The sequence below is a fragment of the Pongo abelii genome, chromosome Y (assembly GCF_028885655.2).
Source record: "Pongo abelii isolate AG06213 chromosome Y, NHGRI_mPonAbe1-v2.0_pri, whole genome shotgun sequence".
In the NCBI taxonomy this organism is placed as follows: domain Eukaryota; kingdom Metazoa; phylum Chordata; class Mammalia; order Primates; family Hominidae; genus Pongo; species Pongo abelii.
The window spans coordinates 34,701,752-34,773,840 of NC_072009.2; positions in this window are offsets into that span (position 1 = coordinate 34,701,752).

The window sequence follows — 72,089 nt, forward strand, 5'->3', positions numbered from 1 at the left end:
CCATTCCAGAAAACTCCATTCCAATTCACTACATTCCATTCCAGAATACTTCATTCCACTCCACTCCATTCCATTCCGTTCCACTCCACTCCACTCCAATGCATTCTATTCCATTCCATTCCACTCCACTGCATTCCAATCCATTCCACTCCACTCCTTTCCACTCCACTGCATTCCATTCCAATACAGTCCACTCGATTCCAATCCATTCAATTCTCCTCAACTCCACTTAACTCCATCCATTCCACTCAATTCCATCCCACACCACTGGATTCCATTCTTTCCCATTCTAGTCCATTCCACACCATTCCATTCCTCAGCATTCCACTTAACACCATTCCATTCCACGCCACTCCACTCCATTGCTGTACACTCGATTCCATTCCACACCTTTCCATTCAAATACATTCGACTCCACACCATTCCATTCCACTCCATTCCATTCCATTCCCTTCCAATCCACTCCACTCCACTTCATTCCACTACAGACTGTTCCATTCCATGCCATTCCATAGCCCTCCACTCCACGCCCTCCATTCCATTACTTTCCATTCCACTCCATTTTACTCCATTCCGCTCCACTCCACTCCATTTCAAACCATTCCTTTCCATTCTACTCCATTTCACTCCACTCTACTCCACTCCACTCCATTCCAATCCACTCCACTCCATTCCATTCCATTCCATTCCATTCCATTCCATTCCACTCCATTCCATTACTTTCTTTTCCATTCCACTCCATTCCATTGCACTCCACTCCATTCCATTCCAATCCACTTCATTCCACTCCATTCCACCACATTCCACGACACTCCACTCCATTCCATTCCATTCAATTCCACTCTACTCTATTCCATTCCATTCCATTTCACTGCACTCCACTCCATTCCACTAAACTGCATTCCAGACCATTCCATTCCTGTCCAATGTGCTCCACTCCACTCCATTCCACTCCATTCAACGCCATACCATTCCATTCCACTGTATTCTTTCCATTACTTTCCCCTCCAATCCATTCCATTCCACTCCACTACAGCCAATTCCACTAAATTCCACCCCATAGCAGTCCACTCCATTCCGTTCCGTTCCATTCCACTCCATTGTATTCCTCCCCACTCCACCCCACTCCCCTCCATTCCAGTCCATTCCATTCCTCTCCATTCCACTGCACTCCATTCCATTAGTTTCCATTCCATTCCATTCCATTCCATTCCATTCCATTCCACTGAAATACATTCCATTCCAGTCTACTACACTCCACTACATTCCATTCCACACTTTTCCATTCCACTATATTCCTCTCTCTCTATGGTATTCCACTATACTCCATTGCATTCCATTCCTCTTCACTCAATTGCACTGAACTGCATTCCATTCCATAACACTACATTCGAATCCACTCCCCTCAACTCCACTTCAATCATTCCATTCCTTTCCTTTCGAATCCATTCCACTCCACTCCACTATGTTCCATTGCATTCTTTTCCATTAAACTCCTTTCCATTCCATCCCAATCCATTTCAATACACTCCACTTGACTCCACTCAATTCTATTCCATTCCATTCAATTCCACTCCACTCCATTCCATTCCACTCCATTTCATTACATTCGATTCCATTCAACTGCATTCAACTCCACTCCACTCCATTCCACTCCACTCCATTACATTCCATTCCACTCCAATCTACTCCAATCCAATCCATTCCATTCCAACCCACTCTACTCCACGCCATTCCACTCCACTCCACTCAGCTCCACTTCACTCCACTCCAATCCACTACATTCCACTCCACTCCACTGCACACCATTACATTCCATTACACTGCACTCCACTTCATTGCATTCCAATCCTCTCCGCTCCACTCCATTCTACTCCAGTCGACTCTGCTTCACTTCATTGCACTGCACTCCACTCCTTTCCATTCCACTGTATATCACTTCTTTCCATTCCATTCCACTCCATTCCACTACTCTCCATTCCACTCCTTTCCATTCCACTGCACTCCACTCCACTCTATTCCATTCTATTCTCTTACACTCAACTCCTTTGCTTTCCACTCCACTCCACTGTACTCCACTCCATTCCATTCAATCCATTGCAGGCCATTACAGTACCCTACATTCCATTCCTTTCCATTCCACTGTATCCTGTATCCCATTCCATTCCATTCCACTCAATTCCAGTCCATTCCTTGCATTCCACTCCCCTCGACTCAATTCCACTCCATTTCCCTCCGTTCCATTCCATTCAATTCCACTGCATTCCACTTCAATCCATTCCATTCCTTTGCACTCCACTTCCCTCAATTACACACCACTCCATTAAAAACTGCTCCATTCCAATCCGTTCCAATCCGTTCAGCTCTAATCCATTCAACTCCATTCCATTGCGTACCACTTAATTCCAGAAATCTCTATTCTACTATACTTCATTCCATTCCATTCCACTCCACTAAACTCATTTCCATTCAATTGCATTCCACTCCATTCCAATCCATTCTAATCAACGCCACTCCACTCCATTCCATTCTATTCTTTTCCACTGCACTCTATTCCATTCCATTCCATTGCACTCCATTCTATTCCAATCCATTCCACTTAAGTCCATGCCGTTCCACTCAACTCCACTCCAATCCAATCCACTGCATTCCAGTCCACTCCGTTCCATTCCACTCTATTCCACTCCACTCCACTCCATCCCATTTCTCTTCACTTCATTCCATTCCAATCCTCTACACTCCTCTGCATTGCACTCCACTACATTCCATTCCATTCCATTCCATTTCCCTCCTTTCCACTCCATTCCATTCCATTCTATTCCATTCCAATCCACTCCATTGAATTCCTTTCCATACCTTACCAATCCACTCTACTCCAATCCATTCCATTCCACCCAACTCCATGGATTCCATTCCATTCCATTCCATTACACTGCATTATATTCCTTTCCATTCCACTCCATTCCATTCTACACCATTCCAATCCATTCCAGTACATTCCACTCCACTCCACTCCTCTCCATTCCACTCCATTCCACTTCAATCTAATCCTCTATTTTCCAAACCATTCTACTCCACTCCATTCCATTCCACTCCTTCCATTCAATTCTCTTCCTCTGCAATCCATTCAATTTTATTACACTCCATTCCATTACAGTCCACTGCATTCCGTTCCATCCCATTCCATTACTTTCCAATCCATTCCATTCCATGTTTTACCATTCCACTCCTTTCCTCTCTATTTCATTCCATTCCATCCCATTCCTCATTATATCACTCCACAGCACTCCAGTCCATTCCATTCCATTCCACTAAACTCCACTACATTTGACTCCATTCCTTTTCACTCCATTTCATTCCTCTCCACTCCACTGCAGTCCGTTTCACTCAATTCCACTCCATTCCTCTCCATTGCACTCCTATCCACTCCAGTCCCCTCCCCTCCATTTCATTCCACTCCATTCCATTCCACACCATTGTACTCCAATCCATTCCTTTCCATTCCATTGCACACCACTCCACTCCCCTCCATTCCACTCCATTACATCCCATTCCAATCCTCTCCGCTCCATTCCATTCCACTCCATTCCTCTCCAATCCTTCGACTCCTTTCCACTCCACTCCATAGCATTCCATTTCATTCCACTCTACTCCACTCTATTCTAATCCGCACCACTCCATTCCAATCCACTGTAATCTATTACACTCTTCTCCTTTATATTGCATTATACTCCATTTCTCTATTATCGACTCCACTCCTTTTGACCCTGCTCCATTCCATTCCATTCCGTTCCACTCCATTCCATTCAAGTCTATTCCATTCCACTTCACTCCAGTCCACTCTATTCCAGTCAATTCCACTACATTCCACTCTACTCAACTCCACTGCAATGCACTCCTTTACACTCCACTCAATTCCACTCCATTCCACTCCACTCCATTCCACTCCACTCCCCTCCATTCGACTCCACTCCACCCCATTCTGATCCTTTCCATTCCATTCCACTCCATTCCCCTCCATTCCACTTGACTCCTTTCCACTCCACTACATAGCATTCCATTTCATTCCATTCCACTCCAGTCCACTCTATTCCACTCCACACCACTCCATTCCAATCCACTGTACTCTATTTCACTCCTCTCCTTTATACAGCATTACACTCCGTTTCTCCCAAACCGACTCCATTCCTTTTGACTCCACTCCATTCCATTCCATTCCATTCCACTCCACTGCAGTCCACTCCATTCCAGTCCATTGAACTTCATTCCGCTCCACTGCACTCCACTCCATTACACCACATTACACTCCATTCAATTCCACTCCATTCCACTCCACTCCATTCCACTCCACTCCATTCCATTCCATTCCATTCCAATACATTCCATTCCACTCCATGCTACTCCAATATTCTCCACTTCACTCCATTCCACTCCACTCCATTCCACACCACTCCAATCCATTCCACTACATTCCTTTCAAATCCACTCGATTCCACTCCATTTCTCTACACTCCACGCTATTCTATTGCATTCCATTCCACTCCATTCCATTCCATTGCATTCCACTGCATTCCACTCCATTCTTCTCCACTCCACTCAAATCCCCTTCATTCTACTGCATCGCATTCCATTACATTCCACTCGGCTCCACTCTGTTCCACTCCACTCCATTCTGATCTAGTCTGTTCCATTCTATTATTTTCCATTCGACTCCACTGCACTCCTCTCCATTCCATTCCAATGCGTTCCACTCCACTCCACTCCATTCCATTCTACTGCATTCCAGACATTCCACTACACTCCATTTCATTCCATTCCATTCCATTCCATTCCAATGTATTCCGTTCCACTCCTCTCCACTCCACTCCATTCCACTGCATTCCCCTCCATTCCACTCCATTCCATTCCACTCCACTCCACTGCAATACATTCCACTACACTCCAATCCACTCCACTCCTTTCCACTCAACTTCCTTAAACTCTACTCCATTCCATTCCTTTCCATTCCACTATATTTCACTCCAATCCATTCCACTCCATTCCACTGCATTCCAATCCATTCCAGAAACCTGCAGTCCAATCTACTCCATCCCACTCCATTCCACTGCACTCAACTCCATTCCATTCCACTCCATTCCACTCCACTCCACTCCATTCCAATGCATTCCTCTGTAATCCATTCCATTCCAATCGACTCCATTCCAGTCCTTTCCATTCCATTCCAGTCCACTCCACTACATTCCCTTTCATTCCACTCCATTCTGTTGCTGTCTATTCCGTTCCATTCCATTCCACTTCATACAAATTCACACCACTCCATTCCATTCCATTCCATTCCATTCCACTAAACACCATTGCTTTTGATTCCATTCCAATATATTCCATTCCCGTCATTTCCATGCCATTTCACTCCATTCCATTCCACTCTACTCCATTTCACTCCACTCCACTCCACTCTGTTCCACTCTAATACAATCCATTCCACTCCTTTCCGTTCCACTCCATTCCACTCTAATCCCCACCATTCCATTCCATTCCAATCCACTCCACTCCATTCCACCACACTGCATTGCATTCCAATCCACTCCACTCCTCTCGCGTAGATTCCACTACATTCCACTTCTCTCCATTTTATTCCATTCCACTCCTTTGCTCTACAATCGACTCCATTCCATTCCACTCCACTCCATTCTATTCCAATCCACTCCACTCCATTCCATTCCTTTCCATGCCATTTCAATCCATTGCACCGCACTCCAACTCAATCCACTGCATTCCACTCCTTTCTGTTCCAACCCAATCCACTCCATTCCATTTAATTCCACTCCATTCCACTGCACAACATTCCATTCTTCTGTATTCCTTTCCATTGCATTGTATTCCAGTCAACTCCATTCCACTCCACTCCACTCCATTCCACTCGCCTCCACTCCCTTCCACTCCACTCCACTCCCTTCCATCCCACTCCATTCCATTCCATTCCATCCCTTTCCTTTCCATTCGTTCCATTCCACTCCGTTCCATTCCATTCCACTCAATTCCATTCCACTCCATTACAGTCTATTCTGCTCCATTGCACTCCACTCGACTCCACTCCATTCCACTCCATTCATCTCCATTCCATTCCACTACATTCCATTAGAGTCCACTCCTTTCTATTCCATTGAATTACACTCCATTCCACTGCATCCTATTCCATTCCTGTGCATTCCACTGCATCCCACTCCGTTCCACTCCAATCAATTTCAGTCCAAACCTCTAAAATCCATTGTATTCGATTCCATTCCATTCCGCTCCTTTCCATTCCATGTCAGTCCATTCGACTCTCTTCCACTCTACTCCACTCCATTCCACTCCATTCAACTCCATTCCACTCCTTTCCATCCCATTCCACTCCATTCCAGTTACCTCCAATCCTCTCTACCCCTTTACACTCCACACCATTCCATTCCATTCTATTCACTCCACTCCCATCCATTTCACTACACTCCACTCTATTCCAATCCACTGCACTCCATTCCATTCCATTTCATGCCATTCCATTCCACTCAATTCCACTCCATTCCACTCCACTCCAGTCAATTGCACTCCAATCCATTCCATCCCATTCTACTCAATTCCACTCCATTCCACTCCACTCCAATCCATTTCATGCCATTCCATTCCATTTTATTCCATTCCATGCCACTCCATTCCATCCCATTCCTCTGCATTCCACTCCACTCGACTCCATTCCACTCCAATTCCCTCCATTACACTCCATTCAATTCCACTGCATTCCACTTCAATCCATTCGATTCCTTTGCACTCCACTACACTCCCCTTCATTACACACCACTCCATTCCAAACTACTCCATTCCATTCCATTCCGCTCCACTCCATTCAACTCCATTCCACTGCATTCCACTAAATTCCAGAAATCTCTATTCCACTCCAGTCCATTCCATTCCTTTCCACTCCACACAACTCATTTGCATTCAACTCCATTCCACTCCATTCCATTCGAATCAATGCCACTCCACTCCATTCCATTCCATTCTTTTCTACTACTCCACTCCACTCCACTCCATTCCATTGCAATCTATGCCACTAGACTCCACTTAAGTCCATTCCACTCCAATCCAATCCATTCCTTTCCATTCCACTCCTTTCCATTCCACTCCGTTCCATTCCACTCCAATCCAATCCACACCTCTCCATTCCACTCCTTTCCATTCCACTCCGTTCCATTCCACTCCGTTCCCTTCCACTGTGTTCCACTCCACTCCACTCCATTCCATTTCACTCCACTCCATTCCATTCCAATCCTCTACACTCGTCTGCATTGCAGTCCACTACATTCAATTCCAATCCATTCCATTCCACTCCAATCTACTGCATTCCACTCCATTCCATTGCATTCCACTCCACTCCACTCCACTGCATTCCTTTCCGTATCTTACCAGTCCACTCTACTCCAGTACATTCCATTCCACCCAACTCCATGGATTCCATTCAATTCAATTCCATTCCATTCCATTACACTACATTACTTTCCTTTCCATTCCACTCCATTCCATTCTACTCCATTCCAGTCCATTCCGCTACATTCCATTCGACTCCACTCCTCTCCATTCCACTGCATTCCACTCCATTCCATTTCAATCCATTCCATTTCACTCCATTCCAATCCTCTCCATTCCATACCATTCCACTCCACTCCATTCCATTCCAGTCCATTCCATTCAATTCTCTTCCACTGCAATCCATTAAATTTTATTACACTCCATTCCATTACAATCCACTGCATTCCATTCCATCCCATTCCCTTACTTTCCAATTCATTCCATTCCATTTTTTAGCATTCCACTCTGTTCCACTCCATTTCATTCCATTCCATCCCATTCCTCTATAAATCCCTCCACAGTACTCCAATCCATTCCATTCCATTCCACTAAACTCCACTACGTTTGACTCCATTTCATTCCTCTCAACGCCATTACAGTCCGTTTCCATCAATTCCAATCCTATCCACTCCACTCCCCTCCATTTCATTCCACCCCATTCCAGTCCACACCATTGCACTCCAATACATTCCTTTCCATTCCATTCCACTCCACTCCACTCCCCTCCATTCCACTCCATTCCATCCCATTCCAATCCTCTCCGTTGCATTCCATTCCACTCCATTCCTCTCCAATCCATTCAACTCCTTTCCACTGCACTCCATAACCTTCCATTTCATTCCACTCCACTTCTCTCCACTCTACTCCAATCCACACCACTCCATTCCAATCCACTGTACTCTATTACACTCTTCTCCTTTATATTGCATTGTACTCCTTTTCTCTACAATCGACTTCACCCCTTTTAACTCTGCTCCATTCCGTTCCACTCCATTCCATTCAATTCCGTTCCATTCCACTTCACTGCAGTCCACTGTATTCCGGTCACTTCCACTACATTCCACTTTTCTCAACTCGACTGCATTGCAGTCCTTTACACTCCATTCAATTCCACTCCATTCCTCTACACTCCATTCCACTCCAGTGCCTTCCATTCCACTCCATTCCACCCCATTCCAATCCTCTGTATTCCATTCCATTCCACTCCATTCCCCTCCAATCTGCTTGACTCCTTTCCACTCCACTCCATAGCATTCCGTTTCATTCCACTCCACTCCACTCCACTCTATTCCACAACACACGACTCCGTTCCAATCCACTGTCCTCTATTCCACTCCTCTCCTTTATATAGCTTTACACTACGTTTCTATCCACCCGACTCCATTCCTTTCGACTCCACTCCATTCCATTCCATGCCATTCTATTCCACTCCACTGCAGTCCACTCCATTCCAGTCCATTCAGCTGCATTCCCCTCCACTGCACTCGACTCCATTACACCACATTACACTCCTTTCAATTCCACTCCATTCCACTTCACTCCATTCCACTCCACTCCACTCCATTCCATTCCATTCCATTACACTCCAATCCATTCCATTCCACTCCAATCTCCTCCACTCCCCCCCACTTCACTCCATTCCTCTCCACTCCATTCCACTCCACTCCAATCCATTCCATTACATTCCATTCGATTCCACCTCATTCCACTCCATTCCACTCCATTTCTCTACACTCCACCCCATTCTATTCCATTCCATTCCACTCCACTCCATTCCATTTCATTCCATTCCACTGTATTCCACTCCATTCTTCTCCACTCCACTTAATTCCCCTTCATTCAACTCCACTGCATTCCATTACATTCCACTCCACTCCACTCCGTTCCACTCCACACCAGTCCGATCCAGTCTGTTCCATTCCATTAAATGCCATTCGTCTCCACTGCACTCCACTCCATTCCATTCTAATGCGTTCCACTCCACTCCACTCCATTCCATTCCACTCCATTCCAGACATTCCACTACACTCCATTTCATTCCAATCCATTCCAATGTATTCCATTCCATTCCATACCATTCCACTTCATTCCACTCCATTTCAGTCCATTCCACTCAATTCCACTCCACTCCACTCCATTCTTCTGCATTCCCCTCCATTCCACTCCATTCCATTCCACTCCACTCTATTGAATTCCATTACACTCCACTCCACTCCACTCCATTCCACTCTACTCTATTACACTCTACTCCATTCCATTCCTTTCCATTCCACTATATTTCACACCAATCCATTCCACTCTACTCCACTACACTATACTCCATTCCATTCCTTTCCATTCCAGTATATTTCACTCCAATCCATTCCACTCCATTCCACTGCATTCCAATCCATTCCAGAAATCTGCAGTCCAATATACTCCATCCCATTCCATTCCACTGCACTCAACTCCGTTCCATTCCACTCCATTCCACTCCAATCCACTCCATTCCAGTGCATTCCTCTCTAATCCGTTCTACTCCAATTCACTCCATTCCAGTCCTTTCCATTCCGTTCCACTCCACTCCATTCCATTCCATTTCATTCCACTCCATTCCACTGCTATCTATTCCATTCCATTCCATTCCATTCCACTTCGTACATATTCACACCACTCCATTCCATTCCATTCCTTTCCATTCGACTAAACGCCATTGCTTTCGATTCCATTCCATTCTATTCTATTCCCGTCGTTTATATTCCATTCCACTCTGTTCCATTCCACTCCACTGCATTTCGCTCCACTCCACTCCACTCGGTCCACTCTATTCCAATCCATTCCACTCCATTCGATTCCACTCCATTCCACTCCAATCCCCACCATTCCAATCCACTCCAATCCACTCCACTCCATTCCACTCGATTGCATTGCATTCCATCCCACTCCACTCCACTCCCCTAGATACCACTCCATTCCACTCCTCTCCATTCCATTCCACTACAATCCATTCCACTCCATTCCACTCCACTCAACTCTATTGCAATCCACTCCAATCCATTCCATTCCATTCCTTTCCACACCACTCCAATCCATTCTACTGCACTCCACTGCATTCCACTCCATTCCATTCCACCCCAATCCACTCCATTCCATTTCTTTCCCCTCCATTCCACTCCACAACCTTCCATTCTTCTGCATTCCTTTCCATTCCATTCTATTCCATTCAACTCCATTCCACTCCACTCCACTCCATTCCACTCGACTCCACTCTCTTGCACTGCACTCCACTCCCTTCCACTCCACTCCACTCCATTCCATTTCATCCCATTCCTTTCCATTCGTTCCATTCGACTCCGTTCCATTCCATTCCGCTCGATTCCATTCCACACCATTACAGTCTATTCCGCTTCATTCCACTCCACTCGACTCTACTCCATTCCACTCCATTCCTCTCCATTCCATGCGAGTCCACTCCATTCTATTCCATTCATTTCCACTCCATTACACTGCATTTCATTCCATTACTTTCCATTCCACTCCATCCCACTCCATTCGACTCCAATCAAATTCAGTCCAATCCACTAAAATCCATTGTATTCGATTGCATTCCATTCCGCTCCTTTCCATTCCATGCCAGTCCATTCGACTCTCTTCCACTCCACTCCACTCCATTCCACTCCATTCAACCCCATTCCACTCCGCTCCATTCCATTCCAGTCCATTCCAGTTATCTCCAATCCTCTCTACCCGTTTACACTCCACACCATTCCATTCCACTCTATTCATTCCTCTCCCATCCATTTCACTACACTCCACTTAATTCCACTCCACTGAACTCCATTCCATTCCATTTCATGCCTTTCCATTCCATTTCATTCCACGCCATTCCACACCACTCCAGTCAGTTACACTCCAATCCATTCCACCCCATTCAACTCAATTCTGCTCCATTCCACTCCACTCCATTCCATTTCATGCCATTCCATTCCATTTCAATCCATTCCATGCCACTCCATTCCAGTCCATTCCTCTGCATTCCACTCCACTCGACTCCATTTCACTCCATTTCCCTCCGTTCCACTCCATTCAATTCCACAGCATTCCACTTCAATCCATTCCATTCCTTTGCACTCCACTCCACTCCCCTCCATTAGACACCACTCCATTCCAAACTACTGCCTTCCAATCCGCTCCAATCCGTTCCACTCCACTCCATTCAACTCCATTCTACTGCGTTCTACTAAATTCCAGAAATCTCCATTCCACTCTACTCCATTCCATTCCATTAGACTCCACTCAACTCATATCCATTCACCTCCATTCCACACCATTCCACTGCATTCTAATCAATGCCACTCCACTGCATTCCATTCCATTGTGTTCCACTACACTGTATTCCATTTCATTCCATTGCACTCCATTCCATTCCAATCCATTCCACTCCATTCCACTTAAGTCCATTCCATTCCACTCAACTCCACTCCAATCCAATCCACTCCTTTCCATTCCACTCCGTTGCATTCCACTATATTCCACTCCACTCCACTCCATTCCATTTCGCTCCACTCCATTCCATTCCAATCCTTTACACTCCTCTGCGTTGCACTCCACTACATTCCATTCCATTCCATTCCATTCCCCTCCATTCCACTCCATTCTATTCCATTCTACTCCATTCCACTCCACTCCACTGCATTCCTTTCCACGCCTTAACAGTCCACTCTAATCCAATCCATTCCATTGCACTCAACTCCATGGATTCCATTCCATTCCATTCCATTACACTGCATTACATTGCTTTCCATTCCTCTCCATTCCATTCTACTCCTTTGCAGTCCATTCCACTACATTCCACTCCACTCCACTCCTCTCAATTCCACTCCATTCCACTCCATTCCATTTCACTCCATTCCAATCCTCTCCATTCCATACCATTCCACTCCACTCCATTCCATTCCACTCCATTGCATTCAATTCTCTTCCTCTGCAATCCATTCAATTTTATTACTCTCCATTCCATTACAATCCAATGAATTCCGTCCCATCTCATTCCATTACTTTCCAAACCATTCCATTCCATTTTTAACCATTCCACTCTCTTCCTCTCCATTTCATTCCATTCCATCCCTTTCCTCTATATATCATTCCACAGTACTCCAATCCATTCCATTCCATTCCACTAAACTCCACTACATTTGACTCCATTTCATTACACTCCATTTCATTCCTCTCCACTCCATTGCAGTCCGTTTCACTCAATTCCACTCCACTCCCTTCCACTCCTATCCACTCCACTCCCCTCCATTTCATTCCACTCCATTCCACTGCACACCATTGCACTCCAGTCCATTCTTTTCCATTCCATTCCACTCCACTCCACTCCATTCCACTCCATTAAATGCAATTCCAATCCTCTCCGTTCCATTCCGTTCCACTAAATTCCTCTCCAATACACTCGACTCCTTTTCACTCCACTCCATAACCTTCCATTTCATTACATTCCACTTCTCTTCACTCTATTTCAATCCACACCACTCCATTCCAATCCACTGTACTCTATTACACTCTTCGTCTTTATATTGCATTATATTCCATTTCTCTACAGTCGACTCCACTCCCTTTGACTCTGCTCCATTCCATTCCATTCTGTTCCACTCCATTCCATTCAATTCCATTTCATTCAATTCCATTCCATTCCACTCCACTCCAGTCCACTCTATTCCAGTCAATTCCACTACATTCCACTTTACTTAACTCCACTGCATTGCACTCCTTTACACTCCATTCAATTCCACTCCATTCAGTTCCACTCCATTCTACTACACTCCCCTCCATTCCACTCCATTCCACCCCATTCCAATCCTCTCTATTCCATTCCATTCCACTCCATTCCCCTCCAATCCACTTGACTCCTTTCCACTCCACTGCATAGCATTCCCTTTCATTCCACTCTACTCCACTCTTTTCCACTCCACACCACTCCATTCCAATGCACTGTAATTTATTCCACTCCTCTCCTTTATATAGCATTACACTCCATTTCTCTCCAACCGACTCCATTCCTTTCGACTTCACTCCATTCCATTTCATTCCATTCCACTCCACTGCAGTCCACTCCATTCCAGTCAATTCAACTGCATTCCCCTTCACTGCACTCCACTCCATTACACCACATTACAATCCATTCCATTCCACTCCATTCCACTCCACGCCATTCCACTCCACTCCACTCCATTCCATTCCATTGCATTCCAATCCATTCCATTCCACTCCAATCTACTCCATTCCTCTCCATTTCACTCTATTGCACTCCATTCCGCTCCACTCCACTCCATTCCATTCCATTACATTCCATTCGAATCCACTCCAGTCCACTCCATCCCATTCCATTTCTCTACAATCCACCCCAATCTATTGCATTCCATTCCACTCCACTCCATTCCATTTCATTCCATTCCACTGCATTCCACTCCATTCTTCTCCACTCCACTCAATTCCCCTTCATTCTACTTCACTGCATTCCATTACATTCCACTCCACTCCACTCCGTTCCACTCCACACCAATCTGATCCAGTCTGTTCCATTCTATTAAATTCCATTCGACTCCACTGCATTCCACTCCATTCCATTCCAATGAGTTCCACTCCACTCCACTCCATTCCATTCCGCTGCATTCCAGACATTCCACTTAACTCCATTCCATTCCAATGTATTCCATTCCATTCCATACCATTCCACTTCATTCCACTCCATTTCAATCCATTCCACTCAATTCCACTCCTCTCCATTCCATTCCACTGCATTCCCCTCCATTCCACTCCATTCCATTCCACTCCACTCCACTCCACTCCATTCCACTCTACTCCATTCCACTCTATTCCATTCCATTCCTTTCTTTCCACTGTATTTCACTCCAATCCATTCCACTCCATTCCACTGCATTTCAATCCATTCCAGAAATCTGTAGTCCAATCCACTCCTTCCCATTCCATTCCACTGCACTCAACTCCATTCCATTCCACTCCATTCCACTCCATTCCAATGGATTCCTCTCTAATCCATTCCACTGCAGTCCACTCCATTCCAGTCCTTTCCATTCCGTTCCAGTCAACTCCATTCCATTCCATTTCATTCCACTCCATTCCACTGCTCTCTATTCCATTCCATTCCATTCCACTTCATACAAATTCACACCACTCCATTACATTCCATTCCATTCCACTTAATGGCATTGCTTTCGATGATATTCCATTCGATTCCATTCCCGTTGTTTCCATTCCATTCCATTCCGTTCCATTCCACTCCACTCCATTTCACTGCACTCCACTCCATTCTGTTCCACTGTAATCCGATCCTTTGCACTCCGTTCCATTCTCCTCCATTCCACTCCAATTCCCACCACTCTATTCCACTCCAATCCACTCCACTCCATTCCACTCCACCGCATTACATTCCATTCCACTCCTCTCCACTCCCCTAGATTCCACTCCATTCCACTCCTCTCCATTCCATTCCACTTCATTCCTCTACAATCCACTCCACTCCATTCCACTCCACTCCAATCTATTCCAATCCACTCCATTCCATTCCATTCCTTTCCACGTCACTTCAATCCATTCCACTGCACTCCACTTCACTCCACTGCATTCCACTCCATTTCGTTCCACCCCAGTACACTCCATTCCATTTCATTCCACTCCATTCCACTCCACAACATTCCATTCTTCTGCATTCCTTTCCATTCCATTCTATTCTAGTCAACTCCATTCCAATCCACTCCAATCCATTCCACTCGACTCCACTCCCTTCCACTCCACTACACTCCCTTCCACTCCGCCCATCCCATTCCATTTCTCTACACTCCACACCTTTCTATTGCATTCCACACCACTCCTTTCCTTTCCATTACCCTCCATTCCACTCATTTCCATTCCATTCCTCTCCACTCCAATCCACTCCATTCCATTGCCTTCCACTCCATTGTATTCCTCTCTATTACAGTCCACTCCACTCCGCTCCACTCCACCCTATTCCATTCCATTTTATTTCATTCCACCCCACTCCTTTCCACTCAGTTCCACTCCACTCCATTCCACCCGCTGCATTCCAATGCATTCAATTCCAGCCCATTCCATTCAAATCCATTCCACTGTACTCCAATCCATTCCTCTCCATTCATTTCCACCCCATTCCACCCAACTCCACTCCATACATTCCGTCTACTGCATTCCATTCCATTCCACTCCATGCAATTCCATTTAACTCCAATCCACTCCATTGTACTCCACTCCACTATATTCAATTCCTCTCCCCTCCATTCCATAACATTCCTTTTCATTGCATTCCATTCCATTCCACTCCATTCCATTCCCCGCCATTCCGGTCCATTCAACATCATTCCACTCCACTCCACTCCAATGCATTCCACTCCATTTCTTTCCAATATAATCCACTCCACTCTATTCCATTCCATTCCACACCCCTTCACTCCTCTATATTTCATTCCACTCCATCCCATTCTATTCGCTTCCACTTCTTTCCACTGAATTATTACATTCCTTTCCTTTCCACTCCATAGTTCCACACTCCAATCCAATCCATTACATACCAGTACATTAAAATCCATTGTATTCCATTCCATTCCATTCCATTCCCCTCCATTCCATTCCATTCTACTCCATTACAGTCCATTCAACTGTTTTCCACTACAACCTCTCCATTCCATTCCACTCCATTCCACACCATCCCACTCCTCTCCATTCCATTACTTTCCACACGTTTTCTCTCCAATCCTCTCCACTCCTTTCTACTCCACTCCATTCCTTTCCATCCATTCCTTCTACTCCACTCCATTCAACTTCACTATGCTCCATTGCACTTCACTGCACTCTATTCCATTCCATTCCATTACACTCCATTCCACTACACTCCACTCAATTCCACTCCACTCTACTTCTCTCCATTCCATTCCATTGCCTCCACTCCATTCCATTCCATTCCATTCTAATCCACTCCATTCCACTCCTTTCTACTCCATTCTACTCCACTCCACTCCTTGCTTTCCATTCCACTCCACTCCATTGCATTCCATTCCTCTGAACTGCACCCCATTCCGCTACACTACACTTCATTTCACTCCATCCCATTCCTGTTCATTCCACACCACTCCATTCCATTCCACTGCATGACATTCCACTCCACTGAACTCCATTTCGTTCCATTCCACTCCATTCCACTGCATCCTATTCCATTCCACTCCATTCCAATTCATATCACTCCACTCCAATCCATTCCATTGCATTTCGCTAAACTCTATTGCATTCGATTCCATTTCATTCCACTGCATTCTTTTCCGTTCCATCCCATTGCATACCATATCACTCCACTCCACTCCAATACATTCCATTGCATTTCACTAAAGTCTATTGCATTCGATTCCATTCCATTCCCCTCTTTCCCTTCCGTTTGAATCCATTCCACTCCACTCCACTCCATTCTGCACAATTCCATTCCGCTACATTCCAATTATATCCCCACCATTCCATTCCACTCCATTCCACTCCACCATTCCTCTTCACTCCATTCCGTTAAATTCCAATCTACTCGACTTATCTCCTTTCCACTCCGTTACGCTCCTCTGCATTCCATTCCATTTCACCCCATTCCTCTCCAATCGACTCCACTCCTTTCCACTATACTCCGCTCCATTCCATTCAATTCCATTCACTCCACTCCACTCCATTCCACTCCACTGCACTCCATTCTATACCATTCCATTCCACTCCATTCCACTCCATTCCACTCAGTTCCACTCCACGCCACTCCTTTCTATTCCATTCCATTCCACTGCATTCCCATCCATTCCACTCCATTGCATTCCATTCCATTCTACTTCCTTCCACTCCATTCCCCTCCATTTCGCTCCATTCTACTCCACTCCATTGCACTCCACTCCATTCCATTCCATTCTATTCCACCCCACTCGACTACACTCCATTCCATTCCACTGCATTCCATTCTTTTGCATGCCTTTCCATTCCAATCCATTCCATTCTACTCCACTCCACTAAACTGCACTCCACTTCATTCCATCTCATCATATTCCATTCCACACTATTCCACTGCACTCCACTATACTCCAGTTCCCGACATCCCATTCCATCCCATTCCATTCCTCTGCTCTCCACTCCTCTCCTCTCCACTCTTTTTCATCCCCTTCCATTCCATCGAGTTCCATTCCATTACACCGTAATCCAAAGCATTCCATTCAATTCCATTCCAATCCATTCCATTACAGTCCATTCAATACAACTGCATTCCACTCCAATCCTCTCCATTTAATTCCATTCCAATCCATTCCACTCCACTTCATTCCGTTTCTTTACACTAAATTCCACACCATTCCAGTCCACTCCATTCCACTTGACTCCATTCCATTCCACTCTTCTCCACTCCATTCCACTTAACTCCATTTCATTGCAATTCACTCCACTAAACTCCACTGCACTCCACTCCATTCCGTTCTGCTCCATTCCGTTCCACTCCATTCCACTCCACTCCACTGCACTCCATTCCACTCCTCTCCATTTTATTTCTTGCCACTCCACACCACTCCATTCCGCTCCATTCCATTTCATACCTCTCCACTCAACACTTTTCCAGTCTACTCCACTCCTTTCCATTCCATTCCATTCCACTTCATTCCTGTCCATTCCACTCTACTCCACTCCATTCCATTCCAATCCATTTCATTCCACCCTCTCCACTCCATTCTGCTCCACTTCATTTCATTCCATTCCATTACACCACACTACAATCCAATCTATTGCACTACCGTCCAATACATTCTCCTCCACTCCACTCTATTCCATTCCATTCCATTCTAATCCATTCCATTCCATTCCTCTCTACTCCATACCACTACACTCCATTCCATTCCAATCCTTTCCATTCCATTCCTTTCAAATCCATTTCACTCCACTCCACTCCATTCCACTCCACTTCAATTCACTCCATTCCATTCCACTCTACTCCACTCCATTGCAGTCAACTCCACTCCATTATATTCCATTCCATTCCACTCCATTCTATTGCACTCCACTCCATTGCAGTCTAGTCCACTCCATTCCACTCCACTCCACTCCACACAACTCTTTTCCTCTCCACTCCAATCCATTCCATTCTATTCCATTCGATTGTATTCCTTTAAATTCCATTCCACTTCATTCCAGTCCACGACACTCCATTCTGCTCCTCTCCACGCCATTCCACGCCATTCCCATCCATTCGACTCCATTCCATTCAACTTCATTCCACTTCAAAACATTCCATTCCATTACACTCCACTCCAATCCCCTCCACCCCATTCCACTCTACTCCATTCCATTCAATTCCACTCCACTCCAATCCTCTACACTCCACTCCACTGTATTCCACTTCATTATATTCCACTCCTTTCCACTCCACTTCTCTCCATTCTACTCCACCCTGTTCACTTCCTTTCCATTTCATTAACTCCACTCCACTCCACTCCATTCCATTCCACTCCATTCCACTCCACTCCACTCCATTCCACTCCACTCCATTCAACTCTGGTGCATTCTATTCCATTCGATTCCATTCGGCTCCACTCCACTCCATTCCACTCCAATCCACTCCATTCCACTCCACTCCACTCCATTCCATTCCATTCCATTCCAATCCCATCCATTCCACGCCTTTCCACTGCATTCCACTAAAATCCACGCCATTCCATTCCATAACAATCCATTCCACTATATTGATTTCAACTCCATTACACTGCACTCCATTGCCTTCCACTCCACTCCACTCAATTATCTTCCACTCCACCCCACTACATTCCTCTTTATTACATTCAGCTCCCTTCCTGTCTTCTCCAATCCTCTTCACTACACTACATTCCAGTACATTCCATACCAATCAGTTTCATTCCTCTCCACTCCACTCCACTCAAGAGCAGTCCATTCAAGTACACTCGACTTCACTCCGTTCTACTCCACTGCATTCCACAACTCTCCATTCCATTCCATTCCATTCCATTCCATGCCATTCCACTCCAATGCATTCCACTCGATTCCTTTCCAACCATTCCACTACGCTCCATTCCATTCCATTCCATTCCAATCCATTCCATTTCATTCCATTCCATTCTATTCAACTCCATCCCATTCCAATCAACTCCTTTCCACTCCACTGCACTCCCTGGCTTTTCATTCCATTCCACTCCACTTCATTACACTCCATTCAACTCCATTCAACTTCAATCCACATCTTTCCACTCCATATAATTCCATTCCATTCCACTCCATTCCACACCATTCAAGTCCGTTCCACTCCATTTCACTTCATTCCAGTCGATTCCACTCCATTCCACTCCATTCCCCTTTTTCTATGACATTCCATTCCTCTCCGTTCCACTCCATTCCATTCCTTTCCATTATATTCCAATCCACTCCACTCCATTCCTTTCCACTCCATTCCTTTCCTCTCCATTCTCCTCCACTACACTCCACTTAACTCATCTCCACTCCATTCCATTCCACTCCACGCCATTCCACTCCACTCAATTCCATTCCACTGCAATACACTCCATTCCACTCCATTCCATTCCACTTCATTCCACTCCATTCCACTACACTCCACTCCATTCCAGTCCAGTCCACTCCTTCCCACTCCACTTCACACCACTCCAATAAACTCCATTGCATTCCTTTCCATGCCAGTCCACTCCATTCCATTCCATTCCATTCCATTCCATTCCATTCCATTCCATTCCACTCCAATCCATTCCTTTCCACCCTGTTACAGTTCATTTAATTCCATTCTACTCCATTCCACTCCACCACATTCCAATCTACTGGATTCCATTCCAAACTCTTCCCGTCTTTTCCATTACATTCCACTCCACTGCATTCCGTCCACTCCACTGCATTCCACTCCACTCCAATCCATTCCACTCCACTACAATCCTTTCCATTTCACTCCATTCCACAACACTCCTCTCCGCTCAACTCCACTACATTCCTTTCAACTCCATTCCATTCCACTCAATTCCACTCCACTTCACTCCAATCCACTCCATTCCATTCCACTTTATTCCACTGCATTCCAGTCCATTCCACTCCATTCCACTGCACTCCACTCCATTCCACTCAATTCCCCTCCTTTCCACTCCATTCCACTGCATTCCATTCCATTCCATTAAACTCCACATCACTCCACTGTCTTCCATTCCACTGCATTCCACTCAACTTCATTAAATTCCACTCCACTCCATTCCATTCCACTCCACTCTGTACTACTCCTCTCCATTCCGTTGCACTCCACTCCATTCTGTTGCACTTCACTCCACTGCATTCCACTCCACTCCATTCCATTTCGTTCCTTACCTCTCCATTCCATTCCATTCCAATCCATTCGAGTAGACTACAAGCCATTCCACTTCATTCCACTCCATTCCATGCCATTGTATTCCACTTAACTCAATTCCATTTCATTCTACTGCATTCTATTCCATTCCACACCACTACACTCCACACCACTTAACCCCTCTACACTCAGTTCCACTCCATTCCATTCCATTCCACACCACTACACTCCACACCACTTAACCCCTCTACACTCAGTTTCACTCCATTCCATTCCATTCCATTCCACTCCACTCCATAGCATTCCATTCCACTCCACTCCACTCCATTCGGTTCCATTTGATTGCACTCAACTCCTTTCCATTCCATTACACTCCACTCCACTCCACTCCATTCCACTCCATTTCATTCCACTCCTTGCATTCCTCTCTGTTCCTCTCCCCTCCAGTCCATTCCTCTCAACTCCATTCCATTCCACTCCTTTCCACACCACTCCACTCCACTCCACTTCATGCCAGTCCTCTCCATTCCATTCCATTCCATTCTATTCCACTCCACTCCACTCCATGTCAGGGCATTCCATTAAATTCCACTCCATTTCATTCCATTCCACTCCATTCCTTTCCATTCCACTCCACTACATTCCATTCCATTCCACTCCATTCCATTCCATTTCAATCCACTTCATACCTCTCCACTCAATTCCACTGCATTCCCCTCCATTCCATTCCACTCCATTCCACTCCACTCTATTCCATTCCATTCCACTCAATTCCACTCCACTTTATTCCATTCTACTCCCTTCCATTCCACTCCACTCCTCTTATTTTCACTCCACTCCATTCCATTACACTCCATTCCATTCCTCTCCATTCCACTCCACTCCTCTATTCTCCATTCAATTCCATTATATTCCATTCCACTCCACTCCGCTACTCCTCATTCCATTGCTCTCCACTGCACTCCACTCCATTCCACTTCACTGCATTCCAACCGAATCCATTCCTTTCCACTCCACTTCACTTCTTTCCACTCCATTCCAGTCTACTCCACTCCACTCCATTCCATTCCTCTCCACTCCACTCCATTCCTATTCATTCCTTTGCATTCCAATTCATTCCACTCCTTTCTACTCCGATCCTCTCCATTCCACTCCATTCCATGCCATTCCATTCCCTTCAACTCTACTCCATTCCAGCCCATTCCACTCTATCCCACTGCGTTCCACTGCATTCCACTCCATTCTCCTCCATTTCTTTCCATTCTGTTCCACTCCATTCCCCTCCATTCTATTCCATTCCAGTCCATTACTCTCCAAACCAATCCACTCCATATCAATCCACTCTATTAGTCTATTCCGTCTAATTCCACTCCACTTCTGTCCACTCAACCCCATTCCATTCCACTCCTGTCCATTCTCTGCAGTCCACTCCTTACCACTCCACTCTATTCTGTTCCATTAAATTTCATTCCACTCCACTCCACTCTGCTCCACCCCACTACACTCCATTCCTTTACACCCCACTCCACTGCAATCCGTTCCACTCCACTACATTCCAGTCCACTCCATGCCATTCCATTCCATTCCCCTCCTTTCCACTCCATTCCTCTCCTCTCCAATCCATTACATTCCATTGCATTCCATGCCATTCCATTCCATTTGACTCTATTCCACTGCAATCCATTCCACTCCACTCCATTAGATTCCACCACATTATATTCCTCTCCTTTCCTCTCCACTACACTCCATTCAACTCCACTCCACTCCATTTCATGCCATTAAATTCCATTTCACTCCCTTCCATTCCATTCCACTCCATCCCATTCCATTCCACTCTATTCCAGTCCATTCTACTCCATTCCACTCTATTCCACTCCATTCCCCTCCATTCCACTCCATTCCTCTCTACTCCAGTCCCTTCCATTACACTACATTACACTCCACACCATTCCAATAAACTCCATTTCACTCTATTCCATTCCATTCTACTTCATGCCACTCCATTCCATTCCACTCCGTTCTATTCCTCTCCATTTCATTCCACTCCATTCCATTCCCCTCCAATCCACTCCACTCCACCACTTCCATTGCTCTCCACTGCACTCCACTCCCTTCTATTCTACTCCACTGCATTCCAAACCACTCTATTCCATTCCAGTTCTGTCCGCCTCATTCCACTCCACTCCACTCCATTCCACCCCACTCCACTCCATTCCATTCCATTGAATTCCATTCCACTCCACACAATTACACTCCACTCCACTCCATTCCACTCCATCAAATTCAATTCCACTCCATTCCATTCCATTCAACTCCACTCTACTCGTTTGACTCCATTGCATTCCATTCCAATCCAGTCCAGTAGATTCCATTGCATTCCAATCCATTCCACTCATCTCCATTCCCTTCTATACCGTTCCATTTCAGTCAGTTCTCCTAAATTCCATTCCATTCCACTCCTCTCCATTCCATTCCATTTCACTCCACTCCCCTTCACTACACTCCGATATGCTCCACACAGCTCCACTCCACTCCACTCCACTTAACTGTTTTCCATTCTGTTCAATTCCACTCCATGCCATTCCACTCCTCTCATTTCCATTCCATGCAATTCCACTCCATTCTATTTCATTCCATTCCATTCCATTTAATTCCTTTCCACTCCACTATATTGCATTCCACCCCGCAACATTACACTCCACTCCATTCCGTTCCACTCCATCAAATTCAATTCCACTCCATTCCATTCCATTCCACTCCACTCCACTCCATTCCACTCAATTGTTTTCCATTCTACTCCAGTCCACTAGACTCCATTCCATTCCACTCCATTCCAGTCCTCTCCATTCCCTTCCAAACCATGCAATTCAATTCAATTCCACTCCATTCCATTCCATTCCACTCCACTCCACTCCATTCCATTTCACCCCACTTCATAGCACTCTACTCCACTACACTCTAGTTAGCTCCACTCCACTCCACTCCAATGTTTTCCGTTCTCTTCAATTCCGCTCCACGCCATTCCACTCCACTGAATTCCATTCCATTACATTCTGCTCTATTCTATCCTATTCCATTTCACTCCTCTCAATTCCACTCCATTCCACTTCACTATACTCCATTTCATTCTATTCTCTTACACTGCATTCAATTCCACTCCAATCCACTCCATTCCACTCCATTCCATTCCACTGCAGTCAACTCCACTCCATTCCTTCCCATTCCACTCCACTTAACTCCATTCCTTTCCACTTCATTCCACTAAAGTTCATTCCCTTCCACTCCACTCCACTCTAGTCCACTCCTCTTCATTCCAGTCAATTCCATTCTATTGAGTTCCACTCCACTCCACTCCAATCCACTCTTCTTCATTCCATTGCACTCTACTCCACTACACTCCAATCAATTCAACTCCAATGCACTCCATTCAATTCCATTCCATGCCACTCCCCTCCACTTCACTCCACTCCATTCTATTCAACTCCACTCCACTCCTTTCCACTCCATTGCACTCCAATCCATTCCATTCCATGGCATTCCATTCCACTTCACTACACTCCATTCCACTCTACTCCACTCCATTCCACCCCACTCTTCACCATGCCATTGCTTTACGTTCCATTCCACTCCACTGCATTCTACTGCACCCCACTCCATTTGGCTCCAGTATACTAAATTCCAATTCATTCCACTCCATTCCGTACCATTAAAGTCCATTCCATTCCATTCCACTCCACTACACTGCAATCCACTCCTTTACACTCCATTCCGTTACTTTCCACTCCATTCCATTCCACTCCATTCCATTCCATTGCACTCCATTCCACTCCATTCCACGCCATTCCACGCCATTCCATTCCATTTCACTCCATTAAATTCCACTTCATTCAATTTCAATCCATTCCACTCCACTACATTCCATTTCATACCATTGCATTCCAGTTCTTTGATTCCACTTTATTAAACTCCATTCCAATGCAATCCATTTACAACACTCCATTCTTTTCCATTCCTCCCCGCTTCATTCCATTCCATTCCAATCCATTCTGATTAACTCCATTTAAGTCCCGTCCATTCAACTGCACTCCTCTCCACTCCACTCCATTGTATTTCACTTAATTCCATTCCACTCCATTCCAATCCAATCGACTCCATTCCACTCTACTCCATTTCATTCCATTCCACTCAACTCGAATCCAGGCCTGTCCAGTCTATTCCATTCCACTCCAATCCGTTCCATTCTACTCCATTCCTTTCCACTCCACTCCACTCCTCTCCATTCCATTTCAGTCCACTCCACTCCACTCCATTCCACTACACTGCATTCCATTCCATTCCATTCTAATTCACTGCACTCCACTCCACTCTGCTCCACTCCATTCCATTCCACTTCACTCCAAACCACTGCACTCCATTCCACTCCATTCCACTCCATCCCATTCTCTTCCTCTCCATTCCACTGCACTACAGTACAACCCTCTCCACTGCACCTCATACCTTTCTGTTCCATCCCATTCCTTTCCTCTCCATTTGTCTCTAGCTCAATTCACTCCACTCCACTACAATCCACTCCACTCCTTTGCACAGCACTCCACTCTACTCCACTTAACTCCATTCCAATCCATTCCAATCCATTCTGTTCTCTTCCTTTCCATTCCTCTCCATTCCAACCCACTGCACGCATTCCACTCCACTACATTCCATTCTATTCCATTCCATTCCACTCAACTCAACTCCACTCCAATCCATTCAATTCCACTCCACTCCACTCCTTTACATTCCATTCCATTCCTTCCAATTCAATCCACTCCATTCCACTAATTCCACTCCATTCCACCCACTCCAACCAACTCCATTCCATTCCATTCCATTCTTCTCCACTGCATTCCACTCAACTACACTCAACTCCACTCTTCTCCACTCCATTCCATTCCATTCCCCTCCATTCCATTCCATTCCATGCCACTGAATTCCGTGCCACTCTATTCCATTCCTCTCCATTGCACTCCTCTCCAATCTACTCCACTCCATTACACTCCTCTCCTTTCCATTCCATTCCATTCCATTCCATACCACTCCTTTGCAGTGCACTCAACTCCATTCCATTCCAGTCCGTTCCCCTCCACTCTATTCCATTCCATTCCAATCCACTCAATCCATTCCATTCCACTCCACTCCACTACAATCCACTCCAGTCCTCTCCATTCCACTACCTTCCATTCCATTTAATTCCGTTCCACTCTTCTCCACTCCATTCCATTCAACACCGTTATACTCCACTCCATTGCATTCCACATCACTCCACTCCACTCTGCTCCACTCCACTCATTTCCATTTCAATCTATTCCACTCCAATCAACTCCATTGCACTCCACTCCAATCATTTCTATTCCATTTCATTCGACTGCACTCCCCTCCATTCCATTCCACTCCACTCCCTTCTACTCCACTCCAATCCTCTACACTCCATTCCATTCCATTTTATTCCATTTCACTCCATTGCATTCCATTTCTTTCCTTCGACAACATATTACTGTGTCACTCAGGCTGGAGGGCAGTGGCGCATTCTCAGCTCACATTACATGTCAACTATCCATTGCATTGCCTTCTATTCCATTGCATTCCATTGTATTATATTCCATTTCATTCCATTCCATTCCACGCCATTCCGTTCCACCCCACTCCACTCCACTCCACTACATTCCCTTATTCCCGATTCCACTCCACTACATTCCACTCCACTCCATTCCATTCCTGACCACTCCATTCCTCTCCACTCCATAGGCATCCACTCAATTCCATTCCATTAAATTCCATTCCACACCACTCCATTCCATTCCACCTCACGCCATTCCATTCCACTCCACTCCACTCCATTCCATTCCACTACCTTCACCCCACTCCACTATCCCCCATTCCACTCCACTCAATTCTATTCCATTCCATTCCATTCCATTTCATTCCATTCCAATCCATTCCACTTAACTCCATTCTATTCCACTCCAAACCACTCCAGTCCACTCCACTCTACTAAATTCCAATACACTGTATTCCATTCCATTCCATTCCATTCCAACCCATTACACTCCATTCCACTCAATTCCGTGTCATTCCGTTCCACTGAACTCGAATCAATTCCACTCCACACCAGTCCATTCTACTCCAGTCCATTCTATTCCATTCCTTTCCTTTCCACTTAAGTCCACTCTACTCCACTCCACTCCATTGCATTTCACTATAGTCCACTCCAATCCATTCCACTGCACTCCATTCCTTTCCATTCCATTCCATTCAATTCTTCTTCACTCCACTCAACTACACTCTACTCCACTCTATTCCACTGTAATCCACTCCATACCACTGCACTCCACTTCACTCCACCCCACTGCACTCCATTCCATTATATTCCATTCTATTCTACTGCACTCCAATCAACCCCTCTACACTTCACTTCACTCCATTCTGTTCCGTCCCATTTCATTTTTATTTTATTTTATTTTATTTTATTTTATTTTATTTATTATTATTATTATTATTATTATACTTTAGGTTTTATGTTACATGTGAGCAATGTGCAGGTAAGTTACATATGTATACATGTGCCATGCTGGTGCGCTGCACCCATTAACTCGTTATCTAGCATTAGGTATATCTCCCAATGCTATCCCTCCCCCGTCCCCCCACCCCACAACAGTCCCCCAAGTGTGATGTTCTAGTTCACTTCTCTCCACTCCATTCCACTCCAGTCCACTCCTTTGCACAACACTCCACTCCACTCCACTCCCTTCCATTCCATTCCAATCCATTCCGTTTTGCTCCAATCAATTCCACTGCATTCGAACCCACTGCACACATTCCACTGCACTCCATTCCATTCCATTCCATTCCATTCCACTCTGCTCCACTCCACTCCATTGCATTCCACTCCACTGCACTCCAATGCACTCGTCTCCTCTCCACTCCATTCCACTCCACTCTACTCCATTCCATTTCATTGAAGTCCAGTCCATTCCATTCCTTTCATTTGACAGGATCCCACTCTGTCATCCATGTTGGAGTGTAGTGAAAGAATCTCAGCTCACATTTCATTTCACATTTCCATTCCTTTCCTTTCCATTTTATTCCACTGCACTCCACTCCACTGCACTCAATTCCACTCCACTCCACTTCAATCCATTCCATTCCATTCCACTCCAATCCAATCCCTTTCATTCCACCAATTTCTTTCACCAGGTTCTGTCTCTGTCACACAGGCTATTCTGCTGTGGCACAATCTCACCACACATTTGTTCATTCCATTCCATTCCATTGCATTCCATTCCATTCCATTCCACTCCACTCCATTCCAAGCCACTCCACTCCACTCCAATCCCCTCCACTCCACTGCATTTCACTCCACTCCATTCCATTCCACCTCATTCCACTCTACTCCATTCCAGACCACTCCATTCCACTCCACTCCTTTCCATTTCATTCCATTCCATTCCATTCCATTCCATTCCATTCCACTCAGTTGCACTTTGCTCCACTCCATTCCATTCCATTCCATTCTATTCCATTCCATTCCATTCTATTCCTTTCTTTTGGCCGGATCTCCTTCTGACACACAGACTGTACCTCAGTGGCACAAAATCAGCACACATTTCTCTATTCTTTTCTGTTTTGTTCTATTCCGTTCTCATCTGTTCTGTTCCGTTCCACTGCATTTCACTCTACTCCACTCCATTCCATTAAATCTGATTCCATTCCACTCCTTTCCAATCCACTGCACTTCTCTACTCTCCATTCCACTCCATGACATTCAATTCCGCACCATTCCACTGCAATCCACTCTACACCACTCCATTTCACTTCATTCCATTCCATTCCATTCCTTTCCATTCCACTACACTCCACATCACTCGACTCCACTCCAGTTAACGCTATTCCATTCCATTGCACTCCACTGCATTCCATTCCATTCCTTTCTTTTGAGAGTATTTCACTCTATCACCCAGCCTGTAGCACAGTGGCAAAATCTAGGTTGACATTTCATTTCACCATTCCATTCCGTTCCACTCTGCTCCACTCCACTACACTCCATTACAATCCATTCTACTTCACTCGACTCCGCTCCATTCCAGTCCACTTTACTCCTTTCCATTCCATCCCATTCATTTACACTTCCTTAAACTACTGTCATCTAACTCCACTCCACAGCACTGCACTACATTTCACTCCACTCCATTCCACTGAACTCCATTCCATTTCATTCCACTCCCCTTCACTCCAATCCATTCTACTCTGTTCCACTTAACTGCTTTCCATTCCACACCAGTCCACTCCACTCCACTCCACTCCAACACACTGCACTCACCCTACTCGATTCCATTCCACTGAGTTCCATTCTACTCCATTCCATTCCACTCAACTCCACTCCATTCCATTCCTCTTGACTCCACTGCAATACACTCCACTCCATTCCATTCCACTCAACTCAACTCCACTCGACTCCACTCCACTCCATTCCACTCCAACCCACTGCATTCCATTCCTCTCCATTCCATTCCACTCCACTCCACTCCATTCCACTCCATTCTAATAAATTCAACTCCAATCCACTCCCATCCATTGCATTCCATTCCATTCAACTCCATTCCACTACACCCCTTTCCATTCCACTCCACTCCATTGCATTCTACTCCATGCCACTTCATTCCATTCCACTCCATTTCATTTCATTCCTCTCCATTCCAGTCCATTTCACTATATTCCAAACCACTCCACTAGTCTCCAATCCACTCCATTGCAATCCATTCCATTCCACTCTTTTCCACTCCACTTCATTCCATTCCATTCCAATCCACTCCACTCCACTCCATTGCATTCTACTCCATCCCACTCCATTCCATTCCTTTCCACTCCAATCCACTCCACTCCACTCCAATCCACTCCACTGCACTCCACTCGATTCTATTCCACACCATTCCATTCACCTCCATTATACTCCACTCCACTCCATTCCATTCCACTTAATTCCATTTGATTCCGTTCCATTTCTTTCCATTCCACTCCTCTCCAATCCACTGCACTCCTTTCCGCTCACTCCATTCCATTCCACTACACTGAATTCTATTCCATTGCATTCCATTGCACTCCCTTCCATACCACTGCATTCCACTCCATTCAATACGGCTCCACTCCAGTCCATTCCACTCCACTGTATTGCTTTCCACTCTATTCCACTCCACTCCACTCTATTTCATTCGACTCCGTTAGACTCCATTCTTCTGCACTTCACTCCATTCCACTCCACTCCACTCAATTCAATTCAGTTCCACTCTATTCCATTCCACTCCACTCCTTTCCACTCGACAGCACTCCATTCCACTTCACCCCTCTACACTCAACTCCAATCCACTCCATTCCATTCCACTCCACTCCATTCCATTACTCTCTACTCGAAAAGATTCCATTGCACTCCACTGCATTCCAATGAATTCCATTCCACTCTATTTCATTCCTTCAATTCTATTCCACTCCACTCCACTCCACACCATTAAATTCCATTCCACTTGACTCCACTTTGCCCCACTCCATTCCTCTCCACTCCACTCCATTCCATTCCACTCCACTGCAATCCATTCCTTTCCACTCCACTCCATTCATTACATTTCACTCCACTGCATTCCTTTTCATTCCATTCCACTCCATTCCATTGCACTCCACTCCACACCATTCCATTCCACTCCACTCTACTGCACTACATTCAATCCCTCTGCTTTCCAATCCATTTCACTCCATTCAACTCTGTTCCATTCCACTCCAGTCCTCTCCAATCCACTCCACTCCATTCAATTTCACTCCCTTCAATTCCTCTCCATTCCACTCCACTCCATTCCAGTACAATCCATTCGATTCCATTCCATTTCATTCCACTGCTCTCCACTCCACTCCAATCCATTCAACTCCACTCCACTACACTCGAATCCACTCCATTCCACTCTAGTCCATTCCACTCCACTCTACCCATTCCTTTCGATTCCATTCCACTCTTTTCCACTCCAATCCCCTCCACTCCACTCCACTCTATCCATTCCATGACAGTCCATTCCATTCCACTCTATTCCAATCCATTAAACTCCATTCCATTCCATACCACTCCATTGCAATACATTACCCTTCAATCCACTCCATTGCATTCCATTCCATTCCATTGCATTGCATTCCAGTAAATTCCCTGTATTCCACTCCATTCCAAACCACTCCATTCCACTCCACTCCATTCCATTACAATCCCTTCCATTCCACTCTATTCCATTCCACTCCAGTCCACTCCAATACACTCCACTCCATTCCATTCAACTCCATTCCACTCCACTCCACTCCACTCCCCTCCTTTCCACTCCATTCCACTCTCTCCTCAATAATCACCTCCACTCCACTCCATTAAATTCAATTCCAGTCCATTCCAGTCCACTCAACTCCATTCCTCTACACTCCACTCAATTGAAATCCACTGCATTCCATTCCACTCCAATCCACTCCATTCCATTCCATACAAATACACTCCATTCCATTCCACTCCCCTTCACTTTACTCCACTCCATTCTATTCCATTCCACGCCACGCCACTCCAATCATTTTCAATCCGTTGCATTCCACTCTTGTGCACTCCATTTCTTTCTATTCCATTACCTTCCATTCCATTGCTTTCGATTCCACTCCATTCCTGTGGATTCCACTCCACTGCATTCTACTCCATTGGGCTCCATTCCACTGCATGCCTTTCCACTCCACTCCATTCCATTCCATTCCACTCCACTCCATTGCCATGCATTCCATTCCATTCCATTCTACTCTATTCCATTCCATTCCATTCTACTCTATTCCATTCCATTATTTTGTATTCCATTCTGCTCCACTCCACTCCATTCCACTCAACTCCACACCACTCCATTCTTCTCATCTGATTCCATTCCACTCCATTCCACTCCACTCCACTCCAATCATCTCCACCTCATTCCTTCCCATTCTATTCCTCTGCAATACATTACACTACACTCCCCTCCACTCCACTTCTCTCCATTCCATTCAATTCCATCCCCATTCAGTCCATTACACTTCACTCTAATCCATTTCAGTCCATTCCAATCCATTCTATTCCATTCCATTGCATTAAACTCCATTCCTCTCCTCTCCGCTACATTCCATTGCATCCCATTCCACTCCATTCCATTCCACTCCATTTCTTTCCACTCCATTCCACTCCTTTAAACTCAATTCTAGTCCACTCCATTCCTCTCGAATCCTTTCCATTCCACTCCACTCAACTCCACTCCGTTCCATTCCACTCCATTCCACTCCATTTCTGTCTTGTCAACTCCATTGCATTCCACTCCATTACACTCCACTCCATTACACTCCACTTCACTACATTCAACTCCACTGCATTCCATTCCACTTCAATCCATTCCACTCAATTCCATTTCACTCTGCTTCATTCCACTCCACTGCAGTCCATTCTATTCCACTCCACTACATTGAAGTCCACTCCACTCCGTTTCTCTCCACTCCACTACATTCCAATCCACTGCATTCCTTTTCACTAAAATCCACCCCATTCCATTCCACTCAAATACAGTCCTTTCCACTCCACTCCACTCCACTTTACTGCACTCCATTCAATTCCATTCCACTATACTCCTTTCCATTCCATTCCATTCCACTCCATTCCACTCCACTCCATTCCACTCCCTTCCACTACATTCAAATCCATTCAAGAAAACCTCATTCCACTCCACTGTATTCCATTCAATTCCATTCCACTCCACTCCATTCCATTCAACTCCATTTCACTCCACTCCACTCCATCCCACTACATTCCACTCCACACCCTTGCACACCACTTCTCTCCAGTCCATTCCTTTCCACTCCATTCCATCCTTTTCCGCTCCATTCCATTCCCCTGCTCTCCATTCCATTCCATTCTATTCCACTCCAATCCACTTAATTCAATTCCGTTCTAGTCCACTCCACTCCACTCCACTCCACTTCACTCCACTCCATTCTATTCCACTAGATTCCATTCCACTACATTCCAATCCCCTCTACTACATTCCATTCCATTCCATTCCACTGCGTTCCACTCCATTTCATTCCATTCTACTCCTTTCCACAGCAGTCCACTCCAATCATCTCCACTCCACTCCATTCCACTCCATTCAATGAGATCACAATCTTCTCCACTCCAGACCAATTCGTTCCACTCCATTATGTTCCACTCCATTCCACTCCATTCCATTCCATTGCATTCCACTCCACTCCACTCCAATCCACTCCATTCCATTGCAATACTTTCCACTCCACTTCATTCCATATCTCTCCATTCCTTTCCATTCCATTCCATTGCATTCCACTCCACTCCACTCCAATTCACTCCATTCCATTGCAATACTTTCCACTCCACTTCATTCCATATCACTCCATTCCTTTCCATTCCATTCCATTCCATTCCACTCCACTCCACTCAATTCCATTCCACACAACACCACTCCATTCCATTCCACTCTACTCTGTTCCATTGTATTACATTCCACTAAATTACACTTCACTCCATTCCACCCAATTGCAATCCACTCCACTCATATTCACGCCATTCAATTCTATTCCACTAAACTCCATACCATTCCAATACACTCCCTTCCATTCCATCCACTCCACTCCATTCTATTCCATTCCATTCCATTCAACTCCACTCCACTCCACTCCATGCAATTACATTCTATTCCTCTCCATTCCAATCCATTATACTCCATTCCATTTCATTCCACTTTCAACCAATCCATTCCACTCCACTCCACTGCTTTGCATTCCATTCCGTTACCTTCCATACCACTGCATTCCAGTCTATTCCACTCCATTCCACTATGTTCCAGTCCATTCCACTCAATTCCACTCCACTCCACTCCTTTCCACTCCATTCCCCTGCATTCCATTCCTTGCCATTCGACTCATTCCATTCCACTTCATTCCATTCAATTACGCTTCAGTCCACTCCACTCCATTCCATTCCACTCCATTCCACTCTACACCATTAAATTCCACTCCACTCCACTCCTCTCCATTCCATTCCATTCCACTCCATACGACTGCACTCGATTCTACTGAAATCCATTCCATTCCACTCTATAACCTTCCACTCGACTCCTCTCAAATACACTCCACTCCATTCCATTCCACTCCGTTCCATTCCACTGCATTCCACTCAACTCCACTGCATTCCAGTCCACTCCACTCCACGGAAATACACTCCACTCCATTCCATTCCACTTAGTTCCATTCCAATCCATTCCACTCAACTCCACTGCATTCCACTCCTCTCCATTCCATTCCACTCCTATCCAGTCTACTGCATTCCACTCCACACCTCTACAATCCCCTCCATTCCTGTGCATTCCGTTCAATTCCTTTCCATTCCTGTCCAATCCACTCCTTTCCTCTACATTCCACTCCATTCCACTCCACTGCATTCCATTCCACTCTAATGCACTCCATTCCATTCCACTCAAATACATTCCATTCCACTCCACTCCATTGAACTTTACTCCAGTCCATTTCATTCCATTCCACTCAACGCCACTCCACTCTTCTCCACTCCACTACATTCCACTGCAGTACACTCAATTACTTTCTATTCCTTTCCATTCCACTTCATTCCACTCCAGTGCACTGCATTCCACTCCACTCCACTCTTCTCCATTCCAGTCCATTCCGTTCCACTACATTCCTTTCCATTCCACTCCATTCCTGTTGATTCCACTCCACTCCAATCCACTCCATTCCACTCCATTCAGCTCCATTCCACTGCACTCCTTTCCACTCCACTCCATTCCATTCCATTCCACTCCATTCCACTACCGTACATTCCATTCCAATCAATTGTACTCTATTCCATTCCATCACTTTCCATTCCATTCTACTCCACTGTACTCCATTCCACTCAACTTCAATCCACTCCATTCCATCGCGTCTTATTCCGTTCCTCTCCATTCTACTCCACTCCACTCCACTCCACACCAATCCTCTCCACCCCATACCTATCCATTCCAATCCTCTGCACTCCATTCCACTACTCTCCCCTCCACTGCACTTCTCTCCAATCCATTCCATTCCATCCCATTCCATTCCATATCACTTCACTATACTCCACTCCAGTCCATTCAAATCCATTCCGTTCCATTCCATTCCATTAAACTCCATTCCTCTCCAGTCCTCTCCATTACATTCTATCCCATTCCACTCCATTCCATTCCCCTCCATTCCATTCCACTCTATTCCATTCCTTTAACTTCAATTCCACTCCACTCCATTCCTCTCGAATCCATTCCATTCCATTCCACTCCACTCCACTCCACTCTATTCAATTCCACTTAACTCCATTTCTTTCCACTCCACTCCACTCCACTTCACTCCTCTCTATTTCATTCCACTCTATTCCATTTCACTCCTTTCCACTTCACTCCAGTGCATTCCACTCCACTCCCCTCCATTTGATCCCAATATGCTCTACTCCACTCCATTCCTCTCTACTCCACTGTGTTGCACTCCACTTCAGTAAATTCCATACCATTCCATTCCACTCCATAACATTCCACTCCAATTATTTCCATTCCACTCCAGTCCACCTCACTCCACTCAACTCCGTTCTATTCCATTCCATTCCACTCCACTGCATTCCATTCCACTCCACTCCATTCCATGCCATTCTGCTGGACTGTACTCCAATCCAATCCACTCCATTCCATTCCATTCTGCTGGACTTTACTCCAATCCACTCCTTTCCACTCCATTCCACTGCACTTTAATCCAATCCACTCCCCTCCATTTCATTGCACTCCGTTCAATTCCACTCGATTCCTCTCCACTGCACTCCACTCCACTCCACTCCATTCCATTGTACTACGTTCCACACCACTCTATTTCAGTCCATTCCACTTCACTCCACTGCCAACCCTTCCATGCCACTCCATTTCTCTTCAGTCCAGTCCATCCCATTGCACTCCAATCTACTCTACTCCACTGTATTCCATTCCACTCTGTTCCTCTCCCCTCAATTATACTCCACTCCACCTCATTCCACTCCCCCGCATTCCATTCCCCTCCACTACATGCAAGTCCACTGCACTCCATTCCTCTCCACTCCACTCCACTCAACTCTATACCATTGTATTCCATTCCACTCAACTCCATTCCATTTCATGCCACTCCATTCCATTCCATTCCATTCCATTCCATTCAACTCCACTCCATTCCTCTATACTCCTCTCCATTCCACTCTACTGCAATCTACTCCACTCCAATCCACTCTATTCTGTTCTACTCAAATACACTCCATACCACTCCACTCCACTACACTTTACTCCACTCCATTCCAATCCATTCCATTCTCCTCCTATTCCATTCCACTCCAATCCACTCCACTCCAATCCACCCCATTCCACTCTATTCAAGAAAACTCCATTCCACTCCACAGCATTCCATTCCATTCCACTCCACTACACTCTACTCCATTCCATTCCATTTCACTTCACTCCACTCCATTCCACTCCACTTCCTTCCAATCCAATCCATTCCACTCCATTCCACTCCACACCATTCCATTCTATTCCACTCCATTCTATTTCCCTGCAGTTCATTCCGTTGCATTCCATTCCACTCCATTCCAGGTATTTCCATTCCATTCCACCGCACTGCTCTCCACTACACTTCACTCCACTCCGTTTGTTTCCACTAGATTCCATTCCACTACCTTCCACTCCACTCCACTCCATTCCATTCCATTTCATTCCACTGTACTCCAATACAGTTCATTCCATTACACTCGATACCGTGGCACTCCACTCTTATCAACTCCACTCCACTCCATTCCACTCCATTCAATTCCATAACAATCCTCTCCACTCCAATCCAATTTATTTCACTCCATTGTGTTCCACTCTTTTTCACTCCACCTATTTCCGTTGCATTCCACTCCACTCCACTCTAGTGCATTCCATTTCACTCCATTCCACTCCACACCATTCCATTCCACTCCATTCTTTTCCATTCCGTTCCATTCTTTTCCATTGAACTCCACTCCACTCCACTCTATTCCATTCCACTCTACTCCATTCCATTGCATTACACTCCACCACATTCCACGCCACTCCATTCTACTCCATTCCAGTCCTCTCCACTCCATGTCATGCCATTTAATTCCGTTTCAGCAAACTCCACTCCATTCCAATCCATTCCACTCCATTCCACACCACTCCTCTCCACTCCATGCTATTCCATTCCATTCCACTCCATTCTAATCCATTATACTCCATTCCAATCCATTCCACTTCAGTCCAGTCCATTCCACTCCATTCCTCTACATTCCACTCCATTAAATTCTACTCCATTCCACTCCACTCCATTCCATTCCACTTTACTGAACTCCAGAACGCTCCATTCCACTCCATTCCACTCCACTCCATTCCACTTCACTCCATTCCTCTCCATTCCACTCAATCCATTCCATTCTTTTCCACTTCATTCTATTCGACTGCACTCCATTCCATTCGATTCCATTCCATTCCACTCCATTCCATTCCACTCCATTCCACTTAATTCCATTCCATTTCTATCCACTCTAATCCACTTCACTCCACTCCATGCAATTCCACTCCTTTCCATTCCACTACATTCCACTCCACTCCACTGCATTCCATTCCATTCCACTGCAGTCCACTCCACTTCACTGCATTCCACTCCATACCAACGCACTCCACTCCAATCCACTCCACTCCTATCCATTCCACTCCATTCCATTCCATCACAATCGAATGCACTCCACTCCACTCAATGCCACTCCATTATATTCCACTGCATTGCATTCCTTTCCATTCTTTTCCATTCCACTCCACTCCACTCCTTTCCTTTGCACTCCACTCCTTTCCATTCCATTCCACTCCTTTCCACTCCATTGCACTCAATTCCATTTCACTGCACTCCACTCCATTCCACTGCAGTTCACTTCACTCCACTTCATTCCACTCCATTCCATTCCACTGTATTCCATTCCATACCATAACATTCCACTCCATTCCACTCCACTCCATTCAACTGAATTCCAGTTCACTCCTTTGCATTCCAACCTATTCCATTCCATTCTACCAAATTCCACTCCAATCCAATCCATTCCACTCCACTTCACTCCACTCTATTCCACTCCATTACATGCTATTCCATTCCATTCCACACCATTCCACTCCACCTCATTCAATTCCACTCCATTCCACTCCACTCCATTCCATTCCATTACACTCCACGTCCCTCAACTCCATTCTCTTCTTCTCCATTCCACTCTGCTCCAATACATTCCACTCCATGCATCTTCACTCCATTCCTTTCCTCTCCATTCCATTCCTCTCCCTTCCACTCCACTCTACTCTACTCCACTCCATTACAGTCCATTCCACTCCACTTCTTTCCACTCCTTTCCTGTCGACTCCACTCCTGGCCATTCCATTCCATTCCAGTACACTCCACTCCATTCCAATCCATTCTAATTCATTCCACTACATTCCACTCCACTCCATTCTATTCCATTCCATTCAACTCTTTTCCACTCCAGTCCTCTCCATTCCACTCCACTCCACTCCATTCCATGCCATTTCGTTCCAGTCCACTCCATTTCTATCCAATAAACTCCAATCCCTTGAATTCCATTCCGTTCCAGTCCATTACACTCTAATCCACTCCATTTCATTCCTTCCCATTCCATTGAATTTCATTCCATTTTACTCCATTCCCCTCCTTTCCACTCCATTCCTTTACACTCCATTCCCCTCCATTCCACTCCATTCCATTCTATTCCATTCCATTCAACTCTTTTCCACTCCAGTCATCTCCATTCCACTCCACTCCACTCCATTCCATGCCATTTCGTTCCAGTCCACTCCATTTCTATCCAATAAACTCCAATCCCTTGAATTCCATTCCGTTCCAGTCAATTACACTCTAATCCACTCCATTTCATTCCTTCCCATTCCATTGAATTCCATTCCATTTTACTCCATTCCCCTCCATTCCACTCCATTCCTTTACACTCCATTCCACTCCACTCCATTCTATTCCATTACACTCCATTCCAATATTCTCCATTCCATTAGACTACACTCCATTCCATTTCATTCCATGTAATTCCACTGCACTCCACTCCACTACACTCCAGTCCTTTCAAATCCTCTCCACTCCACTCTACTCCACTCCATTCTATTCCATTACACTCCATTCCAATATTCTCCATTCCATTAGACTACACTCCATTCCGTTTCATTCCATGTAATTCCACTGCACTCCACTCCACTACACTCCAGTCCTTTCAAATCCTCTCCACTCCACTCTACTCCACTCTACTCTTTTCCACTCCACTCCATTGCATTCCATTCCACTGCACTACAATCCACTATATTCCAACCACTCCTCTCCACGCCATTCCATTCCAATCCATTCCATTCCACTCTACTCCATTCCTTTCCCCTCCATTGGACTCCACTCTATTCCATTCCTCTCCATTCAACTCTATTACATTCTACACCACTCGATTGCACTCCACTCCGCTCCACAAGTTTCCACTCCAATCCACTCCAATCCATTCCATTACATTCGACTCCACTGCATTCTACTGCACTCAACTCCATTCCACTCCAATCCTTTCCGTTCCATTCCATTCAACCCAATTCCTCTCCGCTCCACTCCATTCCAGTCCACTTCACTGCATTCCACTGCACTCCACTCCACTCAACGCCATTCCATTCCTTTCGATTCCAGTCCCCTCCATTCTTTCCACTCCTCTCTATTCCATTTCATTCCATTCCATTCCACTACACTCCTCTCCTTACAACTTGACTCCATTATGCTCCATTCCATTCCACTCTATTACTGTCCACTCCATTATATTCCTTTCTATTCCAGTCCATTCCACTACACTCCATTCCATTCCACTCCATTCTACTCCACTCCATTACATTCCACTACATGCCATTCCACACTGTTCGACTCCACTCAACTTCACTGCACTCCACTACATTCTACTCCACTATTCTCCAGTCGACACCACTAAATTCCACTCCATTACATTCCACTCCCTTCCACTCCATTCCTTTCCATTCTATTCCAATCCACTGCATTCCACTCCACTCCATTACATTCTGTTCCATTCCAATCCATTCCATACCATTCCATTCCATTCCACTCCATTCCATTCCATTCGAATCCACTACACTCCATTGCATTTAAATCCATTCCACTCCATTCAACTCCACTCCACCCCACTACAATACACTACACTACACTCCCATACAATCTGCTCCATTCTATTCAAATCCATTCCAGTCCGATCCATTCAACTCCATTCCAGTCCACTCCATTCCATTCCTTTCCATTCCATTCCACTTAATTCCACTTACCTACTTTCCATTCCATTGCACTCCACTCCTTTCCATGACACTTCATTCCACTCCATTTCACTCCATTCCTGTCGATTCCATTCCACTTCACACCATTCCTTTCCATTCCGCTCCACTAAACTCCAGTGCATTCCACTCCATTCCTTCCCATTCCACTTCATTCCATTCAACTGCACTCCACGCGACTCCACTACAATCCACTCCATTCCATTCCAATCCATTTTGGTCCACTCCAGTCCATTCAACTCCACTACACTCCATAACATTCCATTCCTCTCCCTTCCATTCCATTTCTTTCCACTCCATTCAATTCTATTCCATTCAAATCCACTCCATTGCATTCCACTCCAGTCCTCTCTATTCCTCTACACTCCAATACACTCCACTCTATTCCATTCCATTTCATTTCATTCCACTCCACTCTATTCCATTCCATTCCATTCCATTCCTTTCCATGCCACTCCATTCCACTCCATTCCAGTCCACTCCGTTCCACTCAATTCCATTCCATTCTAATCCACTCCACTGCACTCCACGACATTGCATTCCATTCCTCTGCACTCCATTACTTTCCACTCCACTCCACTCCATTCCTTTCCATTCCATTCCACTACATTCCTCACCAATCCACTCCACTCGACTCCACTCAGTTCCACTCCATTACGCTCCACTCCATTCCATTCCATTACACTCCACTCCACTCCTTTCAATTCCATTCCTTTCCTCTTTAATACATTTCATTCCACTCCACTAAACTGCATTCCATTCCACTACATTCCATTCCAGTCCAATCCAAGCCACTACACACCATTCCACTCGACTCCATTTCATTCCATTTTATTCCACTGCAATCCCATCCACTCCACTCCACTCTGGTTCATTCTACTTTGCTCCACTCCAATCCACTCCACTCCACTCCTTTCGACTCTACTCCATTCAACTGCACTCCTTTCCATTCCATTTCATTCAATTCCACTCCACTCTATTACACTCCACTCCATTCGACTACACTCCATTCCACTCCACTGCATTCCACTCCACTCCATTCCGTTCCAATGCATTCCCCTCCAATCCACTCCATTCCATTTCAGTACACTCGACTCCACTCCATTCCATTGCATACAACTCCAATCCATTCCATTCCGTTACACTCCACTACAGTCCATTCCATTCCATTCCACTCCATCCTTTCTACTCCTTTCCATTCCACTCCACTCCACTCCATTACATTCCACTCCACTCCACTACTCTCCAATACGTTACACTACATTCCATTTCTTTCCATTCCATTCCCCTCCACTCCACTCCATTCCATTCCACTCCAATCCTTTCTACTCCATTCCATTCCACTACATTCTTTTCCTTTCCATTCCACTCCATTTCACTCCTCTTCATTCCATTCCATTCCATTACTTTCCACTACACTCCACTCTAATCCTCTCCAGTCCATTCAACTCCACTCCCCTCCACTCCACTGTATTGCACTCCACTCCATTTCACTCCACTTCATTCCATTCTACTCCACTGCATTCCACTCCACTCCAACCACTCCACTCCATTCCATTCCATTGCATTCCATTCCATTCCATTCCACTCTACACTTTTCCTCTCCTATCCATTGCACTCCACTGCTTTCCTTTCCATTCCATTGACCTCCATTCCACTCCACTCCTCTTCATGCCATCCAATTCAGTCCAATCCATTCCATACCACTCCACTCCATTACAATGCATTGCATTCCATTCCATTCCACTCTAATCCTTTCCACTACTATCCATTGCAGTCTACTACATTCCATTCCATTCTATTCATCTCCATTCCACTCCACTCCACTCCATTCCAATCCAATCCAATCCAATCCATCCATTCCATTCCATTCCAATCCATTCTCCTCTACTGTACTCCATTCTATTCCGCTCCACTCCATTCTATTTCCTTCCATGCTATTCCATTCCACTACATTCCATTCCATTCCACTCCACTCCCTTCCAGACCACTCCACTCTATTCCACTCCACTCCACTCCACTCAATTCCATTACATTCATTTCTATTCCATTCCACTCCATTCCCTTCTTCTCCTCTCCATTCCATTTCATTCTACTCCATTGAACTTCACGCCACTCCACTCCACTAAATTTCACTACATTCCATTCCACTCTATTCGTCTGCACTCCATTCAATTCCATTCCTTTCCACTCCACTTCACTTCATTCCATTCCACTCCATTCCACTCCACTCCGTTCCTTTCCACTAGATACCATTCCATTCCATTTAATTCCAGTCCATTCCAATGCAATCACCTCCACTCCACTCCATTCCATTCCACTTCATTCCCCTCTTCTCCATTCCATTCCACTCCACTCCACTCCACTCCATTCCTTTCCACCACATTCCATTAATGTCCATTCCACTCCACTCCACTCTATTCTACTCCACTGCATTCCATTCCATCCCATTCCATTCCATTTCATTACACTGCACTCCTCTCCACTCCACTTCATTCAACTCCACTCCACTCCACTCCATTCCTCTCCACGCCAATCCATTGAACTCCACTCCATTCCACTTCACTCCATTCCATTCCCTTCCATACCATTCCATAACGATCCATTCCACTGCATTCCTCTCCACCCCACTCCAATCCACTTGATTCCATTCCATTCCATCCCACTCCATTCCTCTGCATTCCACTCCACTCCACTTCACTCCATCCAACTCCAATCCACTATAATCCATTCCATTCCATTCCATTCCACTACATTGCATTCCATTCCTTTTTTTCAAGAGAATCTAACTCTGTCACTAAGCCTGGAGACTAGTGGCACAATCTCAGCTTCCATTCCATTCCTTTCCATTCCACTCCACTCCACTCCACTGCATTCCAGTCCACTCCACTCGACACCACTACATTCCACTCCATTCCATTCCACTCCATTACACTACACTCCATTACATTGCATTCCACACCATTCCTCTTCAATCCACTCCACTCCACTCCATTGCATTCCATTCCAATCCACTCAAATCCATTCCATTTGTTTCCATTGCAATCCATTCCATTCCACTCCACTACCCTGTATTCCACTCCACTCCATTCCACTCCATTATACTCCATTCCCCTCAAGTCCACTCCACTCCCCTGCAGTCTTCTCTGCTCCATTCCATTCCATTCCAATTCTCTCCATTCCACTCCATTCCATTCCATTCCATTCCATTCCATTCCATTCCATTGAACTCCATGCGATGCCACTCCCCTCCATTCCATTTGATTCCATTCCTTGCCTTTACTTTTCCTATCCATTCTTGTCTAATCCATTCGTCCCCAATCCATTTCTTTCTATTCCACTCCATTGCCCCCCAACACTTACTATTCAATTCCAGCCCACTCCATGCCATTCGACCCCACTCCACTCCAATCCTGTCCACTGCAATCCACTCCACTCCATTGCATTCCACTCATCTCCATTGCAATCCATTCTGGCCTACTTCACTCCATTCAACTCCAATCCACTCCATTGCGTTCCATTCCTCTCCATTCCATTCCACTCCATTCCACCCTCTTCCATTTCATTTCACTCCAATCCGCTCCATTACTTTCCACTGCCCTCCAATCCTTTCTTCTCCTCCCCACGCCATTCCAATCCACTCCACTGCATTCCATTCCTCTCCATTCCATTTCACTCCACTCCATTCCAATCCATTCCATTCCACTCCATTCCACTCCATTCCGTTGCACTCCATTCCACTCCATTCCGTTCCACTCCATTCCACTCCATTCCGTTCCACTCCATTCCACTCCACTCCTTTACATTACATTCCACTCCACTGCACTCCACTCAATTCCATTCCATTCCAATCCTTTCAATGACATTTGATTCGTTTCCATTCCACTCTATTCCATTCGACTCCATTCTACCCCATTACATTTCACTTCTTTCCTCTCCACTCCACTCAAGTCCACTCCACTTCCCTCCAGTCTGCTCTGCTCCGTTCCATTTCAGTCCTCTCCATTCCACTTAATTCCATTCCTTTCCATTCCATTGCATTCCATTCCATTCCACTCCATTCAAAGCCACTCCACTACATTCCATTCCATTCCACTCAACTCCTTTCCACTCCTCTCCACTCCACTACATTCCATTCCACTATACTCCATTCCATTGCATTCCATTTCACTCCATTCCACTCCACTCGATTCCACTCCATTCCATTGCATTCCACTCCACTACAGTACAACTGACACCACTCCACTCCATTGTATTCCATTCCACTGCACTCCACTGCACTCCATTCCATTCCAATACATTCACCTCAATTTCATTCCATTCCACTCCACTCCACTCCTCTAATTTCCATTCCATTCAATTCCACTCCATTCCTCTCCACTCCACTCCATTCCATTCCACTCCATTCCATACCACTACATTCCACTGCATTACATTTCATTCTTTTCTTTCATGAGTATCTAGCTCTGTCACTCAGCCGGGAGCCCAGTGGCACAATCTTAGATACCATTCCATTGCACTCCACTGCAATCCACTCCATTCCACTTCACTCCAATCCACTAGACACCACTACATTCCATCCCATTCCCCTGCATTCCATTCCACTCAATTCCACTCCACTCCTTTCCATTACAGTAGACTCTATTCCACTCAACTCCCCTCCACTGCACTCCACTCCACTCCATTCCATTACATTCCAATCCAATAAATACCATTCCATTCCATTCCACTCCATTCCATTCCGTTCCGTTCAACTTCACTGCACTCCATTTCAATCACTCCATTCCCCTCCATTCCACTCCACTGCACTCCACTCCACTCCACTCCAATATGCTCCACTCCATTCCACTCTATTCCATTCCAGTCCACTGTTTTTCACTCCGTTGTATTCCATTCCATTCCATTCCATTGCATTCCTTTCCACTCCATTTGATTCCAGTCGTATCCTTTCCATTTCATTCCATTCCACTTCTTTCCATGCCCCTTCATTCCACTCCATTCCTGTCCACTCCATTCCATTCCACTCCACTGAAGTCCACTATATTCCACTCCATTCCATTCCACTCCACTCCATTCCATTCCACTCCAGTCCTCTCGACTCCACGCCAATCCACTCCATTCCTTTCCAATCCATTCTGGTCCACTTCACTTCATTCAACTCCACTCCACTCCATTAAATTCCATTCCTCTCCACTCTATTCCATTCCATGCCACTCCATTCTATTCCATTCCACTCCAATCTACTCCATTGCATTCTAATCCTTTCCACTCCATTCCTCTCCAATCCATGCCACTCTGTTCCACTTCGCTCCATTCCTTTCCATTCCATATCACTCTACTTCATTCCATTCCATTAAAACCCATTCCATTCCTTTGCATGCCACTCCATTCTACTCCATTCCACTCCATTTCATATCAGTCCATTCCGCTCTACTCCATTCCATCCTATTCCTTCCACTCCACTCCAACACATTACAATCCATTCCCTTTCACTCCATTCCTTTCCACTCCAATCCACTCCATTCCATTCCATTCCATACTAGTACATTCCTCAAAACTCCACTCCATTCCACTCTACTCCCCTCCCTTCCATTCCATTCCAGTCCATTCCTTTCCATTCCACTCCATTTCTGTCCAACTCATTTCATTCTACTCCACTCTACTCCTATCCACTCCTTTCCACAGTATTCCATTCCACTGCATTCCATTTCAAACTATTCCACCCCACTCCACTCAATTTCACAACACTCAATTCCACTCTATTCGATTCCATTTCACTCCACTCCAATACACTAGACAACTCTCGGTTTTTTTAAACTCCATTGCACTTCACTCCTGTCCACTCGTTTCCACTCCACTCCATTCCATACCATTCCATTCCGTTCCATTCCATTCCATTCCATGCCATTCCTCTCCACCCCACTTCATTGCATTCATTCCATTCCATTCCATTCCACTCAACTCCATACAGCTCATTCCTTACCATTCCATTCCACACCATGCCATTCCATTCCACTCCATTCCAATCAACTCCACTCCACTCCACTCGAATCCATTCTATTCCTCTGCACTCCATTCTATTGCAGTCCACTCCATTCCATGCCTTTGCATTCTACTCCACTCCTTTCAAATCCATCCTATTCCACTCCACTCCATTCTATTCAAATCCATTACATGTCACTCCACTAAATTCCAACTCATGCCACTCCATTCCTCTCCACTCCATTCCATACCACTCCATTCCATTCCACTCAACTCCATTCTATACCATTCCACTACATATTATTCCATTCTTTCCAATCCATTACATTCCATTCCACTTCATTACATTTCATTCCACTTCATTCCAGGCAATTCCACTCAGTTCCATTTCACTCCCCTCCACACAATTCCACTAGATTCCTTTCCACTCCATTCCACTCCACTCCATTACATTCATTCCACTCCACTCCACTCACCTCCACTCCAGTAGTTTCCACTCTACTCCATTCCATTCCACTCCATTCTTTTAATTCCACTCCATTCCACTCCACTGCATTCCATTCCATTCAATTCCATTCCATTCACCTTCACTCCACTCCACCCTACTCCATTCAAATCCGCTCCACTCCACTCCATTCCACTAGACTCCCCTTCATTCCACTCCACTCCGTTTAATTCTATTCCATTCTATTCCACTCGAAACCATTCCTTTCCAATCCATTCCTTTCCATTCCACTCCACTCCACTCCGTTCCATTCCATTCCATTCCACGGGATTCCATCACATTTCAATCCATTCCAGTCCACTAAACTCCATTTCCCTCGAGTCCACTCCACTTCACTACACTCCACTCTATTCCATGCCATTCCATTCCACTCCACTCCATTCCATTGCTCCACTGCATTCCATTCCATTCTTTTCCATTCCTCTCATCTCCACTCAAATCCACTCCACTCCATTCCACTACACTCAATTCCACTGCATTATATTCCACACCACAGCACTACACTCCATTCCAATTCACTCTACTCCATTCTATTCCATTCCATGCCATTCCATTCCATTCCATTGATTTCCTCTTCACTCGATTCCACTCCATTCCATTCCACTGCATTCAATTCCATTCTGTTCCACTCCACTCTACTCTATTACACTCCATTCCATTCCACTCCATTCCAGTCTAATTCATTCCACTGCATTCCATTTCTTTCGATTCCATTCCATTCCACTCCAGTCCAATCCATTCCATTCAACTCTTCTCCATTCCACTACACTCCAATCCACTCCACTCCATTCCATTCCATTCCATTACTCTTCACTTCAATTCATTCAACTCGACTCCACCCAATTCCATTCCATTTCTTTACTCTCCACTCCATTCCACTCCACTTCACTCTACTCAACTCCGTTACATTCCATTCTATTGCATTTCACTCCACTCCATTCCATTGCACTCCACTCAATTCAATTCCATTGCATACAACTTCTATTCACTCCATTCCACTCCAGTCCATTCCAGTCCATTCCACTCAACTCCATTCCATTCCACTCCATTCCATTCCACTTCATTCAACTCCAATAAATTCCATTCCATTCCACTCTTCTCCAGTCCATTCCATTCCACTCGATTTCCACTCCACTACATTCCATTCCACTCTTCTCCATTCTATTCCATTCCATTCAACTCCTTTCCCTGGAACTCCTTTCCACTCCATTCCACACCATTCCATTCCACTCCATTCCACTCAACTCCTTTCCATTCTATTGCATTCCACTGTAAACCAATACATTGCCTTCCATTCCACTGCACTGAATTTCTTTCCACTCCACTCCACTCCGTTACATTCCATTGCATTCCTCTATATTTCTCCTGACTCCACTCCATTCCACTCCACACCACTCGACTCCACTGCATTGCACTCCATTCCACTCTACTCCATTCCATGCCATTGCACTCCACTTCCATCAATTCCACCCCACTCCACTCCATTCCACCGCATTCCCCTCCATTCCACTCCATTCCATTCCACTCCATTCCACTGCACTCCATTTCACACAACTCCATTGCATTCTATTCCACTCCACTGCACTCCAATTCATTGCATTCCATTGCACTGCACTCCATTCCCCTCCACTCGACTCCAATCCATTCCAATCCATTCCACTCCACTCCATTCCATTCCATTACACTCCAATCCACTCCATTCCTTTCCACTCCATTCCTATTTAATCCATTCCTTTCTACTCAACTCCACTCCACTCCATTCCATTCCACTACATTCCATTGCTGTCCATTCTACTCCACTCCACTCCACTCCATTCCTTTCCATTCCATTTCATTCCACTGCACTCCATTCCACTCCACTCCACGGTGGTACATTCAACTCCACTCCACTCCACTCCATTTGACTCCAATACATTCCACTCCACTCCATTCTATTCATTCCATTCTATTCCACTCCACTCTATTCAATTCCACTCCATTCAACTCCACTCCATTTCATTCCATTACACTTCACTCCATTCCACTCCACTCCATTCCATTCCACTGCATTCCCCTCCATTCCACTCTATTCCACTCCACTCCTTTCCATGACACTCCATTCCACTCTATTCCAGTCCACTCCATTCCACTCAACTCCATTCCATTCTATTCTACTCCACTGCAAACCAATACATTGCCTTCCATTCTACTGCACTCCATTCCTTTCCACTCCATTACACTCCATTCCATTCCATTGCATTCCACTATGTTTCACCCCACTCCACTCCATTCCACTCCACTCCACTCGACTCCACTCCATTCCACTCCATTCCACTCTACTCTATTCCATTCCATTCCACTGCAATCCATTCCAACCCTCTCCACACCATTCCACTGCATTCCCCTCCATTCCACTCCATTCCATTCCACTCCATTCCTCTCCATTCCATTCCATTCCACTACACTCCACTACACTCCACTCCATTTCCTTCCCTTACATTCCATTCCTGTCCATTCCACTCCAATCCATTGCATTCCACTCCACTGCATTCCATTCCTTTCCATTTCATTCTACTGCATTCCACTCCAATCTACTCCAGTCCATTCAACTCCACTCCACTCCACTCCTTTGCACTCCACTCCATTCCACTCTACTGCATTCCGTTGCATAACATTGCACTCCACTCCATTCCATTCTATTCCACTCCACAGCACTCCAATATATTGCATTCCATTGCACTGCACTCCATTCTTTTCCACTTGACTCCATTCCATTCCACTCCAACACATTCCATTCCTTTACACTCCACTCCAATCCATTTCATTCCACTCCATTCCACTCCATTCCACTCTTTTCCATTCTTTTCCACTGCATTCCACTCCTTTCCGTGCCACTCCATTCCGTTGCAGTCCACTCCACTCCATTCCATTCTATTCCACTGCACTGCACACAATTACAATGCCTTCCGTTCCACTGCACTCCATTCCTTTCCACTCCACTCCACTCCATTCCATTCCACTATATTTCTCCCCACTGCAGTCCATTCCACGCCACTCCACTCGAGTCCACGCCGTTACACTCCATTCCACTACACTCCATTCCATTCCGTTCCATTCCACTCTACTCCATTCCACTGCATTCCCCTCCATTTCACTCTATGCAATTCCACTCCATTCCTCTCCACTCCATTCCATTCCACTCCACTCCACTCCACTCTATTCCATTCCACTACATTCCATTGCTGTCCATTCCACTCCACTCCACTCCATTCCACTCTACTCCATTCCATTCCATTTCAATCCACTGCAGTCCATTCCAATCCACTCCAGTACATAAAACTGTACTCTACTCCAATCTACTCCTTTGCATTCCTCTCCATTCCACTCCACTGCATTCCGTTGCATAACTTTCCACTCCCCTCCATTCCACTCCCCTCCATTCCTTTCTATTCCGCTGCACTGTACTCCAGTACATTGCATTCCACTGCACTACACTCCATTCCCTTCCACTCGACTCCACTCCATTCCACACCATTCCACTCCCCTACATTCCATTCCATCCCAGTCCACTCCACCCAATACATTCCCATCGATTTCCACTCCACTCCATTCCATTCCACTCTTCTCCATTCTTTTCCATTCCATTCCACTGCTTTCCATGCCACTCTATTCCATTCTATTCCACTACATTCCAGTCCACTCCATTCCACTAAACTCCATTTCATTCTGTTCCACTTCATTGCACACATGTACATTGCATTCCCTTTCACTGCACTCCATTCCTTTAAACTCCACTCCACTCTATTCCATTCCATTCCATTCCACTATAAATCTCCCCACTCCACCCCATTCCACTCCACTCGACTCCACTCTATTCCACTCCATTCCACTCCAATCCATTCCATTCCATTACACTCAACTCCACTCCATTCCTTTCCACTCCATTCTTTACTAGATTCCATGCCACTCAACTCCACTCCACTCCATTCTCTTCTACTACATTCCAATGCTGTCCATTCCACTCCACTCCACTCCATTCCATTCCTTTCCCTTCTATTTCATTCCACTGCACTCCATTCCACTCCACTCCACTCCAGTACATTCATCTCCACTCCACTCCACTGAATTCGACTCCAATCCATTCCACTCCACTCCATTCCATTCCATTCCATTCAATTCCACTCCACTCTATTCAATTCTACTCCATCTCACCCCACTCCATTTCATTCCGTTACACGCCACTCCATTCCACTCCACTCCATTCCATTCAACTGCATTCCCCTCCATTCCATTCCATTCCATTCCACTCCTTTCCATGACACTCCATTCCACTCCATTCCAGTCCACTCCATTCCACTCAACTCCATTCCAGTCTATTCCACTCCACTACACACCAATACAATGCCATCCATTCCACTGCACTCCATTCCTTTCCACTCCACTCCACTCCATTACATTCCGTTGCATTCCACCATATTTCACCCCACTCCTCTCCATTCCATTCCACTCCACTCCACTCAACTCCACTCCATTACACTCCATTCCACTCCACTCCACTCCATTCCATTCCATTCCATTCTACTCCAATCCATTCCACCTCACTCCACTCCATTCCACTGCATTACCCTCCATTCCACTCCATTCCTCCCCACTCCTTTCCATTCCACTATACTCCACTACATTCCACTCCATTCCATTCCACTACATTCCTTTCCTGTCCATTCCACTCCACTTCATTGCATTCCACTCTACTCCATTCCATTCCATTGCATTTTATTCCACTGCATTCCACTCCAATCCACTCCAGTCCATTCAACTCCACTCTTCTCCACTCCTTTGCACTCCACTCCATTCCGTTGCATAACATTCCGCTCCACTCCATTCCACTCCACTGCACTCCAATACATTGCATTCCTTTGCACTGCACTGCATCCTTTCCACTTGACTCCATTCTATTCCACTCCACTACATTCCGTTTCATTCCACTCCACTCCACTCCATTACATTCCACTGCTTTCTACTCCACTCCACTCTTCCCCATTCTTTTTCATTCCATTCCACTCCTTTCTGTGCCACTCCGTTCCACTCCATTCCACTCCATTCCAGTCCACTCCATTCCACTCCACTCCATTCCATTCTATTCTACTGCACTGCACACGAATACATTGCCTTCCACTCCACTGCACTTCATTCCTTTCCACTCCACTCCATTCCATTCCATTCCACTATATTTCTCCCCACTCCAATCCATTCCACTCCACTCCACTCGACCCAACTCCATTACGCTCCATTCCACTCCACTCCATTCCATTCCTTTCCATTCCACTCCACTCCAATCCACTGCATTCCCCTCCGTTTCACTACATTTCATTCCACTCCATTCCTCTCCAATCCATTCCATTCCACTCCACTCCACTCCAATCCATTGCACTACATTCCATTGCTGTTCATTCCACTCAACTCCACTCCATTCCACTCCACTCCATTCCATTTCATTCCACTGCAATCCACCCCAATCCAATCCAGTCAATACGACTCTACTCCACTCCACTCCTTTGCACTCTGCTCCATTCCAATCCACTGAATTCCGTTGCATAACTTTCCACTCCACTCCATTCCACTCCACTCTATTCCATTCTATTCTGCTACACTGCACTCCAATACATTACATTCCACTACACTGCACTTCATTCCCTTCCACTCGACTCCACTCCATTCCACACCATTCCACTCCACTACATTCCATTCCATTCCACTTCACTCCACTCCAATCCAGTCCCATCGATTTCCAGTCCACTTCATTCCATTCCACTCTTCTCAATTTTTTCCATTCCATTCCACTCCTTTCCAGGTGTCTCCATTCCATTCCATTCCACTGCATTCCAGTCCACTAAACTCCATTTCATTCTATTCCACTCCAGTGCACACAAGTACATTGCCTTCCCTTCCACTGCACTCCATTCCTTTAAACTCCACTCCACTCCATTCAATTCCATTCCATTCCCCTATAATTCTCCCCACTGCACTCCTTTCCACTCCACTCAACTCGACTTCACTCCTTTCCACTCCATTCCACTCCACTCCATTCCACTCCACTCTATTCCACTCCTTTCCACTCCAATTCATTGCACTCCACTTCACTCCATTCCACTGCATTCCCCTCCATTCCACTTCATTCCATTCCACTCCATTCCACTACACTCCATTCCTTTCCACTCCACTCCACTCCACTCCATTCCTTTCCACTTCATTCCCTTCCTGTCCATTTCACTCTACTCCACTCCATTCCACTCTACTCCATTACATTCCTTTTCATTCCACTGCAATCCACTCCAATCCACTCTAGTCCTTTCAACTCCAGTCCACTCCACCCCACTCCTTTGTACTCCACTCCATTCCATTCCACTCCATTGTGTTGCATAACATTCCTCTCCACTCCATTCCACTCCATTCCTTTGCATTCTATTCCACTCCACTTCACTCCAGTTCATTGTATTCCATTGCACTGCACTCCATTCCTTTCCACTCGATTCCACTCTATTCCACTCCACTCCATTCCATTCCATTACATTCAACTCCACTCCATTCCTTTCCACACCATTCCTCTTTACTCCATTCCATTCCACTCAACTCCACTCCACTCTATTCCATTCCACTACATTCTATTGCTCTCCATTTCATTCCACTCCACTCCATTCCACTCCACTCCATTCCTTTCCATTCCATTTCATTCCACTGCACTCCATTCCACTTCACTCCATTCTGGTATATTCAACTCCACTCCACTCCACTCCATTCGATTCCAATCCATTCCACTCTAGTCCATTCCATTTCATTCGATACTATTCCACTCCACAGTATTGAATTCCACTCTCTCCCACTCCACTACATTTCATTCCATTACGCTCCACTCCATTCCATTCCGCAGCATTCCCCTCCATTCCATTCCAATCCATTCCATTCCACTCAGTTCCACTCCTCTCCATTCCATTCCAATGCACTCCATTACCCTCCACTCCATTCCATTCCACTCCATTCCACTCCACTCCATTGCATTACAATGCACTCCATTCCCCTCCAATCCATTCCATTCTACCACATCCCATTCCTGTCCATTTCACCCCACTCCACTCCATTCCATTCCACTCCATTCCATTCCATTTCATTCCACTGAACTCCACCCCAATCCACTCCAGTCCATTTTACTCCACTCCACCCCTTTCCACAACTTTGCAGTCCACTCCATTCCAATACACTGCATTGCATTGCTTAAAATTCCACTCCCCTCCACTACACTCCACTCCAACCTCTCCACTCAACTCCATTCCATTGCATAGCTTTCCATTCCATTCCATTCCACTCTACTCCTTTCCACTCCACTCCATTGCACTCCACTACATTCCATTCCATTCCATTTAACTTCATTCCACTCCACTCCTCTACATTCCACTCCAATCCACTCCAATCCATTCCATTCCATTCCACTCCACTCCATTCCACTCCACTGCACTCCTTTCCACTCCACTCCACTCCAATCCATTGCATTCCATTCCATTCTATTCGGTTGTACTCATTCCACTCTAATCCACTACACTCCATTACACTCCACTCCACTCTATTCCACTCCACTCCACTCAACTCCATTCCACTCATTTCCTTTCCATTCCACTGCATTCCCTTCCATTCATCTCCATTATATTTCATTCCATTCCTCTGCCCTCTGCTCCACTCCACTCCATTTCACTCCATTCCATTCCACTCCATTCCTCTCCACTCCATTACATTACATTCCACTCCACTCCACTCCACTCTGTTCCATTCCACTCCATACATTTCCATTCCGTTCGAATCCATTCAATTCCATTGCACTTCACTCCAATCCATTTCCTTACACTCCACTCCACTCCTTTCCACTCCATTCTTATCCACTCCACTCCACTCCATTTCATTCCACTGCACTCTACTCCATTCAATTCCACTCCATTCCACTCCACTCCATTCCACTCCATTCCACTCCCTTCCAGTCCACTTCATTCCACTCCACTCCATTACTTTCCATTCAACTCCATTCCACTACAGTTGATTCCATTCCAATACATTCAACTCAACTTCATTCCATTCCACTCTTCCCACACCACTCCACTCCATTCAATTGCCCTCCAAACCATTACACTCCATTTCACTCCACTCCACTCCATTCCACTCCATGCCATGCGTTAACAATGCATTCCACGTCAGTCCTCTCCACCCCACAGCAATCCACCTGATTCCATTCCATTCCATCCCATTCCTTTCCTAGGCATTCCACCCCACTCCCCTTTATTCCACTCCACTTCCGTCCACTCCAATCCATTCCATTCTCTTCCATTCTACAGACTTGCATTCCATTCATTTTTTTCGAGAGGATCTATCTCTGTCACACAGCCTGGAGCCTAGTGCACATTCTCAGCTTCCATTCCATTCCATTCCACTCCACTCCACTCCACTCCACTCCACTCCATTCCACTCCACTCCACTCCAATCAACTCCTTTGCATTCCACTCCATTCCATTCCAGTCCATTCCACTACACTCCGTTACATTCTATTGCACTCCATTCCACTCCAGTCCACTTCACTTCATTTCATTCCATTCCAATCCACTCAATTCCATTCCATTCGTTTCCATTCCACTCCATTCCTTTCGGGTCCCCTCCATTCAATTCTACTCCATTCCACTGCATTCCACTCTCCTCCACTCCACTGTCCTCCGGTCTGCTCTGCTCCATTCCATTCCATGCCATTCTAGTCCTCAACATTCCAATCCATTCTGTTCCATTCCTTTCCATTGCATTCCATTCCATTCTACTCCATTCAATGCCTCTACACTCCATTCCTTTTGATTCTATTCCTCTCCTTTTCATGCCACTTCATTCCATTCCATTCCTGTCCTTTCCTGTCCATTCCATTCCTCTCCAATCCATTCATTTCTTTTCCACTCCACTGCACTCCTATACATTCAATTCAATTCCACTCCACTCCATTTCATTCCACTCCACTACACTCCACTCCACTCCCTTCCGTTCCACTCCACTCCATTCCAATCCTTTCCGGTCCACTCCACTCCATTCAAATCTAATCCATTCCATTGCATTTGATTACTCTCCATTCCATTCCACTGCATTCCAATCCATTCCATTCCATTCCATTCCATTCCACTCCAATCCACTCCAATCATTTTCATTCCCCTTTAATCATTTCTGTTCCACCCCTCGCCGCTCCCATCCACCCCACTGTATTCCATTCCCTTCCATTCCATTCCACACCTCTCCACCCCATTCCATTCCACTCCATTCCACTCCACTCCATTATATTTCATTCTACTCCACTCCACTCCACTCCATTCCATTCAATTCCAATCCATTCAATTCCATTCGACTCTTTCCCGTTCCACTGCATTCCATTAAAATCTATTCCACTCCTTTCAATTCCACTCCACTTCACTCCATTCCACTCCATTCCACTCAATTCCACTCAACCCCACTGCGTTTCCCTCCAGTCGGCTCTGCTCCATTCCATTCCATTCCATTCCATTCCATTCCATTCCATTCCATTCCATTCCAGTCCTTTCTATTCCATTCCATTCCATTCCATTCCAGTCCTTTCTATTCCATTCCATTCCATTCCATTCCATTTCATTCCACTCCATTGCATTGTATTCCATTTCATTCCACGCCATTCAATGCAACTACACTCAACTTCTTTCCGTTTCTTTCCTCTCCTTTCCATGCCACTTCATTACACTCTATTCCAGACCACTCCAGTCCACTCCATTAGTCTCTAATCCATTCCTTTCTATTCCACTGCACTGCACTCCACTACATTCCATTCCTTTCCACTTCATTCCATTAGATTCCACTAGTCTGCACTCCAATCCAATCTACTCCAGTGAACTCCATTCCATTCACCTCCACTCCATTCCAATCAATTTTCGTCCACTACACTCCATTCAACTCCACTCCACTCCATTCCACTGCATTCCACTCCATTCCACTCCAATCCACTGCATTCCATTCCACTCCCCTCCAATCCTTTCTTCTCCACTCCATGCCACTCCAACCCAATCTGCTGAATTCTATTCCATAGCATTCCATTCCACTACACTCCTCTCCACTGAATTAAATTCCACTCCAGTCCATTCCATTCCGTTCCATTCCACTCCGTTCCATGCACTCCATACCACACCATTACACTCCTTTCCAGTCCATTTCATTCCACTCGACACCATTCCATTGTATTCCACTCCTCTCCACTCCACTCCATTTCATTGTATTCCACTCCACTTCACTCCACTCTATTCCAATCCACTATACTTTATTCCATTCCATTCCATTCCAATCCATTCCACTCCACTTGATTCCTCTCCATTCCACTGCATTCCACTCCAGTAAAGTCCAGTTCATTCCGCTCCACTCTATTCCATTCCACCACACTCCACTGCACTCCATTCCACTCCATTCCATTCCTTTCCATTCCATTTTATTCCACTCCACTCCACTCCACTGCATTCCACTCCATTCCTCTCTGCTCCACTCCATTCCACTCCAGTCCATTCCGTTTCATTCCACTCCACTCCACTCCTTTCCACTCCATCCCATTCCATACCACTCCATTCCACTGTACTCCACTCCACCCCACTCCTCTCAACATAATTTAATTCAATTTCACCCCATTCCATTTCTCTCGATTCCACTCTACTTCACTTCACTCCCCTCCAGTTCACTAAAGTTCATCCCATTCCACACCATTCAAATGCATTCCATTTCATTCCTTTCTTTCAAGAGTACCTAACTTTTTCATTCAGCCTGGAGCCTAGTGGCACAATCTCAGCTTACATTCCATTCCATTCCATTCCACTACACTCCATTCCAATTCACTCCGTTGCACCTCACTCCATGCCAGTTGACACAACTATATTCCACTCAATTCCAATCCACTCGATTCCACTACCTTGCAGTCCACTCCTTTCCATTCCAGGCAACTCCATTCCACTCCACTGCATTCTAATCCATTCCAATCCATTCCTTACCATTCCATTCGATTCCACTCCATTCCTATCCATTCGACTCCACTGCAATCCATTCCATACACTCCATCCTAATACATTCCACTCCACTCCACTACACACCACTACACTGCACTCCACTCCAATTCGCTCTGCTGCATTGCATTCTGTTCGTTTCCATTCAACTGCGTTTCAGTCCATTCCATTCCGTTCCATTTCATTCCATTCAATTCCATTTCAGTCCATTCCATTCCACTCCATTCCTTTCCTTTCCCCTCCATACGATTTGATTCCTTTCCATGCCACTTCTTTCCACTCCATTCCATTCCATTCCTGTCTACTCCATTCCACTCCACTCCATTCCTTTCCATTCCATTCTGCTGAACTCCACTACATTCCACTCCATTACATTCCAATCAACTCTATTCCATTACACTCAGTCCATTCGTCTACTCTCCAATCCACTGCATTCCATTCCAATCCATTCCGGTCCACTCCACTCCATTCAACCCCACTCCAGTCCATTACATTGCATTCCTCTCCACTATATTCCATTCCATTCCATTCTATTCCATTCCATTACACTCCAATCCACTCCATTGCATTCTACTCCACTCCACTCTATTCCTCTCTAGTTCAAGCAACTCCATTCCACTCCACTCCATTCCATTCCATTCCATTCCATTCCATTCCATTCCATTCCATTCCATTCCATTCCATTTCACTCCACTCCATTGCGTTCCCTTAAATTAAATTCCACTCCTTTCTATGCCACTCCTTTCCACTCTATTCCACTCCATTTCAGTCCAGTCCATTCTACTCCAATCCATTCCATTCTATTCCGCTATATTACACTCCAGTACATTCCATTCCATTCCACTTCACTCCATTCTTTCCACTCCACTCCACTCCATTCCATTCCATTCCATTCCACTACATTCCTCACCACTCCACTCCATTCCACTCCGCTCCACTCCACTCCATTCCATTCCTTTCCACTCCACTCCATTCCTTCCCATTCCACTCCATTTCAGTCCATTTCACTGCATTTCATTCTAGTCCACAACAATCCTTTCCACTCCATTCCACACTATTCCATTTCATCTCACATTATTTCACCCCATTCCACTCCATTCCACAACACTCCATTCCATTCTATTTAATTCCGTTCCACTCCACTCCAATCCAGTCCACACCTCCCGTTTCTTTAAGCTCCATTGCACTTCTCTCCACTCCAAACCTTTCCACTCCACTCCATTCCATTCCATTCCATTCACCTCCACTCCATTGCAAGCCATTCTATTCCATTAAATTCCACTCTGCTCCACCTCATTCAGTTCCACTCCTTTCCATTCCCTTCCTCTCCCTGCCATTACATTCCACTCCATTCCAGTGAACTCTGCTCCACTCCACTCCACTCCACTCACCTCTAATCCATTCCATTCCAGTCTACTCCATTCCATTGCATTCCACTCCATTCCATGCCATTGCATTCCACTCCAATCCTTTCCACTCCACTGCATTGCATTTAAATCAATACCAAGCCACTCCACTAAATTCCACTCCATGAAACTCCATTCCCCTACAGTTAATTCCATACCACTCCATTTCATACCACTCCACTGAAATCCATTATATTCCATTCCACTCCATTTTATTCCATTCTACTCCATTATATTCCATTCCACTCCGTTCAATTTCATTCCACTCCATTCCATTCCATTCCACTCCATTCCTCTTCACTCCACTACACTCCTTTGCACTCCATTCCATTCCGTTCCGTTCCACTCCATTCCATTCCACTCCATTCCACTCCATTATCTTCCATTCATTCCACTCCACTCCACTCCATTAAATTCCACTCCATTCCATTCCACTGCATTCCATTCCATTCCACTCATTTCCATTCCACTCCATTCCACTCCTCCCCATTCCATTCCATTCAATTCCACTTCATTTAACTCCACTCCATCCACACCACTCGATTCCAATCCACTCAACTGCACTCCACTCCACTCCACTAGACTCCTCTCCTTTCCACTCTACTCCATTAAATTCCATTAAATTCCATTCCACTCTAAACCATTCCATTCCACTCCAATCAACTCCATTTCACTCCACTCCACTCCATTCCATTCCATTCCATTCCACGGCATTCCATTATATTTCACTCCCTTCCAGTCCACTACACTCTGTTTCCCTCCAGTCCACTCCACTGCACTACACTCCACTCCATTCCATGGCATTCCATTCCACTCCACTGCATTCCAGTCCATTCCACTGCATTCCATTCCATTCCACTGCATTTCGTTCCATTCCACTCCAATCCTCCCGATTCCACTCCATTCCATTCCATTCTATTCCACTCTACTCAATTACATTCCATGATACGCGATTTCATTCCACTCCACTCCGTTCCAGTTCAGCCTATCCATTCGATTGCATTTCACTCCATTCAATTCCATTCCATTCCGTTCCTTTCCTCTTCATTCCATTCCACTCTATTCCATTCCACTCCATTCAATTCCATTCCATTCCGCTCCAATTCACTCCATTTCCCTCCTTTCCATTCCACTCCATTCCACTTCTATCCATTCCATTCCACCACATTCCACTTCTATCCATTCCATTCCACTCCATTCCATTTGACTCTATTCAACTCAAATAAATTCCTTTCCATTCCACTCCAATTCCCTCCAATCCATTCCACTCTATTCCACTCCACTCCTTTCCATTTCACTCTTCTCCATTCTATACCATTCCATTCCACTGCACTCCTTTCCCTTCCATTCCACCTCATTACAGTCCACTCCACTCCACTCCACTACATTTCATTCGATTTCACAGCACTCCACTTCACGCCATTCTATTCCAATACATTCCATGCCACTCTACTAAATTCCACTCCAGTCCATTTCATTCCACTTCACTCCAATCCACTCCACTCTACTCCATTCCACTCTACTCTATTCTGCTTCACTTCACTCCATTCCATTCCTTTCCACTCCGTTCCATTCCATTCCTCTCCATTCTAATCCAATGAACTCCGTTCCACTTTGCTCCACAGCATTCCATTCCAATCCATTCCATTCCACTACACTCCATTCCACTCCACGCAACTACACTCTTTTCCATGGCATTCTATTCCACTCCACTCCATTCCATGACATTCCATTCCACTGCACTCCATTCCACTCCACTCTACTCCATTCCATTCCTTTCCACACCTTTCCACTCCACTCCACTCCATTCCACTCCACTCCATTCCACTCCACTCCACTCCATTCTTTGCCATTCCATTGTATTCAACTCCAGTCCATTCCATTCCACTCCATTACTTTCTATGTCACTACATTCCAGTCCATTCCACTCCACTCCCTTCCATTAAATTCCATTCCATTCAATTCCACTCCACTCCATTCCACTCCATTCCCCTCTATTCTACTCCATTCCATCCACTCCATTCCTCTCCACTCAATTCCATTCCAGTCGTTCGACTACACTCTATTACATTCTATTCCACTTAACTCCACTTCACTCCACCACATTCCATTTCATCTGATTCCATTCCATTCCATTTCACTCCTCTCAACTCCACTGCACTCCACTCCACTCCATTCCAATACATCCCATTCTATTCCTCTCCATTCCACTGCACTTGACTTCATCCCACTCCACTTCATTTCATTCCATCCCTTTCCAGCCCATTCCATTCGTCTCCATTCCACTCCACTCCTCTTCATTCCACTCCTCTCTAGTCCACTCAAGTAAATTGCATTCCATTCCATTCCACTGCTTTCCATTCCCCACCGTTCTTTCGAGAGTATTTCACTCTGTCAGTAATTCTGGAATGCAGTGTCACAATCTCAGCTTCTATTTCATTAAATTCCAATACACTCCACTCCACACAACTCCACTACACTCTACTACACTCCACTGCATTCCACACGACCCCATTCCACTCCACTCATCACTACTCCGTTTCTCTCCATTCCACTCAACTCCATTCCACTCCATTCCAATCCATTCCATTCCATTGTATTCCATTACATTACAATACATTACATTCCACTCCATTCCATTTCACTCCACTACACTCAATCCCATTCCAGTCCTTTCCACTCCATTCCTCTCCACTCCACTCCATTCCACTCTAATCCTCTCCACTCAATTGCATTCTATTCCACTCCATTGCATTCCATTCCTCTCCATTTCCATCCATTCCATTCCATTCCATTCCAATCCATTCCATTCCATTCCATTAAATTCCACTGATTTCCATTCCACTGCATTCCATCCATTCCACTCTGTTCCATTCCAATCCAATCCACTCTATTCCATTCCGTTCCAATCCACTCCTTTCCATGACAGTCCATTCCACGCCCATCCACTGCATTCCAAGCACTCCATTCCACTCCATACCATTACAATCTATTCCACTTCACTCCCCTCCACTTCGTTCCAATCCATTCTATTCCAATCCACTCCACCCCATTCCATTCCACTTCATTCCATTCCACTCCATTCCAGTCCACTGCAATTCACTCCACTCCCTTAAATTCTATTCCACTCCACTCACTTCATTAATTTCCATTCCATTCCACTCCAATCCACTGCGTTCCATTTCATTCTAATCCATTCCATTCATTCCACTCCACTCCATTCCAATCCATTCCATTCCACTCCTTTCCATACTACTCCTTTCCACTCCATTCTACTCCTTTCCAGTACACTACATTCCACTCCACTCCATTCCATTCTCTTCCATTCCACGCCACTCAACTAACTTCCTTTCCATTCCATTCCACTGCACTACATTCCATTGGACTCCACTCCACTCCATTCCCTACTATTCCATTACATTAAATTCCACTTAATTCCTCTCTACCTCGTTCCATTCCACTCCACTCCACTGCATTCCATTCCATTCCAATCCATTCCACTGCATTCATTTCCATTCCACTCCATTGCAGTCCGTTCCACTCCATTCCACGCCTCTCCAATCCACTCCATTCCACTCTGTTCTACTCAACTCCTTTCCACACCATTCTACCTGACTCCACTCTATTTCACCACACTCCATTCCAAATCATTCCATTAAATTCCATTCAATTCCAGACCACTCCACTCCATTCCACTCCACTCCTCTCCATTCCTTTCCACTCCACAGCACTCCTTTCCACTCCAATCCTTTCCAATCCACTCCATTCTAGTCCATTCCACTCCACACCATTCCATTGCATTCCAATCCATTCCATGGCATTCAATTCCACTCCACTCCATTCCACTCCACTCAATTCCATACCTCTCCATTCTATTCCAAGCCATTCTATGACACTCCACTAAACTCCACTCCACTCCATTCCACTCTACTTCGTTCCACTCCATTCCCTCCTCTCCATTCGACTCCATTCAACTCTACTCCATTCCACTTTACTCCATTCTGCTCCACCTAATTCCATTCCATTCCATTCAACTCCATTCTACTCCACCATACTGCATTTCACTCCACACAATTCCATTTCATTCCACTCCATTCCTCTCCATTCCATTCTAGTGTATTCCATTCCATTCCATTCCACTATATTCCACTCCACTCCCCTTCACTCCACTTCTCTCCATTCCAACCTATTCCATTCCTTTAAACTCCAATGCATTCCATTCCACACAACTCCATTCCACACCACTGCAGTCCACTCCATTCCACTTCACTCCTTTCCTTACCATTCCACTGAATTCCCCTCCATTCCTGTCTTTCCAGAGGATGTCACTCTCTCACAAAAGCTGGAGTGCAGTGGCCCAATCTCAGCTCACATTTATTTTCACCATTTCATTGCATTCGTTTCCATCGCATTCCATTCCATACTATTTCACTCGACTCCACTGCACTCCATTCCATTGCATTCCACTCCATCTGATACCAATTGACTCCTATCCAATCCAATCCCCTGCAATCCACTCCAATCCACTCCATTCCATTACTTTCCATTCGTTTTCACTGCAATGCATCCCATTCTGCTCTTTCCACAGGATATCACTGTGTTACCCAAGCTGGAGGGCAGTGGCACAATCTCATCTATCATTATATGTCACTTTCCCTTGCATTGCATTCTATTCCTTTGCAATCCATTGCTTTCCATTCCATTCCATTCCATGTCATTCTTTTCCATTCCATTCAATTCCATTCAATTCCATTCCACTCCAATCATCTCCACTCCACTCCATTACGTTCTATTACTTCCGACTCCATTCCTCTCCATTTTACTCCTCTTTACTCCACTGCCCTCCTCTCCATTCCATTCCACTCCATCCCATTTTATTCCACTCCATTCCACTGCATCCATCTCCACCGCACTTCAATCCACTTCATTCCAGCCTATTCCATTCCTCTCTGATCCATTCCACTCCACTTCAATCCACTCCAGTCCAGTGCACTCCAATTCATTCCATTCCATTCCAATACACTGCATTCCATTCCATTCCTTTCTTTCGAGATTATCTCACTCTGTCGCTCAGGCTAGAGTTCAGTGGCACAATCTCAGCTTCCATTAAGTTCCATTCCATTCCACTCCACTCCAGTCCACTCCATTATATTCCGCCTCATTCCACTCCACTCCACTGCACACCACTCCATTCCACACCATTCCAATCCATTCGATTGCATTCCATCCCTCTCCACTCCATTCCATTTCATTCCCATCCAATCCACTCCAATCCATTCGATTGCATTCCATTCCATTCCATTCCACTCCATTCCATTCCATTGCACTCCACTCCACTCCATCCCATTCCACTTCATTCCACTCCATTCCACTCCATTCCATTCCATTCCACTCCACTCCATTCTGCTCTGATCCATTCCCTTCTATTCCATTACTTTCCATTCCATTCCACTCCATTCAATACCATTCCGTTCCATTCCACTTCATTCCATGTCACTCCATTCCACTCCATTCCACTCCATTCTAGTCCACTACATTCCACTCCAATACATTCCATTCTATTGCACTCCACTCCACTCCGCTACATTTCATTCCATTCCACTCCACTACATTCCATTCCATTCCACTCCACTGCATTCCATTCTACTCCACTCCAGCCCACTCCACTCCAGTCCACTGCATTCCATTCCACTCCATTCCAGTCCACTCCATTCTACTCCAATCCATTCCATTCTATTGCAATCCACTCTACTCCACTACATTCCATTCCATTAATCTCCACTCCACTCCAATTCACTCCGCTCTACTCCATTCCATTCCTTTCCATGCCACTCCACTCCATTCCATTCCATTAAATTGTGCGCCTTTCAATGCCACTCCATTCAACTACATTCCACTCCTTTCCAGTCCACTCCATTCCATTCCACTCCATACAGTGCTATTCGACTCCACTGCACTGCCCTACTTTCCATTCCATTCCATTCCACTGCACTCCATTCCATTCCACTCCACTCCACTCCTTTCCTTTCCAATCCCTTCCATTCAATTCCACTCCACTCCGTTCCATTCCACTCCATTCCACTCCACTCCACTCCTTTTCATTCCATTCCATTCCACTGTATTCCATTCCATTCCACTGCATTCCATTCCATTCCACTGCATTCCATTCCATTCCACTCCATTCGTGTCCGTTCCCTTCCATTCCATTCCACTCCAGTCCACTCCATTTCACTCCTTTCCAGTCAGTTCCTGTCCACACTATTCCAACCCACTCCACTCTCCACTCCACTGCACTTCATTCCATTCCATTCAATTCCATTCCATACCGTTCCACCCGTCTAAAATCCAATCCAACACCCTCCATTCCGCTCAATTCCTTTCCACTCCGTTCTATGCCATTCCACTCCATTCCATTCCATTACATTCCATTCTATTCGATTCCTTTGCGTTGCACTCCACTCCACTCCTTTACACTGTGTTCTACTCCATTCCACTCCATTAAAGTCGATCCACTCCACTTCAATGCATTCCATTCAATTCCACTGCATTCCACTCCACTTCATTCTATTCCAATCCATTCCACTCCACTTCACTCTATTAAATTCCACTCCACTACACTCGACTCCATTTCTTTAAATGCCATTCCATTCTACTCCATTCCACTCCATTCTACTCCACTCTACACCATTCCCCTCCACTGCATACCTTTCCATTCCATTCAATTCCATTCCATTCCTCTCCACTCCACTCCACTCCATTCCACTCCAATCTACTTCACTGCACTCCACTTCATTCAACTCCAGTCCATTCCATTCCGTTCCATTCCTTTCCACTCCACTCCATTCCGTTACACTCCACTCCACTCCATTCCTTTCCATTTCATTCCATTCCACACCATTCCATTCCGTTCCACACCATTCCATAAATTCCACTCCATTGCAGTCCACTCCACTCCACTCCACTCCATTCTAATTCATACCATTCCATTCCACTCCACTCCATTCCATTCAATTCCACTGCATTCCATTCCATTCCATTGCACACCACTCCCTTCCACTCCACTCCACTCCACTCAATTCCACTCCATTCCATTCTATTCCATTACATTCCATACCACTCTCTTTTATTCTATTGCATTCAATTCCATTCCAATCCTCTCCGTTCCTCTCCACTCTACTCCACTCCACTACATTCCTCCTCATCCGATTCCTTTCCACTCCATTACAATCCTGTCCACTTCTATGCACGCCACTACACTTCATTCCACTCCACTCCATTCCACTCCACTCCATTCCTTCCCATTCTATTCAATGCCAATCAATTCAACTCCATTCCACTCCTCTCCACTCCATTCCACTCCACGCTATTCCATTCAATTCCATTCCACTGCACTCGACTCTACCCCAATCCATTCCATTCCACTCCACTCCATTCCACTCCAGTCCATTCAGCTCCACTACTCTCAAATCTATTCGACTCAATTCCATTCCACTCCATTCCATCCATGCCATTCCACTGCCTTCCATTCCATTGCCCTGCAGTCAACTCGTCCATTCCATTCCAATCTGTTCCACTCCACCCCATTTCATTCCATTAGACTCAACTACACTCCATTCCATTCCACTCCATTCCATTCCACTGCATTTCTCTGCATTCCACTCCATTCTACTCCACTCCTTTCCATTCCACTCCACTCCACTCCATTCCTTTCCACTCCACTCCACTCCATTCCATTCCAATCCATTCAACTCCATTGCTCTCCACTCCGCTCCATTGCATTCCAACCTTTTTCATTCCACTGCTTTCCACTACACTCCAATCCGGACTCCACTCCATTCCGTGCCATTACATCCATTCTATCCTTTCCATTCCATTCCACCTCATTCCATGCATATCACTCTACTCCATTCCATTTCATTCCATTCCATTCCATTCCACTTCATTGTACTCAACTCCATTCATTTCCATTCCTCTGTACTCCACTCCATGCCACTTCACTCCACTCCATTCTATTCTATTCCATTCCACTTCACTCCACTCCCTTCCAATCCATTCCTCTCCATTCCTCTCCACTCAACTCCATTCCATTCCATTCCATTCAACTCCTTTCCAGTGCAGTCCACTACATACCACTCCACTACACTACATTCCCAGCCATTCCATTCCACTCCATTCCATTCCATTCCATTCTATTCCATTCCATTCCATTCCGAATAAATTCATTTCATTCCATTCCATTCCATTCCAATCCATTCCAGTCAATTACACTCCAATCCACTCCATTCCATTCCATTCCACTCTATTCCAGTCCATTCCCCTCCATTCCACTCCACTAAACTCCATTCCACTCCATTCCCTTCCACTACACTCCATTCCATTCTCCTACATTCCACTCCACTCCATTCCATTCCATTACAAGCCACTCCACTTCACTCCTTTACATTCCACTGCATTCCACTCTACTCCATTCCATTCCACTCCACTCCACTCCACTCCATTCCATTCCTGTCCATTCAATTACCCTCCACTTCCCTCCACTCCACTCCATTCTTCTCCACTACATTCTATTCTGCTCCATTTCATTCCACTCCCCTGCAGTCCGCTCCACTCCACTCCATTCCACTACTCTCCATTCCACTCCAGTCCATTCTATTCCATTCCATCCCACTCCACTCCACTCCATTGCACTCCACTTAACTCCTTTCCAGTCCTCTCCACTCCATTCCACTTCATTCAATTACATTCCACACTACTCCATTCCACTCCACTCCATTCCACTCCACTCCATTCCATTGCTTTCCATTCAACTCCACTCCACTCCGACCAACTCGATTCCATTCAACTCCACTCCATTCCATTTCATTCCACTCCATTTAACTCAATTCCATTCCATTCCATTCCTCTCCATTCCATTCCCTTCTGCTCCACTTCAATCCACTCCCCTCCACTCCCATCCATTCCATTGCAATCCTTTCCTTTTATCTCCAATCCGTTCCATTCCATACCATCCCATTTCACACCACTCCATTCCACACCACTGCACTCTACTCCACTCCTCTCCACTCCATTCCGTTCCAATCCACTCCATTCCATTCCATTCCTTTATTTCAACAGGATCTCACTCTTTTGCAAAAGCTGGATTGTAATGGCACATTCTCAGCTCACATTTCTTTTCACCATTCCGTGGAAACAATTTCTATCCCATTCCATTCCATAGTATTTCACTCCAATCAACTGCACTAAACTCCGTTCCTTTCCACTCCATCCCATTCCATTTGACTCCATTCCAATGCATCTCAGTGTCCTCCACTCCACTCTGATCCATTCCATTCTCTTCCTTTTCACTCCACTACATTCCGTTCCTTTATTTAGACAGGGTGTCACTGTGTCACCCAAGGTGGAGTGTAGTTGCATAATCTCAGCTCACATACATGTCACTTTCCATTGTATTGCATTCTATTCCATTGCATTTCAGTGCTTTCCATTCCATTGCATTCCAATCCACTCCTTTCAATTCCGTTACACTTCTTTCCACTCCACTCCACTCCACTCCATTACATCCGATTATATTTCCACTCCATTCCACTCCTCTCTACTCCACTGCACTCCACTCCACTACATTCCAATCCATCCCTTTCCATTCTGCTCCTTTCCACTGTACTGCACTTCACCCAACTCCACTCCACTTCATTCCATTCCATTCCATCCCATTCCATTTTTCTCCATTCCACTCCACTCCACTTCACTACACTCCATTCTTTTCCACTCCAGTAATTTCCATTACATTCAATTCCTCTACTTTCCATTCCATTCCTCTCTTTCGAGAGTATCTCTCTGTCACTCAGCTGGGAGCACCGTGGCACAAGCTCAGCTTTCATTCCATTCCATTCAACTCCAATCCACTCCACTCTTCTCCGCTCCATTCTACTCCACTGAACTTCTCCCCCCACCACTCCATTCCACTCCATTCTTTTGCACTGCAAGTCACCCCACATTACTGAATTCCACTCTATTCCAATGCAATCCATTCTACTTCATTCCATTCCATTCCAATCCAAGCCATTCCATTCCACTCCATTCAACTTCACCCCATTCCATTCCATTCCAAGTCACTGCAAATCACTCAATTCCATTTTATTCCAATCCATTCCATTACATTCCTTTCCATTACATTCCATTCAATTACATTCCACTCCACTACAATCCATTCCTCTCCATTCCAACCCACTCCATTCCAATCCATTTCACTCCACTGCACTCCACTGCAATCCAATCCACTCCAATCTGCTCAGCTTCATTCCATTCAAATCCATTAAATTCCATTCCATTCCATTCGACTTCATTTCATTCCATTCCATTCTCTTCCATTCCATTCCTTTCCACTCCATTTGATTCCGTGACGTAACATTCCATTCCACTCCACTCCACTCCACTCCATTCCACTGCAATCTATTCCTTTCAATTCCATTGCATTCCATTCCACTCCATTCGTGTCCACTCCACTGTACTTCACTCCAATCTACTCCACTTCATTACATTACAGTGCTATCCACTCCATTCCATTGTATTCCACTCCATTCAGTGCCATGCCATTCCACTCTATTCTACTCCACTCCATTCCACTCCACTCCATTCTACTTCACTTCGTTGTATTCTAAACCATTCCATGCCCCTGCACGATACTCCACTCCACTCCACTCCATTTCATTTCACTTTGCTCCACTCCACTCCATTGCACTCCATTTCATTCCATTCCAATCCACTCCTCTCTATTAAAATCCACTCCTCTCCAATCCAGTCCACTCCAGTAAATTCTTTTCCATTCCACTCCACTACATTCCATTGCAATCCACTCCATTACATGCCGACCATTCCTCTCCATTGCAATCTACTACATTCCACTCCACTTCATTCCACTCTACTCCATTCTTTTCCAAGCCATTGCATGCCACTCCATGAAACTCCAATCCACTCCACGCCTTTCCAATCCACATAGTTCCAATACACTCCTCTCAACTACACTACACTCCATTTCATTCCAATTCGCCCCAATCCAATCCACTCCACTCCATTCCATTCCAGTCCACTCCTGTCAATTCCATTTCATTCCACTCCATTGCATTCCATTTCACTTCATTCTAGTCCATTCCACTTCATTCCACTCCACGCCATTCCACTCCACTTCATTCCATTCCATTCCACTCCACTCCATTCCATTTCACTACCTTCCATTCCAGTCCATTTTAGTCCACTCCACTCCATTCGTCACCATTCCATTCCATTCCATTCGGTTCCTTTCAATTCCATTCCATTCCACCCCACTCCACTCCACTCCTCTACATTCCACTCCATTCCACTGAACTTCATTGCACTCCACTCCATTCCACTCCACTCCATTCCACTGCACTCCACTCCATTCCATTCCATTCCATTGAATTCCACTTCATTCCAATTCATTTCACTCCATTCCATTCCATTCCACTCCCTTTGAGTCCACTGCTCTCTATTCCTCTCCACTCCAGTCCACTCAATTCCATTCCATTCCAAACCCTTCCATTCCACTCCACTGCACTTCACTCAACTGCACTCCAGTGCAATCCACTCCATTTCATTACATTCCAATACATTCCATTCCATTCCTTTCTTCCAAGATTATCTCACTCTTTCACCGGTCTGGAATGGGTGGCACGATCTCCTCTTACATTCCATTCTGTTCCATTCTGCTCCACTCCAATCCTCTCCACTCCATTCCGTTCAACTCCGTTTCACTCCACACCGCTCCACTTCACTCCAATCCACTCTACTCCCCTCCATTCTATTCCACTCCACTCCACTCCACTACACTCCATTCCATTCCACTCCAGCCCACCCCACTCTACTCTATTCCATTCCAATCCCCTCCACATCATTCCATTCCGTTCCATTCAATTCCCTTCCATTCCTCTACTTTCCACTCCACTCCACTACACTCCATTTAATTACATCCGATTCCATTCCACTCCATTCTTCTGCTCTCCACTCCACTGCACTCCAGTCCACTCCATTCCACTACATCCCATTACATCTTCTCCATTCCAATGCACTCCACTCTAACCCACTCCTCTGAACTTCATTCTTTCCATTCCATGCCATTTCAGTCCTCTCCATTCCTCTCCAATCCACTTAACTCCACTCGACTCCACTCCATTCCACTCTATGCCATTCCATTCAATTCCACTGCATTCCACTCTATTCCTTTCTTTCAAGAGTATCTCACTCTGTCCCTCAGCCTGGAGCATAGTGGCAAAATCTCAGCTTCCATTCCATTCCATTCCATTCGATTCCATTCCATTCCACTCCATTCCACTAAAGTCCTTTCTATTCCAATCCATTCTACTCCACTTAAATCCACTCCAACCTACTCCATTCCATTCATCTCCATTACATTCCTCTCCATACCATACCACTCCACTCCATTTAACTCCACTCCATTCCATTCCATTCCAATCCAATCCAATCCACTCCACTCCAATCAACTTCATTCCAATACACTCAACTCCATACCACTCCACTCCATTCGGTTCCACTCCAATCCACTCCACTCCACTCCATTCCATTCACTCCATATCATTTTACTCCACTCCACTCCATTCCACTGCATTCCACTCTACTCCGTTTCATTCTTCCCATTCCATCCTGTTCCATTCCACTCAATTACATTCCATTCAAATACATTCCAGTACACTACACTCCATTCCACTCTACTCAACTCCACTCCACTCCACTCCATTCCATACCATTGCATTCCACTCCACTCCTTTCCATTCCATTCCACTGCATTCCATTCCATTCCACTGCATTCAATTCCTTTCCATTCCACACGACTCCTGTCCACTCCTCTCCACTCAAGGACACTCCATT